Genomic DNA, 72,089 nt, shown 5'->3' on the forward strand with positions numbered 1-72,089 from the left:
CCGAGGCCTTTTTTTCCGGAACATTTTCCGTATTTTCCGAAAAAAAAAGCTTTTTCATTCCATGATTAGCTTAATAATGTTTGTAAATTTCAATCACGGAATTTTCGCATCATTTTGTCGAAGCCAAAAGTAAAACTAAACCTCTAGATTAGGCTGAATAAAAACCTTTAAAAAGTAATATATGCTTAAACTTTTTTTCGATTTGCGGAAACCTTTCCGCAATTTGGAAAACATTCTGGAAAATTTACGGAAAGTTTTCAGTGTTTAATTTTTCCGGAAAATTAACAACTCTAGGATTATTTATCAAAAGCAGCGTTTTCTCACCAACCTAGTGCACACGGTGAAACTGGATTTGTCCTAGAAAAGAGTACGCACAAAGCCCTATTCCCATTTGAGATTGGTGTAAAAATCGCCAACCCAAAAGGAATACGAATTGGTTTGGAAAGTGGAGAGTTGCTTTACAAGTTTTTAGCGACAGGTTGTGTCGTTCAATACTTAATTTTGACGCCGACACCTAACTTCACGTAATTGAATGAAGCTAAAAACCCATAGATGGGGAAAAGAATCTTAATCAAACGCGATAAAACTACGAATACAAATTCATATTTTAAAGAGACGTTGACCCATAATTATGCCAACGACGAGAACCAACTACACTTTGGATAAAACATTAGTTCCACTCGAAATATATTTCGATGCAAAACTGAAATTGAAACAAGTTGGCAAGCCAAAATTTACCTCTGCTCGGAAGAATTGTCCCTAGTGGTATTAATTTCTCGAGTTGACCCTTAAAGATATATCTCCGCAATTCAGAGTTATTTACTAAAAACGTAATCCCGGTTCAATCCCGCACGGTATAAAATTTTAATTATAATTAAAATAATTGAGACGAAACAAAAGTGAGTTAGACGTACTAAATCAGTGCACAATTGAATTTAACCCTATTTACAGATCAAGTTTATCAGTTAAATATAATACGAAGCCAATTTTAATGAAAGAAATATCTACAGAGGGTATTTGTATTTTTCTCGCTTACGACATACTGGCGCATCTTTAACGATCATTTTATTTCAACACTCGCCCTTGATGAAGATACCGTAGAATAGCTTCATCCGACATCTGGTAGTGGACGACTCGTAGACTTCCTGTTGACGTTGTGACACATACCGCACGAAACAGACCAATACCGTCCAATTTCTAATATCATATAATGACTTGCACACCCAGGAAATCAATGGCTGTATTAGGAATCGTAGATGTCCAAATATCCACACCAATAAAAAATGAATTAACAAGAAGCGAAAAACTTACCATTCACAAAGCACAGAAAGTCACTTGACTAAACGACAGCTCGTATATCAATAAATGACGGTAGACGGAATAGTTAGGGCTCTTTATACATAAAACAAACGAACCCAATTGATGAACTGCATTAAACATATAAATCAGTCGAGAAAACGTTTAAAATAAATTACGAAATAATAATGACCCAGACCAACATAAGTGTAAGAGCCCGATGTAAGCAACTCGATATTTTCTTCATAAATGAACTATTACCCTTGAAAACTAATACGCTAAACACACAATAGATAAAAAAAGACTGAAAAAAAACCGAAATAAATTACAAAAAACTAACGAGTTCTACCCTTTAACCATCTTATCTGCTGACTGCGCTAAAACAAGATTTGACCTTTAAATTTTCATACGTAAAAATTTAAGACTAACAAGTTCACAAAAATTAAAAAACAAAGTTCAATAAACAATATCCCCAGATATTGTATTCATCCGTTTAATAAAAAAACCCGCCTTATCATAATGGTTCCTTTACTTTAATATTTTCCCTAAGGAAGTCAATGGCTCGGCGGTGAACTATCCGCATGGTAACAATGCGACCCGAGTTCAATTCTTGATCACGATCAAATTTTACATTAAAATACTTAAATATTTAATTAAATATAAGATTAATATAATTTATAAATATTTAATTAAATATAAGATTAATATAATTTATAAATATTTAATTAAATATAAGATTAATATAATTTATAAATATTTAATTAAATATAAGATTAATATAATTTATAAATATTTAATTAAATATAAGATTAATATAATTTATAAATATTTAATTAAATATAAGATTAATATAATTTATAAATATTTAATTAAATATAAGATTAATATAATTTATAAATATTTAATTAAATATAAGATAAATATAATTTATAAATATTTAATTAAATATAAGATTAATATAATTTATAAATATTTAATTAAATATAAGATTAATATAATTTATAAATATTTAATTAAATATAAGATTAATATAATTTATAAATATTTAATTAAATATAAGATTAATATAATTTATAAATATTTAATTAAATATAAGATTAATATAATTTATAAATATTTAATTAAATATAAGATTAATATAATTTATAAATATTTAATTAAATATAAGATTAATATAATTTATAAATATTTAATTAAATATAAGATTAATATAATTTATAAATATTTAATTAAATATAAGATTAATATAATTTATAAATATTTAATTAAATATAAGATTAATATAATTTATAAATATTTAATTAAATATAAGATTAATATAATTTATAAATATTTAATTAAATATAAGATTAATATAATTTATAAATATTTAATTAAATATAAGATTAATATAATTTATAAATATTTAATTAAATATAAGATTAATATAATTTATAAATATTTAATTAAATATAAGATTAATATAATTTATAAATATTTAATTAAATATAAGATTAATATAATTTATAAATATTTAATTAAATATAAGATTAATATAATTTATAAATATTTAATTAAATATAAGATTAATATAATTTATAAATATTTAATTAAATATAAGATTAATATAATTTATAAATATTTAATTAAATATAAGATTAATATAATTTATAAATATTTAATTAAATATAAGATTAATATAATTTATAAATATTTAATTAAATATAAGATTAATATAATTTATAAATATTTAATTAAATATAAGATTAATATAATTTATAAATATTTAATTAAATATAAGATTAATATAATTTATAAATATTTAATTAAATATAAGATTAATATAATTTATAAATATTTAATTAAATATAAGATTAATATAATTTATAAATATTTAATTAAATATAAGATTAATATAATTTATAAATATTTAATTAAATATAAGATTAATATAAAAATTTAATTAAATATAAGATTAATATAATTTATAAATATTTAATTAAATATAAGATTAATATAATTTATAAATATTTAATTAAATATAAGATTAATATAATTTATAAATATTTAATTAAATATAAGATTAATATAATTTATAAATATTTAATTAAATATAAGATTAATATAATTTATAAATATTTAATTAAATATAAGATTAATATAATTTATAAATATTTAATTAAATATAAGATTAATATAAATATTTAATTAAATATAAGATTAATATAAATATTTAATTAAATATAAGATTAATATAATTTATAAATATTTAATTAAATATAAGATTAATATAATTTATAAATATTTAATTAAATATAAAATTAATATAATTTATAAATATTTAATTAAATATAAGATTAATATAATTTATAAATATTTAATTAAATATAAGATTAATATAATTTATAAATATTTAATTAAATATAAGATTAATATAATTTATAAATATTTAATTAAATATAAGATTAATATAATTTATAAATATTTAATTAAATATAAGATTAATATAATTTATAAATATTTAATTAAATATAAGATTAATATAATTTATAAATATTTAATTAAATATAAGATTAATATAATTTATAAATATTTAATTAAATATAAGATTAATATAATTTATAAATATTTAATTAAATATAAGATTAATATAATTTATAAATATTTAATTAAATATAAGATTAATATAATTTATAAATATTTAATTAAATATAAGATTAATATAATTTATAAATATTTAATTAAATATAAGATTAATATAATTTATAAATATTTAATTAAATATAAGATTAATATAATTTATAAATATTTAATTAAATATAAGATAAATATAATTTATAAATATTTAATTAAATATAAGATTAATATAATTTATAAATATTTAATTAAATATAAGATTAATATAATTTATAAATATTTAATTAAATATAAGATTAATATAATTTATAAATATTTAATTAAATATAAGATTAATATAATTTATAAATATTTAATTAAATATAAGATTAATATAATTTATAAATATTTAATTAAATATAAGATTAATATAATTTATAAATATTTAATTAAATATAAGATTAATATAATTTATAAATATTTAATTAAATATAAGATTAATATAATTTATAAATATTTAATTAAATATAAGATTAATATAATTTATAAATATTTAATTAAATATAAGATTAATATAATTTATAAATATTTAATTAAATATAAGATTAATATAATTTATAAATATTTAATTAAATATAAGATTAATATAATTTATAAATATTTAATTAAATATAAGATTAATATAATTTATAAATATTTAATTAAATATAAGATTAATATAAAAATTTAATTAAATATAAGATTAATATAAAAATTTAATTAAATATAAGATTAATATAATTTATAAATATTTAATTAAATATAAGATTAATATAATTTATAAATATTTAATTAAATATAAGATTAATATAATTTATAAATATTTAATTAAATATAAGATTAATATAAATATTTAATTAAATATAAGATTAATATAAATATTTAATTAAATATAAGATTAATATAAATATTTAATTAAATATAAGATTAATATAATTTATAAATATTTAATTAAATATAAGATTAATATAATTTATAAATATTTAATTAAATATAAAATTAATATAATTTATAAATATTTAATTAAATATAAGATTAATATAATTTATAAATATTTAATTAAATATAAGATTAATATAATTTATAAATATTTAATTAAATATAAGATTAATATAATTTATAAATATTTAATTAAATATAAGATTAATATAATTTATAAATATTTAATTAAATATAAGATTAATATAATTTATAAATATTTAATTAAATATAAGATTAATATAATTTATAAATATTTAATTAAATATAAGATTAATATAATTTATAAATATTTAATTAAATATAAGATTAATATAATTTATAAATATTTAATTAAATATAAGATTAATATAATTTATAAATATTTAATTAAATATAAGATTAATATAATTTATAAATATTTAATTAAATATAAGATTAATATAATTTATAAATATTTAATTAAATATAAGATTAATATAATTTATAAATATTTAATTAAATATAAGATTAATATAATTTATAAATATTTAATTAAATATAAGATTAATATAATTTATAAATATTTAATTAAATATAAGATTAATATAATTTATAAATATTTAATTAAATATAAGATTAATATAATTTATAAATATTTAATTAAATATAAGATTAATATAATTTATAAATATTTAATTAAATATAAGATTAATATAATTTATAAATATTTAATTAAATATAAGATTAATATAATTTATAAATATTTAATTAAATATAAGATTAATATAATTTATAAATATTTAATTAAATATAAGATTAATATAATTTATAAATATTTAATTAAATATAAGATTAATATAATTTATAAATATTTAATTAAATATAAGATTAATATAAAAATTTAATTAAATATAAGATTAATATAATTTATAAATATTTAATTAAATATAAGATTAATATAATTTATAAATATTTAATTAAATATAAGATTAATATAATTTATAAATATTTAATTAAATATAAGATTAATATAATTTATAAATATTTAATTAAATATAAGATTAATATAATTTATAAATATTTAATTAAATATAAGATTAATATAAATATTTAATTAAATATAAGATTAATATAAATATTTAATTAAATATAAGATTAATATAAATATTTAATTAAATATAAGATTAATATAATTTATAAATATTTAATTAAATATAAGATTAATATAATTTATAAATATTTAATTAAATATAAAATTAATATAATTTATAAATATTTAATTAAATATAAGATTAATATAATTTATAAATATTTAATTAAATATAAGATTAATATAATTTATAAATATTTAATTAAATATAAGATTAATATAATTTATAAATATTTAATTAAATATAAGATTAATATAATTTATAAATATTTAATTAAATATAAGATTAATATAATTTATAAATATTTAATTAAATATAAGATTAATATAATTTATAAATATTTAATTAAATATAAGATTAATATAATTTATAAATATTTAATTAAATATAAGATTAATATAATTTATAAATATTTAATTAAATATAAGATTAATATAATTTATAAATATTTAATTAAATATAAGATTAATATAATTTATAAATATTTAATTAAATATAAGATTAATATAATTTATAAATATTTAATTAAATATAAGATTAATATAATTTATAAATATTTAATTAAATATAAGATTAATATAATTTATAAATATTTAATTAAATATAAGATTAATATAATTTATAAATATTTAATTAAATATAAGATTAATATAATTTATAAATATTTAATTAAATATAAGATTAATATAATTTATAAATATTTAATTAAATATAAGATTAATATAATTTATAAATATTTAATTAAATATAAGATTAATATAATTTATAAATATTTAATTAAATATAAGATTAATATAATTTATAAATATTTAATTAAATATAAGATTAATATAATTTATAAATATTTAATTAAATATAAGATTAATATAATTTATAAATATTTAATTAAATATAAGATTAATATAATTTATAAATATTTAATTAAATATAAGATTAATATAATTTATAAATATTTAATTAAATATAAGATTAATATAATTTATAAATATTTAATTAAATATAAGATTAATATAATTTATAAATATTTAATTAAATATAAGATTAATATAATTAATAAATATTTAATTAAATATAAGATTAATATAATTTATAAATATTTAATTAAATATAAGATTAATATAATTTATAAATATTTAATTAAATATAAGATTAATATAATTTATAAATATTTAATTAAATATAAGATTAATATAATTTATAAATATTTAATTAAATATAAGATTAATATAATTTATAAATATTTAATTAAATATAAGATTAATATAATTTATAAATATTTAATTAAATATAAGATTAATATAATTTATAAATATTTAATTAAATATAAGATTAATATAATTTATAAATATTTAATTAAATATAAGATTAATATAATTTATAAATATTTAATTAAATATAAGATTAATATAATTTATAAATATTTAATTAAATATAAGATTAATATAATTTATAAATATTTAATTAAATATAAGATTAATATAATTTATAAATATTTAATTAAATATAAGATTAATATAATTTATAAATATTTAATTAAATATAAGATTAATATAATTTATAAATATTTAATTAAATATAAGATTAATATAATTTATAAATATTTAATTAAATATAAGATTAATATAATTTATAAATATTTAATTAAATATAAGATTAATATAATTTATAAATATTTAATTAAATATAAGATTAATATAATTTATAAATATTTAATTAAATATAAGATTAATATAATTTATAAATATTTAATTAAATATAAGATTAATATAATTTATAAATATTTAATTAAATATAAGATTAATATAATTTATAAATATTTAATTAAATATAAGATTAATATAATTTATAAATATTTAATTAAATATAAGATTAATATAATTTATAAATATTTAATTAAATATAAGATTAATATAATTTATAAATATTTAATTAATTATAAGATTAATATAATTTATAAATATTTAATTAAATATAAGATTAATAAAATTTATAAATATTTAATTAAATATAAGATTAATATAATTTATAAATATTTAATTAAATATAAGATTAATATAAATATTTAATTAAATATAAGATTAATATAAATATTTAATTAAATATAAGATTAATATAATTTATAAATATTTAATTAAATATAAGATTAATATAATTTATAAATATTTAATTAAATATAAGATTAATATAATTTATAAATATTTAATTAAATATAAGATTAATATAATTTATAAATATTTAATTAAATATAAGATTAATATAAATATTTAATTAAATATAAGATTAATATAAATATTTAATTAAATATAAGATTAATATAAATATTTAATTAAATATAAGATTAATATAATTTATAAATATTTAATTAAATATAAGATTAATATAATTTATAAATATTTAATTAAATATAAGATTAATATAATTTATAAATATTTAATTAAATATAAGATTAATATAATTTATAAATATTTAATTAAATATAAGATTAATATAATTTATAAATATTTAATTAAATAAAAGATTAATATAATTTATAAATATTTAATTAAATATAAGATTAATATAATTTATAAATATTTAATTAAATATAAGATTAATATAATTTATAAATATTTAATTAAATATAAGATTAATATAATTTATAAATATTTAATTAAATATAAGATTAATATAATTTATAAATATTTAATTAAATATAAGATTAATATAATTTATAAATATTTAATTAAATATAAGATTAATATAATTTATAAATATTTAATTAAATATAAGATTAATATAATTTATAAATATTTAATTAAATATAAGATTAATATAAATATTTAATTAAATATAAGATTAATATAAATATTTAATTAAATATAAGATTAATATAAATATTTAATTAAATATAAGATTAATATAAATATTTAATTAAATATAAGATTAATATAAATATTTAATTAAATATAAGATTAATATAAATATTTAATTAAATATAAGATTAATATAATTTAAAAATATTTAATTAAATATAAGATTAATATAATTTATAAATATTTAATTAAATATAAGATTAATATAAATATTTAATTAAATATAAGATTAATATAAATATTTAATTAAATATAAGATTAATATAAATATTTAATTAAATATAAGATTAATATAAATATTTAATTAAATATAAGATTAATATAATTTATAAATATTTAATTAAATATAAGATTAATATAATTTATAAATATTTAATTAAATATAAGATTAATATAATTTATAAATATTTAATTAAATATAAGATTAATATAAAAATTTAATTAAATATAAGATTAATATAAATATTTAATTAAATATAAGATTAATATAATTTATAAATATTTAATTAAATATAAGATTAATATAAATATTTAATTAAATATAAGATTAATATAAATATTTAATTAAATATAAGATTAATATAATTTATAAATATTTAATTAAATATAAGATTAATATAATTTATAAATATTTAATTAAATATAAGATTAATATAATTTATAAATATTTAATTAAATATAAGATTAATATAATTTATAAATATTTAATTAAATATAAGATTAATATAATTTATAAATATTTAATTAAATATAAGATTAATATAAATATTTAATTAAATATAAGATTAATATAAATATTTAATTAAATATAAGATTAATATAAATATTTAATTAAATATAAGATTAATATAATTTATAAATATTTAATTAAATATAAGATTAATATAATTTATAAATATTTAATTAAATATAAGATTAATATAATTTATAAATATTTAATTAAATATAAGATTAATATAATTTATAAATATTTAATTAAATATAAGATTAATATAATTTATAAATATTTAATTAAATATAAGATTAATATAATTTATAAATATTTAATTAAATATAAGATTAATATAATTTATAAATATTTAATTAAATATAAGATTAATATAATTTATAAATATTTAATTAAATATAAGATTAATATAAATATTTAATTAAATATAAGATTAATATAATTTATAAATATTTAATTAAATATAAGATTAATATAATTTATAAATATTTAATTAAATATAAGATTAATATAATTTATAAATATTTAATTAAATATAAGATTAATATAATTTATAAATATTTAATTAAATATAAGATTAATATAATTTATAAATATTTAATTAAATATAAGATTAATATAAATATTTAATTAAATATAAGATTAATATAAATATTTAATTAAATATAAGATTAATATAATTTATAAATATTTAATTAAATATAAGATTAATATAATTTATAAATATTTAATTAAATATAAGATTAATATAATTTATAAATATTTAATTAAATATAAGATTAATATAATTTATAAATATTTAATTAAATATAAGATTAATATAATTTATAAATATTTAATTAAATATAAGATTAATATAAATATTTAATTAAATATAAGATTAATATAAATATTTAATTAAATATAAGATTAATATAATTTATAAATATTTAATTAAATATAAGATTAATATAATTTATAAATATTTAATTAAATATAAGATTAATATAATTTATAAATATTTAATTAAATATAAGATTAATATAATTTATAAATATTTAATTAAATATAAGATTAATATAATTTATAAATATTTAATTAAATATAAGATTAATATAATTTATAAATATTTAATTAAATATAAGATTAATATAAATATTTAATTAAATATAAGATTAATATAAATATTTAATTAAATATAAGATTAATATAATTTATAAATATTTAATTAAATATAAGATTAATATAAATATTTAATTAAATATAAGATTAATATAATTTATAAATATTTAATTAAATATAAGATTAATATAATTTATAAATATTTAATTAAATATAAGATTAATATAATTTATAAATATTTAATTAAATATAAGATTAATATAATTTATAAATATTTAATTAAATATAAGATTAATATAATTTATAAATATTTAATTAAATATAAGATTAATATAATTTATAAATATTTAATTAAATATAAGATTAATATAATTTATAAATATTTAATTAAATATAAGATTAATATAATTTATAAATATTTAATTAAATATAAGATTAATATAATTTATAAATATTTAATTAAATATAAGATTAATATAATTTATAAATATTTAAAATGATGTAGAATAAATTATAGTACCTAAGTTTATGGCTCTTGTAATTAGTGTATGTTAACGCTCTTGCTTTAAGTTTCCTAGACCGTTGTACAAATACTTCTGTGCAATCTACTATGCACGTTGTTCGGGGATAAGGTTGTTGGCGTACTGCTATATATTGTTTCCCGAGGTAGCCAACATATTAAACCTGATAGTCGTTCATACATGACCTCTAACCAGTAATTGAATATTCTCCCAGCGAGAGATCCTGAAATATAAAATCTACGCCTAAAATCTTGAAACAAAAGGTTCAATCTTAATTTCATTAGCGCAAGAAATATCTGATCTCGTACGTCCATTGATAGGCATCATAGATAAAACTTTAAAAATACTTTCAAAGCGCCCAAGATCCAAACTGGTGTAAAACTTACAATCCTTGTTACTAACACGATGGTAGTCATGCATTTCAACTTGAACCGAGATGCGCCGAGTTGAAACCATTTTAAACAAATGTTGATCAGAATAACCATGATCTTGTAATGAGGGATCTTCCCATTGAGTCAGACTATCAGTTGTTTCTACAGGTTTTTCATATTGCACTCCAACGGTAACCATCACTTTTTTACGCATACACAGGCTAGTTGTATCTCATTGGCCAAAGGCTTATCTGCCACATTAAAATTTTCACTTTCCCATGTTGATTCCTTTGGTTTCTTAAAGTGGCATTTTTGGGGAATGCGTGAAGAGAAAAAGGAACATGACAAGGGCAATCTTTATGTAATAATGTGAGCCGTGGGTCAGGTTCAGAATGTATTTGACAAATCTGGGTCTTCCACTCCCTTAAATCTCTATCACTATTTTTACATCCAAGTACAGCACACGTTCTACCCCAACTGCTCATTTTCTTATATAAATGTATTTTAAAATATAAACTTTCAATTTTAAGGGCAAAAAAAAAACACGATCTGAGTGCCATAAACGATTTCAAACGACAAACCACATTTTAAAATTACCAAATAGTTTATATTTCACCCACGAGATGGCGCCTGTAAAAACTACATACTCGCAATGGCAGCCCCCATAAATTTCCGTCTGTAAACCGCGTATAAAGTAATAAAAAAAGAAAAACAATTTATACTTTTAATTGTTTTTGTTTTATTTTAAGGAAACACATATAAATATGAAAACCGCTGATTATCGAGTTAGCCTTTTCATTTTATATAGATCGAGAAGTTAATGAACTGGCAGATTATAATTTGTTATTAAAATGAGTATTTCATAAACTTGCGTGGTTCTACTGAAAACGCTAATTAAGCGGTGGGGTGCATTTTGGCATTCGGGGATGAAGCTACTATTATGGCCATTATTATATATAATTATTAGATTATTACTGAAATTATTATTACAAGTTTTTCCTCTGAAATTGAGCATGCCACCTATAACAACTAGAACATGTTTATTTATTTGGTTAATATTTAATTACCTGACTACCGTTATGATCCGTAGCTGAATTTTGGAATGGCCCAAATAAATAAAGAAATGCGTCCACTTAATTGGGCTGGGCTGTTTGGAAATTCCGTGTATATTTATGTTCCGTACGAAGACATAATTACCGATAGCCATTATTTTTCCCAATATGGCTAAAGTGGAAGGCTAGTGTCATTCCCTCGCCCCCAGCCAACAGCTCCCTACTTCAACAAGTATTGGCATTTGACGCAATGTAATTATGCGCCTTAATTAAACACGGGCAATATTTCAGGTGATTTTTTAGACAGTGGTCAAAATAAAGAAAAATAAACGTAAACCGCGGAGTTCGGTACGCCAGATTTCCAAAGAACGGGCTTACAATTCGTAAACAGTGGAGTTCTATAAGCAGCAGATTTCCAAAGCACGGGTTTACAATTCGTAAACAGTGGAGTTCTATAAGCAGCAGATTTCCAAAGCACGGGTTTACAATTCGTAAACAGTGGAGTTCTATAAGCAGCAGATTTCCAAAGCACGGGTTTACAATTCGTAAACAGTGGAGTTCTATAAGCAGCAGATTTCCAAAGCACGGGTTTACAATTCGTAAACAGTGGAGTTCTATAAGCAGCAGATTTCCAAGCACGGGTTTGGAAATCGTAAACAGTGGAGTTCTATAAGCAGCAGATTTCCAAAGAACGGGTTTGGAAATCGTAATCAGTGGAGTTCTATAAGCAGCAGATTTCCAAAGAACGGGTTTACAATTCGTAATCAGCGGAGTTCTATAAGCAGCAGATTTCCAAAGAACGGGTTTGGAAATCGTAAACAGTGGAGTTCTATAAGCAGCAGATTTCCAAAGAACGGGTTAGCAATTCGTAATCAGCGGAGTTCTATAAGCAGCAGATTTCCAAATAACGGGTTTTACAAAATAATACATATATTAACAGCAGGAATTAAAGAGAATTTATTTCAGTAATACGCATTACAAACCCATTGAACCACCGCAACCTCCAGGTATGAATGTCGGTTGGGAAACGTAAGTCAAAAAATTTTTAAATTACAAATTAAATAATATTGATGTGTACTTATTTGTTTTAATTAATAAGTTCAACCCAAATGATAAATTTTATTTGAAAAATTAATTTCGTTTATTTAGGTACCTAACCTAACCAAATCTTCAATGACCTAAAATAACCTAACCCAGCAAAATGGGAACTTCTAACCTATCCTAAAGTTATACGACACAAGTAATTTATTTGGAAATGTACCTTACCTCTAACCTTCCCCGGTGGGGATGTGACCATGGGTCCTCTCACTTCTTAGTGAGATACTCTTCAATGAAACTATACGGAAGCAATACCAAAATCTAAACTATCGTTCTGTATATCTAATATATTTTATAAACGTAATAAGCATCGACATAAAATAATTTCTAAATTAATAATTCCCAATCAACAGAAACCCTCCATGATAGTCTATATTTTGAAAATGTATCCTCAAATATTTCGTAGAATGTGATTCAGATTTAATGGGCCTGTTCATAATTAAATCACTAATGGGCGTCGTTCTACATCTTTTAGAACCATGAGCCGTAAAATTAATTTATCACTGTTCGATTTTATCAATGACGGCAGAAGTTTTAAATACAGGTAAATTTATTTATAATTTGATATATTTTATGTCCCAAGCGAATTATGAAATGAATTGGCGCTGAATACGATTTTTCGTAAACGAATCGCTAATAGTTTCAGTCCGGTACAAATTTGGGTAACAAGGAGTGAAAAAGGTCCGCAGAAACGATTTCCTAATTGAACCGTATCCGATTAATTGGCCGTCAAAAATCGGCCTCCAAAACGTCGAAAAACGCGCAAATGTGCTGTTTCTAATTATGTCTTGGACCCAAATGTCTCTTTTACTTAGCATTTGGTTTGTAATCTTTTTCGATAAAAAAAAAACAAAACTAGTATCAAAAGTGCGTTATTCAAATGAAAGAAGTAAACGACGTGTAGAAATACGTTTTAAGAATAACAAGGTGTTTCTAAGTGACTACGCCTATTAAAAAAAGGTAATTATTGAATTTAGTTTTTTATTCTTCTAATGCCATAAGTAAGTACCCATTTAACACCTTGTGAGGCGTTTTGGAACTTATACCTAGCTCATCTCCGTGTTTTCCCCCGAATGCTAGTATACTCAATGTAGTTGACATGTGTAATTAATGGTCTAATTTAATAGTCACCCACAAAAAACTGTATTTAGTCTACAGGTTTGGTCTAGAACACATGTTCTAATAGTTTTTTGGACGGGTACGAGGCTCAAATTTGCCATAAATCGAGGGGCCCAAATAATGAAATTCATATTTCGTATCTTAAACCTGCTATGCTTTGGCGCACTTTACGAATGCAGAATACGCCGATATGCATCTTATGTATGGACTCGCTCAGGGAAATGCGAAGGAAACGACTCGTCTTGGATAATCTGTGTTCTTCAAAGATTGAACGATACGCCAGTCAAGTACATGGTCGACTCGCAATGGAAGTCAAACTTGCCTCGTACTTGTCGTAGGATCATCCTCGAAGATAGTAAGTACTTGTTGTACATGTGTTGTAGACTAAACCTGTAGACTAATAACATTTTTTGTGGGTGACTATTATATGAGACCATTAATTACGCAAGTCAACTAGATTCAGTATACTAGCATTCGGGGAAAAACACGGAGATGAGCTAGGTATAAGTATAAACGCCTCACAAGGTGTTAAATGGGTACTTACTTATGGCAATAAAAACTAAATTCAATAATTACCTTTTTTTAATAGGCGTAGTCACTTAGAAACACCTTGTTATTGTTTAAACGAATTTCTATTCGTAGCTTACTTCTTTAATTTTAATAGAGCAATTTTGATACTAGTTTTGTACAAACCAAATGCCAAGTAAAAAGAAACAATTGGGTCCAATGGCATAATTAGAAACTGCACATTTGCGCGTTTTTCGACGTTTTGGAGGCCGATTTTTGACGGCCAATTAATCGGATACGGTTCAATTTAAGAAAACGTTTCTTCGAACCTTTTTCACTCCTTGTTTTACAAAAGAACACGCCTATCAATTTGTGTCAGACTTCTCTGAAACACCCTTTATTTAGCTTAAGAACTTAGTCGGTAATGAGGAAAATGTTTAGGAGCGATTAGATGGCGCCACTAACAATTGTAAGTACTACGTGGGTTAAGCTATTTCCACCAATGGGGAAGTGGGTGAAACGTTGCGCTTTTTCATTGCCCAATAGAGAAGTAGGAGAAACAGCAACAATCTTTCACCAGCCTTTGCCATTGGTGAAAAAAGCTTTAGGCCTATAGTACCATCTAATCGGTGGCTGCTCCTAAACATGTTCCTCATTATGTCAATTAGCCGAAATAGTTACTGAAAGTAACTGGAGTGACGTGGAATTGACGTAATTTCCCAAAAGATAAGCACCTGTTGAGAGGTTTCTGATGTACGAAGTTTTTAAAATTACACTTTTTATCATTTTCAAAGCAATTTCTACATGTAAAAAGAGTAATTTTCAGGGTTGTTCAAATTGCTTTTTTTTTTCAAAATGCAAAATACTTCCTCCATAACTCAAATTGAAAAATGTAAAATGCAAAATACTTCCTCCATAACCCAAATTGAAAAATGTAAAATGCAAAATACTTGCTCCACAACTCAAAATGCAAAATACAAACACCAAACATTTGTGCTCATTCCAGAAATGGTTTTCAGTAAGACTTTAACACCAGAAGAAGGAAATGATTGCATAGGTTTTCCCGTTTCTTTGCAGGTTTACCGAAGAATTTCTTTTAAATGTTTCAACTCTTGATGTAAGTGTTCAGTTATTCATTTCAATTCAGCAAAAAAACGTTTGGTTTATTACAATTGTCATTTTATTGCGACAATCTCAATTTATATCAATTAATTTTTTTAATCATTACTAATGTAAATCGTCGAATTTCGAGCTTTAGATTGGCTAAATTAAAAACGGTTGGGCTTGAAGAAACATGGTCAATATTGACTTAAAAAAAGAGCACCTTGAAAGTGAATTTCATAATCATAATCAGCTAGACCAAAACCCAAGGTACCAACTTAGGCCCAAGTCATATAGCGACTTTTGGCGTAGGACGTAATGGTAAGCGATTCATGCCACGAGAGCGAATTAACAGCTCCCTACATTCACTATTACCTCAAAAAGATATAATGAAAAGGGGAAACCAAAGAATTTAAGTTTACGAAATCCAAATTTGCTTAGTTATATCGCCAAAACAGTTTATTCTCTTGAGACAAGGCTTAAGAATATGAGTGTTCCGTGAAAATCGCTTTTAAAGGTTAATTATAGAGTTGAATATTCAGCGCTGAAATAAATTCATGATTGAAATCAATTAACAAAATTAACCGTATCAATCGGTGTCTGGTACACTTAAAACATTGATAATTAAATATATCAAAGTCTAGTGAAATCTCGGATATGTTGGAAAGGTCTATCATTTAATAAGCCTTTCTCTGTACGCAGGAGACGTGGGGAATCGAGAAATTTGAATCTCAATATCGTATATTCGAAGAATATTTGAAAAGGACATTCAATATCAAGTAAGTTGAATATTGCGGAAATTTTAGTCCGCATTGCTAAAACCGTAAACCGGATCTTTCCTGGAGAGGTTCAGCGCACTCACAGTTTTTTTCACATTTGGCGACTAGTACGATTAAGTCAAAAGATTGATGCCATCTTTAGATAAATTTCTAAACTATTAATTAGCAATGCTTTTTTTTTTCAAAAATAAGAAAGACTTTATTGGTGTATATGGCAGCGAAGGCCTTCACACCATGTGCATCATACAGAATTAGTCAACAAAAGCATAAAGAAACCAAAAACAAAACTATTGGACTCGGTAAAGTTATCGATTGCTAAAGACGTGGAGCGGAGCACACATGTCCGAAATAATCGGTAGTACACCTCGAGAAAAGGCCAAACGGAGACCCGGTACAGAGTGGAGAAAGTCACCTGCAGTAAGCGACGCCAAAAACGAATGGCGGGGACCTCTAGCAGCCTGACATTCAAAAAGAATGTGGTGAAGCGTCTCTATCGCCGCGCACTGTCCGGATCGACACCGAAGACGTTCCCAAGTGAAAACGGAAAAGCACCGCCGCAGTTGGAAGCCGTTAAACAGTTAACACGCGCTACTAACGAGTCTTGCCAACGTGGCAACTGAAGACCCGCAATACAGTCCCGTGACGGATCAGTCTTGTGCAACCCGACGCCCCAAGCCGAAACAAAGTGGTTCCATAACCAGAACCAAAACCCGTGTTTTAAGGTAACTTTTGGTGCGACGCAAAAAAACCATCAGCCACGCAGGATGAACGATATCCGCGACTGTGGCACATCTGTCCGCCATCTCGTTCCCTGGGATACCGGCATGAGCCGGACACCACAACCGTTGAACACGTCCGGGGTAACCGTGACAGAGGCTCCAGAAGCGTAGCATTTGAGGGTCAGGGCCATCCCCCAAAGTCATAGCCAAGGCCGATTGTGAGTCGGAGCATACGACAATGTTACCGAGACCTTCACTTCGAGCGAAGGCCCCCACCTGATTAAAGGCAAAGAGCTCCACCGTGTTAATCGGATGGCCCGGATCCACAACGAATGGACGAGTGACATCGCAATCAGGAATGCAGAAGCTGGAACCGGCACAGCTGGAGACGTCCTTGAGGGAGCTGTCGGTATATATGACCACGGAATCGCCGGCCATTGCATGGAGTTTGAAAAAGAAGAGCTGGCGCAGCTCGACATCCGAGAACTCGGACTTTGAGGAGCGTAGCCAGTGACAGTTGACGTCCACCTGGACAGGGGTCCAAGAAGGAGGGGAAATCAGGCTGGGAGAAGGAACCAAATCATGAAGCCAGTCAAGATTAAGATTAACAAGTTGACACCAGTATTTGAGGATCGTCGGAGCATTATGTGTCCAAAGTGACTGAGAGGGGCCACCGAGCCAGTTATGTAGCGAGTGTAGTAGTCGGGAGCATCGGCGGCGGTGGCCAGGTTGACAAACTAAATACCCAGCAGAACTCTACGGTGGGAAAGCGGCATGAACACCGCTTCAGCTTCCATTAACTGAATACTCGTCGACTTGGGAACACCCAAGATGACACGAAGCGCAGCATTTTGGAGACGGTCCAAGCGCCGTAAGTGGGTGACCGCCGCGGAGTTATAGACGATGCTAGAATAATAGATCCGGGAGCGAATAAACTGCAAATACAACACCTTCAGGGCGCGGCGAGAGGCTCCCCAGTTTGTACCGGAAACCGCGCGCAACAAATTTAGCCATTTCATGGACGATCGATATAAGGCGTCAATGTGGGCGCGCCAGGGGGCCTATTCTTGTCTTGGCGATAGCCATGTCGTTATGGCGGAATCGGTAAAATATCACCATAACGACATCGACTGGCGAAAACCTTATTCTTGTCTCGAAAATTCACTTCGACATCGCCGTATCGCCAGCGAATTATAACGACAGGGCTGGGGATGTCGGAATCGCGTTTTCTTGTCGTTATGACGTCATTTTCGCTTCGAATCGCGGTATTTTCAAAATGGCTGCTTTACAGCTCGCATGTTTTAAGTTTTGGCGTCTGTCAGAAATGGAAGAAACGAAGAGTTTGGGGTGGGAGAGAGTTCTAAGAGATAGATCAAAAGCTTTTGAACTTTCGGAAAATTAGTTTAGAAGTTTATTTCACCTAGATAAGTATTTAGTAATAGAGATTTGTGAGCATCTAAAAGCGACGTTAGAGTCAAACGCGTCCAACGTAAGAGTTACGGATCTCCCTGTAGATTCAAAGGTGAGCCATGAATTTAAGAATTAAATTTCGTAATTATTAGCGTTTTAATAATTATATGGTTCATTAGGCGTTAGTGGCTGTTAGATTTTATGCTTACCAGAAAGCAGTTGGCCAAGATTTGTTTCTTGATGTCAGTCAGGCAACGGTCAGTCGCTGTCTGCATCAAGAAACCGATGCAATAAATAGCATTTTAATGCCAAAATGGATAAAATTTCCACTGAGTAAAGGGAAGCCACCAAGTTGAGGTAATTATCAAATCTTCTCATAGCAGAGAAATATTAATTTAACAATGCGTATAGATTTATGGAGAAGACCAGATTTCCGGGGGGCCATTGCTGCAATAGATTGTACGCACATTGCAAATGTTGCTCCAAATTAACGAGATTCAAATTATCGTGAACATTTGTACATTAACAGGAAAGGATACCATTCCTTAAATGTGCAATTGGTAAGCTTTATTTATATATACAGGGTCTTTTTTTTTGCTCGGAAAAGTTTTTTTTTTCAAAAACTATTTATAGTACCGATTTCAAATTTGGAAGGTCAATTCTCTATACCGGGGGACATCAGTTTGAGAAATTTGAGCGTTTTCGGTAATGTTTTTCACCAATTTTGAAAAATTATTTTTCGACCACTAGGTGCGATATAAAAAATTTCTATTATAAAGTTGTAGGCCGTCATCGAAAACCCTTAAAAATTGTTCACTCGACGAAAAACAACTTATTTATCAGTGAAAATTCGAGCTTGAAAAATTTACAAGTTGGTGAAGCCAAATTACGATTGTTTGAAACGATAATTGAAAAGGGAACAAGTCTAATACAAACGTAGTAGAGTTTTCACACTTGAAAAAATGTACACGTTTGGTTTTTAAATGCAGATATTTTATTCACATAAATTTTTACAAAACATTTTCAATAATATCACCATTGGCTGCAACACAGGTTTGTGCGCGGACAATTAAGTTCTCAAACGCTTTCTCTACCATTTCTGGTGTGACGTCTCGGCAAGCACTGATTATTCGTCTAATGAGTTCCTCCCTAGTTTCAATGGGCGTGGCGTATACCTTTGCTTTAACGAATCCCCAGAGAAAATAATCCAGCGGTGTTAGGTCAGGTGACCTTGCTGGCCAATGCACTGGACCATTTCTCCCTATCCACCTTTCAGGAAACTCGTTGTTGAGGTGCTCAGTTACTTGCCGGGGAAAATGCGGAGGGGCGCCATCTTGCTGAAACCACAACTGACGTCTTTCAGCCAATGGAAGGTCGTCGATTGCGTCACTCAGTTCGTTCTGTAGAAAATGTAAATACCTTTGGCCGTTGAGGTTCGTCGGCAGGAAAAAGGGACCAATTAAACGGTTTCCAACAAGTCCAACCCAAACATTGACCCGTTCAAATTGAACCTGGTGATGATATTCAAAACCCCAATGTGGGTTGATGTCAGACCAAAGATGGCTGTTTTGATGATTAAAGGGCCCATCTCTAGAAAATGACGCTTCGTCGGAGAACAAAACATGGCGCAAAAATTGTCTATCTTCTTGGACAGCATTTAGTAACCAGTTGCTAAATTCATAACGTCTTTGATGGTCTCCGTCAATTAGTCCTTGGTGGAGCGTAGCTCTGTATGGGTGATAGCGATTCTTACGAAGAATTTTCCACACACGATTTGCAGAACAACCCAAATCAGCAGCGGCGTTAGCGCAACTGTGACGAGGATATGCCACAAAGTACGCGAGTACATTGTTCTCGAAGTCTAAATCCGGTTGACCCAATCCGCGAAACCTAGGTTGCAAGTTACCAAATTGATTGAAATCGTGAATTGCTCGTCTTACTGTATTTACAGATGGTGCTCCATTTGGATGTCTTTCTGCGAAGATTTCAGTCACTCTTCTAAGGTTTTGCGCTGCTTCTCCATAGTAAATGGCAACTATCTCGGTACGCTCACTGAATAACGAGGCATTGTTCGAAATATTATCAAACACTGATAATAATCTCCCAAAGTTTTCCTTTAAATACCCAATGCATGTTTAGGATTGACCTATAGCCTCGTGTTTTTTAAATCCGGTCGTTTTTTTAACCAAAGTTTCAACTGGATTAGGTAATTCGGTTTCAATTATCGTTTCAAACAATCGTAATTTGGCTTCACCAACTTGTAAATTTTTCAAGCTCGAATTTTCACTGATAAATAAATTGTTTTTCGTCGAGTGAACAATTTTTAAGGGTTTTCGATGACGGCCTACAACTTTATAATAGAAATTTTTTATCTCGCACCTAGTGGTCGAAAAATAATTTTTCAAAATTGGTGAAAAACATTACCGAAAACGCTCAAATTTCTCAAACTGATGTCCCCCGGTATAGAGAATTGACCTTCCAAATTTGAAATCGGTACTATAAATAGTTTTTGAAAAAAAAAACTTTTCCGAGCAAAAAAAAAGACCCTTTTTAAATAATATACATGTACATTCAAAAATTTACATAGTTTTTAGGTTTGCGATTGTGATTTGGTAATTTTGAATGTCAAAGCCAAGTTTCCTGGGCGTACTCATGATGCCCACATATACAAGGCATCAATGGTTTCAAGATATCTTTGAAAAAAGTTACCTAGCAACCAAGAACTCTAGAGATCATTCCTAAGGTAAGTTTTGGGTATTAACTTCTCAATATAATGGTAAGTATGAGGATGTATAGGTAACAGAAAAACAACTATTTTTCTTTTGAAAACTTTATTAATGAAATTGTAAAAGATTTTTCAAAATAAAAAATTTGAATTTTTCACTTACTTTGTTTTAAAACTAAGCATATGAAACTCAAATAGTTTATACAATACAAATTCTATTTTGAGAACTAGCTATATGGCACCAAGTTTCCAACTGATCTTCCATTATCTTAGTTTGCTTATCAAGATTTGAATTTATTTTCTCAAGAAATTTGTGAGCCCTCGCATATGGCCCTGTTGCCTTTGTTGGTTGCGACCTTTAAACGGTTTAAGCCAAATTATCTTTTCCAAATTTTAAATATTTTTAAAGTTAATGATTTTCTACTTACCTCGTGCAGCTGGAGAAATATTTTTACCTTGGGAGTGATTAGAACTCACAGACGCTACTGGTGAACTATGATTAAATCTTGGAGATCTGCGGGAATGGGAGCCAGTGGGAGAAGAATGGGCGATAGTGACTGATTATGGAGGAGCCATTGTTGAAGAAGCTGCGGGAATTTGATCTAAAGTAGCCAATGCCGCATCCATTTTCTTCAATTATCTGTTGTTAAAACCAAGAAATGTTAGCATGAAATGTATTCATGAAAGAATACTTACCCCAAAACCAGCTTCTGGTACTTCGTAGTGGCCAAATGTACCCCCTAGGCCGCTCAATAAACGAGAGCTGCCCAGCATTTGCTCGACCTTCCTCAGTTGTCTTAGTTCTAGTTTGGGAAGTTCCAGTCAGCCAAACTCTGGAATATTTATGTATAAGTAATAGAAGTAACAGTATTTCTATTCCAAAAAAATTACTGACCCCCAGTACGGTCCACCACAAGCATTAAGCCTTTGGACAAGACTAATCCACATCGCGGTGTACTGTACGCCTCGTTTGTCCAGTTTGCATCAAATTTACGGCTAACGAAACGTTCATTAGCCTCCATGTATTCTAAAATTAAAACCTTTAGATTTCCGCAGAATTTTGTGGCGACTCAATGTTATTTTAAAAAAAACTACCAACGAAGAACAAAAATGACAACTGCGAAAATGTAAACAAACGCCAAAATATTACAGCAGCCGACAGAAATAAATAAGTGCGATTCTTATTGGACGATTAGAGGGGCGCGTCACCGGATGTTGACGTCACAACTCGCCTGGCGGTATTTTCGTATTTACGACATTTCTGATAGCGACAGGGGGACAAGAATAAGGTTCCAAGCGAATGTCGTTATCTCGAATGTCGGTATGGCGAAGTGATAAGGCGGAATCGTTATGTCGTAACCGAGACAAGAATAGGCCCCCAGGTCAGTTTATGATCGACGGTAACACCGAGGTAGACAAATCGCTCCACCCTCTCCAAAGGAGAAGTCCCGAGTGAAAAGTAGATATCATCGTAAAAAGCCACTCTTCGTTTGCGGGAGAAGACCATGTATTTCCACTTAGACGGTTGAAAAGTGAGGCCCCATTCGCTACAATACTCCACCATATTGTCCTGCAGAGTGACGGCATGAAGACCTGTGACCCCGAGCGCCAGATCATCGGCGTGCTCACCGTGTAAAACGTTCACTGGCCAAGAGGCCGTGAGGTCCCCGAGAATGACGTTGAAAAGCGTTGGGCTAAGTGAACTCCCCTTCAGATTTAACCAAAAGTAGAAAATATCGCTACAATCCTGACATTGGTAATCAAATACTAAATAAATCTGTACCACCAACCACCACTTTAAAATTTGTCCGAAAGCGAAAAATAAATCTTCCTAAATGTTTAAATTTGGTCCTTATCTAGAGCAAAAATAGGTAAAATTTTAAATAAAATTGTTAAAGCGGCAATCTTTAGTAGTTGTTTTACTAACTAATTGTTAACCTGGCAAAAATATATCTACATGCATTTGTATTTCGTGCTAATTTAGTAGGAAAGCATACCGCGTCCATTTCGATATCGGGTTCCAAGGAGTAACTTTACTCTAGAAACAATGTATTAAAACTCCAACATTTGTAATTTCAAATATCATAATTGAATGATTTAATATATTAAAACAAGCTGTTTTATAACTCAACCCTTGATGCGTCTGGAGAACAAGCGCGGTTTAAATTACTTCGAATGGAAGACGTGTCGCGTATTATCAAAATCATTGCCTGGACGCGAACGAAAAATCTCGGCTTTAAACTAAGCCCGTTTCTTCGAGAATCATCAGGGCTACCATAGCCAATCTTATAAATTACAAGTTTCATTGTATTGTGATATTTTCTCTTAAGGTTTTATGACATTGATGTACATTATCACACAAATTCACGTTTTTGAAAAAATCTAAATATATATTTTCTAACCGACAGGATGCAATTTGAAAATATGAAAGTTAATTACGACGATGGAAAAGCCATCACTAAAGATATTAAGAACTTCTACGTGAGTATTCGAAAAAAAATTTCAACTATATCCCTAAAAGAATGACCCTAAAGAGCCATACTGGAGTTTTAAAATGTCTGTACCTCGTATTAGCAGATCCAGCCAATCATGGGGTTTTATCCATCCCTATTTCCACTTGAAATAATGGTGTGGCACCAAGTTAACTCATTAAGTAATATAAAATGGTGTACCTCAAACGTCTCAACAACAACACGGTCACGCAAAGAATCGTCAAATGTCAATGAGGGGTAGCGTCAGCCAGAGTGAAAGTTGGAACAAGAAAACAAATGGGTAACAGCGGTAGCCAGAGTGAAAGTTGGGGCAAGACAACGAAGGGGTAGCAGCGTCTGCCAGAGTAAAAGTTGGGGCAATACAACGAAGGGTAGCAGCGGCAGCCAGAATGAAAGTTGAGGCAATACAACGAAGGGTAGCAGCGGCAGCAGTGGCGTAGCTAGGAAAATTTGACCTATGGCAAACCATAGAAATTGCGCCCCTTCCCAGGTGGTCAGAGTTATAGGAAATGGAATATAAGTGAAACTTTAGTGATTTTTTAATAACTATGATCTTTTATTGTACAAGAAATATTATGTAATTCGAAACCAACTTATAGTGTTACCTTCCAGGCTTTGATTCACGAAAATTTGTCAATAATATCGTCGAAGTCTGTTTTTACACACAATCCTTAGGGATTTGTGTGTATTACAATCACCTACTGTGTAGCCGCCGCCCCGGCGCTGCCGCCGCCGCGGCCGTACAAACGATTGCTCGCGGTACGTTAGTGGTACAAAGGCGATTGATATCTCATTCGGTAGGCACGATTATAGGCTCGACGGCATTATAGTAATGTTTGGGATCGGAGCCCGAGAAGTTGGGCAAATTCCCAATTTACTATTTTTGGTGGTTTCGCTTTGTGTGGTAGATATTTTATTTAAAATTAAGTCCGATAACGTTAAAAATATTTTTGGTTAGGTTAGGATTCAGCGGATATACAATTTCAGTTATATCAGTAAATATTAAATTTACGTATAGTTTCCTTGTTAATTTACTGGACCCCAATTTTCGCGGTTTTATATTTCCGGCTAAAAGTCTACATAACGTTCCTTAATTTAAATCCGATTTTCATGAGAGTTATATTTTTGAATAGCTGTGGTTTCCATATAACCTAGATTTGCAACTACGTTGCTTAATTTTAATTCTAAGTGAGGTTTTTGTACAGCGTATACGGACCCCCGCAACTTCCGACATTGTAAATCCGCGTGTCTTTAGAGTTCTAAACGGCAGTTTCCCTCTCACATTTTTCAATGCCGTTCGCGCCGAGCTTTCAACGTAGGCCCAGAAAAAACTATAAGCGTGACACTCAACGTTTTACGCCCTTTTTACGCACGTCGTACGACAGGAAGAAGGTAAGTAAGATTTGATCAAAAACCACAAGTTTTGTTACTTCAGTACACACGATTTTTAATTTTAAGTGAGATTTTTGGCCAATTCGCGGGACCCCACAACCCGCGTACGCACCATCGTCATATTTGAATTTCGTGCCAATTGATACCCGGCCACCTGAGTTAAAAGGCTTTAAAGGTCGCTCGATGACTTAGGCCTAGGGTGGTGCCTTGTGTATTAGCCTAGCTGATTATTATTATTAATATCAGTTTTATTTGTTTTTATCCATAGCCGAAAATATCCGAATAAAAACTTATATTAATTCGTTTTATAACCGCGAATAATATTCATAAATTATTAATAACCGAAATTTTTATGAATAATTAGAAAATTTCCGGTTAATTTATCTGTTCCGCCGAGCTCTATAAAGGCGCCGTCTAAGTCGTTCGCGTCTCGCTACTTTATTTCCAAAAATTGGTAACTCGAAAAATGCGATTTGTCTAAAAATTAATTTAAATTAACGTGTTCACGTTTCGCTACCTTATTTCCAAAACCAGGTAACTCGAAAAATACGTTTTCGGTAAAATTCCTCTAGCGATTAAAAGTTACATCAGGGGGATTGTGTGTACTTAAATGTCCGGGACATCTTGTTTCCATTTCATCTCTCTCGATACATAGCAAAGCAAGTTCACACAACCTTCCTTGGCCCCAGGCATTTTTCCAGAAACGTACCTAAATCTAATCTCATCGTAGAGATATATATAACGCAAATATAAACATTAAGAGAAACCTAAAACACAACAACAAAGCAGGCCACCAAAAAAATTTAAAACATAATTTGGCGCCCCCCGTCAAGTGGCGCCCATGGCACGCGCCATGGCTGCCATACCGTAGATACGCCTCTGAGCGGCAGCCAGAATGAAAGTTGGGGCAAGACAACGAAGGGGTAGCAGCGTCTGCCAGAGTGAAAGTTGGGGCAATACAACGAAGGGTAGCAGCCTCTGCCAGAGTGAAAGTTGGGGCAAGACAACGAAGGGGTAGCAGCGTGTGCCAGAGTGAAAGTTGGGGCAATACAACGAAGGGTAGCAGCGTCTGCCAGAGTGAAAGTTGGGGCAATACAACGAAGGGTAGCAGCGTTTGCCAGAGTGAAAGTTGGGGCAATACAACGAAGGTTATCAGCGGCAGCCAGAGTTAAACTTGGGGCAAGACAACGAAGTGGTAATAGCGGCAGCCAGAGTGAAAGTTAAGGCAGTACAACGAAGTGGTAGCAGGTGCAGAAAGAGTGAAAGTTGGGGCAGGACTACGAAGGAGTAGCAGCTGCAGAAAGAGTGAAAGTTGGGGCAGGACTACGAAGGGGTAGCAGCTGCAGAAAGAGTGAAAGTTTGGGCATGACTACGAAGGGGTAGCAGCGGCAGCCAGGGTGAAAGTTGGGGCAGCACTATGAAGGGGTAGCAGCTGCCGAAAGAGTGAAAGTTTGGGCAAGACCGAGGTTTACAAACTCTAATGATAATGTTTTGTGCGTATTTTACATTGTTTGACATTCGAAGGTTTCCGCAGGTTTTTTTTCGGCATGCACACCTGGTGTTGATTCCGTCCGAATACTCAGCTTTTAACCTACTGAGACCCTCCACGTTCATACCATCCGGCATTTTTGACAGTGCAGACATCATCCTCATGACATCGCCACCGAAGAAGATTGTCACTGAATCACTGGATTTTCTAGCTATGGATAACAACGTATGTATTGCCAAAATCATGTATATTTTAGACCTGCGAGCGGAAGACTTAAACCGATCCTAGTGCCTACGTTGTTTAAAATGTACGTATTAATCTATCTACTGTAAATTCTACGCTGAGCAGACCTAATCTTGCAATGACCAGATAAATTTAACGAGATTTGAGGCGCCACACTTAAGTCGCTTGATGACTTAGACCTAAGGTGATGCTGATTATTTATTATTATTATTTATTTTATATGTTCGTTACTTTATTACAGTTGAGAGGTCAGGATATTAGTCTTTTTCTGCTATTAAATCAATTGCAACCCTTGTCCTGATAGCGGAAAGGAATTTCTTAGAGACTAAAATGTGTCGCGCGCCATCAATTGACTACTTGTGAAACTAATTTAATTCTTTGACTGAATAAAAGTAGTTAAAATTTAACAGTTTCAAATATTATATTACTTCGTTTTAAATAAAATGATATTATTAATGGTAATGGGCCAACTGCGCAGTTCCCATTTGCGCATATGCAATTTCGCGGTTTTCCATTTGCGCAGTATCACATTTCCGCATTTTTCCATTAACGCGTTTTTCATTTGCGCATTTTTCCACTTGCGCAGATAGTTTTCAATAGATGTTTGCTGAATAGTGGCCGCCATGCAATAATTGGTGAAGAATTTCACTATAAATTGTGATGGACTGCTCATATATAGGGCACTCTGAATGTATACAGGTTATTTTTATTGGGTCACCTAAGTCGCGAACAGGTTTGACAATCACTGAAACCGTCCTCCATAAACTTGTAATGATGGCTGGAACTGGTCAGCACACAGTTATTACACTACGATCTTAACCCAAAGGCCGAGAAGCTACGAGTCGTCGTTTGACTGGCGATATATTTTCAAGCGACTAATTCAACCGAGGGGTCTAAAATCGCAAAATCTTTCAACTCTCTCTATGGTAAATTAACAATGAAATCCCAAAATCACTTCAAAAAGTAATGATAAAATCGCCAAAATCTCTACGAAATTCCGAAATCCCGTACAAAATAATGGCAAGTGTCCGACCCCTCGAATTCAACCAATGATATTTCAACTGAGCAAAACATGAAAATGTTTGGTATTTACAGTGCGACCGGACATTAAACATACACTAGCAGTGCAGCTGGATGGTAAACAAGGTAATGTTCAAAATTATCTGCTAAAAATAACCTTTTTGTCAAGGAAAAAAGGCTTAATAATTAATATTTAAGTCATAAAAATCCTCGCAAATGGAAAATCCACGCAAATAAAAACCTGTGCAAACCGAAAATCGCACAAATGATAAGTCGCGCAAATGAGAAACTGCGCAAACGGAAAACCGCGAAAATGAGAAATCCGCGCAAACGGAAAACTGTGCTAACGGGAAAACGGTGCAAACGGGAACACCGCGCAAACGGGAAAACCGCGGAAACGGAAAAACAGCGCAATTGGCAAACTGCGCAAATTGGGAGCTGCGCAAATGGCGATTCCGCAAATGGGAAACGCACAAATGGAAAAGTGCGTAAACAGAAACTGTACAGGTGGGAAGTGCGTAAACAGAAACTGTACAGGTGGGAAGTGCGTAAACAGAAACTGTACAGGTGGGAAGTGCGTAAATGGAAACTGCGCAATTGGACCCAAACCATTATTATCAATAAATTTTAGCCGGGAGTAGTGGCTCACTCCTGTAATCCCAGGCGTCCGGGAGGCAGAGTTTGTGGATGGCCGTGTGAGGACGACCACCAATCCCCCAAACGAGTGGTCGGAATACTTCCGCCACGGGTGTCCCCACCCCTGTCCCCACGTATCCCCCTGTTGGCGTGGCCGTTACACGCATCTCGCTCTGATTAAATTAAAATAATAATAATCAATTTTATTACCTCTGTATAAATATAATGATATTCTTAAAAATTAATTATATAACACATCCTGAAACTGACGAAAATTGTACAAAATACCGGGAATGAGCTCACGTCTCAATAAAAATATCCTTACTAAACTAAATATTAACTATTTCCAATAGCGATACCAAAAGCGTAACCGGAAAAACGAAAATAATATTTGCTTCAATTTGCTATTTTTAATTCTTTCCTATTTTTCTTTGAATAGGTGGTAGTAATTATTGGTCTATTCGTCATTATAATATCAATTATAATTACTGTCCATAATCAATTTTATAAGAAAGGAAAAAGCGCATTACCAACCAGGAAAACAGCTATAAATTGTTTGAAGAATGTTTGGAATACATCGTCAGTCTTCTGTTTCGAACGTAATTATACTTCTTATATTAATCCCGTGTAGTAGTCGGGCCGACCGATATTTTACGCAACACACGTCTCGCCTTAATCTAAGATCTGTAAAGGACCACGGCCATTTGAGTAAATTTTATCATTCAACATATGTTTTAATCTTTGTTATTTCGTGAATTCAATTTGAGTAAACAAGCATTTTACAAATCAGCCTGTCGCAGTCGGGCAATTTGGATTTACAAGTCATCATATCGCAGTCGGCAACGTGCATTTTACAAGTCAGCCTGTCGCAGTCAGGCAATTTGGATTTACAAGTCATCATATCGCAGTCGGCAACATGCATTTTACAATTCAGACTGTCGCAGTAGGTAATTTGGATTATCAAGTCTTCATATCGCAGTCGGCAACAAGCATTTTACAAGTCTGCCTGTAGTGTCTTACGATATATTAATAAATGAAACTTCTTGACTCGGTTAGCTTAAGAAATTTATTGAATTCCGTTACAAATGTTAGGCCCGAACTAATTTTTTCTACTTTTTAAAAACCCATCGCGTGTTCCGTGTCCCTCGCGCGTGTCCTATATTCCAAATTTTAAAACCAGAGGATATTACCAGAGATACTGACAATATAGAGATATGAAACTCCGCCTGAAAAACGACCCCCGGAATTTTAAAAAAATCCTGAGCGGAGCGACGCCTAACGGCCGGGAGAAAGCGTATTTTTCGAAACCCCAAACAGCGGGTTTCGGACGCAAAAATTTATATACGCGTTTTGTCTTAGAAATTATCATCTTGAGGGTTTGTATCAATAAAGAAATATGCCTGGAAGTAATTGTTCTGTAAAATTTTGTTCCAAAGAAAAGCAGAGGATATCCTTGTTTAAGTTTCCAAAAGAGAAAGAACGGTGGGAAAAATTAATTAATAGCTTTTGTTAGGCCTATCTTTAATATGTGGTTTTTCAATAAACTTTGATCTGAGAAATGGCTGATAATGTCGGAAGAAGCTATCTTTATTTGAAAGATGCGAAACATTTGCATCATAATAAAATATGCGCCCTACATTTTGAGGATTCTTGTTTTATGAATAGTAAAACCAAAAACCGACTGACATCAAACGCTATTTCAACAATATTTTCAAATGAATTTAAGCCAACAAGTAAAAATTGAGTTTTAAGTATTGTTTATTTATAAGTTAATTTAAATGAAACATATTTCCCAAGGGAATGATAATTTAGCTAGTTGCTCAAAGGTAAAGGTTCCGGAGAACTTAGTAGAAAATGATATCAAGGACTATCATAAAAAAACTGGTACCATGAAATTTATACATTGGTAACGGTGTCATAAGTTAAAACTCAATTTTCAAATAGAATCTAGTAAACGGTCTGTAGAAATGGTGGAAGAGCGTAGGAGCCAGGGGGGCAATGCCCCTCCCTAGAATTTTACCGGGAGAGGCAACTAATGTTATTGCCCACTCCAACATTTTTGTCAGTTGAAATCTTCGCAAGGCTCAAATTATCATTTTAAAAGCATATAAAGCTTATAGAACCTCAACTGTGTTTAAATTTCAATCTTTTCCCGCCAATGTATATAGTAGAAAAATGTACAAATGCATTTGGAAAAGCTACACTCCATTAAAAATTCAAAAGCATTCTAAAGAAACCTTTTGGTTTCACTTTGCCCCCTCCAACTTCTAGAACGTTCCTACGCCCCTGAAGAGCGCAATAATAGACCTACAAAAAGGACCCGTGTTTCAGTTGCAGCAAGTTCCAGCGAATCTATATCTACAGAACAGGATTGTAAACAGTTTCATTCAAAACCACTTTATTAAATTTTAACATGATTTTCTTTATCAGTGGAAATTCCTACAATTGAAATTCAGCAGGCTACTAAACCTAATATCAAGACCAATTCCTTCTTAACATTGACTTATATAAGACCCATATAATAATTCCAGATGATTATGATGAAAGTCTTCCATCAGCAAATAATTATTATCCCAGCGCATGTTCGGAGGAAGACTTTCAAATTTGTAAAAGTTCCCTTGAAAGCCAAGGGCCTGGAAAACAAAACACACTATCTTACATTTCAGGATATGTCTTATCTCGTTGTAATAAAAACCACAATTGTGAATCATGCAAAACCAAACTTGTAGATGAAAAACAAACACTCAACCAGTCAAATATATTAGCATCATTTAAGTCTCGTGATACATCAACATTCAGTGGCTTGACAATACCAACTGAAAGATTCCAGAGCTACGTATCTGAGATCAAGGACAAGTTTGATAAACTTTTCCCAATGGTAATACAAATGAATAAAGTCAAAGAGAGGATTACCAGAATTATTTCAAGAACAATCGATCAATCTTGGTTTATTTCAAAAGATGAGATGCATCAGCTTGTTCCATGTGTTGATTACTCGAAAGAAATAATCAATTTTTTTGTACAACTTTCCATTCGTATTACATTGGAAAAACATAATTTTAACCACAAGTATGACAAAACCCCAAAACATCTAGATGGCAAATTACTTAAGGTTCAACATTAACAAATACTTACCAAACATTTTAGTCGTTAACCATTTTGATGACATATACTTGGATTAATAATATTCCAATTATTTATCCCAGAAATACCCTTGGATTAATGATCATTAATTTAACCTCTGGCCCTGATTCAAGTAACAAAGGTCTAAAATAACATAAAAATTAGTTAATATATGAACTTTCTTAAAATAATTAAATATAATTAATTAAAAACTTACTTTTTATCTTATCTTAATAAATTATATTGAAAATCCTCTAAGCAATCGTATTTCTTTATTAAAGCTGCACATATGATTCATTGAATTTCATTCAAAACAAAACGTAAACCTACTACAAATAAACACGGGAAGAAAAAGCTTTCTCCCGGCTGATAGATGGCGCCGACGTTAACGAAAAAAAAAAGGGGTCGCAGCGATGTATAGGGAGTTTCATATCTCTATATTGTCAGTATCTCTGATATTACACTGCCTGTCGCAACTTGGATTTACAAGTCGCCACATCGCAGTCGGGCAACTAGCATTTTACAAGTCTGCCTGTCGCAGTCGGGACACTCGGATTTACAAGTCAGCATATCGCAGTCCGGCAACTAGCATTTTACAAGTCAGTTTGTCTACTGACAATTTGGAATTCGACATATCGCAGTCAAGCAGTTGTACATTTTTTAGTTGGAACAGAAAATGAAGGATAAATCGGGAGATTCGCCATTGTTGAGAAATAAGACAGTGGAATTCGATATCTCCGTCACCAAAATGTAGTGTCTTACGATATATTAATAAATGAAACTTCTTGCCTGTCGCAGTCGGGCAACTTGGATTTACAAGTCAGTTTGTCTACTGACAATTTGGAATTCGACATATCGCAGTCAAGCAATTGTACATTTTTTAATCGGAACTTAGACGTTTTTTCTCCGAGTGTTGAAATTTGCAAATGCGTCTTTGCTCTCCAACTTCAGCTTATTGACTTTTGGGAAGGACCGAGTGCTGAGGGTTACGATAAACGTCTCAACGTCCAAATGGCAGGGTTTCCACCAATTGTTTAAGGTATTCGTCTTAGTATCAATTTGCGATCGCATCAGACGGGATTTGAACCCGAGACCTCCTGATTGACAGGCGGACGTTCTACCACAGAACCACCGACACTTATCACGCTTTATCGAAAATTAGACCTTCAGCTTTATCGGAAGCGTTTATTACAAATTAACAGAGTATTAAATTTCGGTTGTTATTAAATAGAACGAAATTTCGTGTTCCATTTAAACTATTGCATCGAAGTAATTCTACTGTAGCGTATTCTCTGTTGATTAAAAACGAAAGCGCCGCCCAGGTTTCGAACCCGAGCCCTTCTGCGCGACAGGCGAATGTTCTACCACAGAACCACCGATAGATTTTACGCTTCTTTGAAAATTATAAACTCAGCTTAGCAGAAGAGTATATTAATGGTTTTTAAAGTCTACATTTTTTACGTATGCAATTTTAAAGGTCAGATCTTGTTTTAGCGCAGTCAGCCGAGATACGAGGGTTAAAGGGTAGACCCTAAGGGTGGTTTACTTTGTTAGTTTTTTGTTATTTATTTACGGGTTTTATTATCGACCTATATATAGTTGTGTTAATGCAAAGGCGATAATTTAACGTTTATTGCTTTTAGAGCTGTCGGTTAGTCTAGTGGCTCTCTGTGCTTTGTTGAGGGTAAGGTTTTCGCTTCTTGTAAATACATTTGGTGTGGATATTTGGATATCTACGATTTCTAACGCAGTCAATGATTTCCTGGGTGTGCGATTCATTATATGATATTGGAAATTGGACGGTATTGGTCTTTTTCATGCGGTATGTGTCACAACGTCAACTGGAAGTCTACGAGTGTTGAAATAAAATGAGCGTAAAAGATGCGGCAAGTATTTCGTAAGCGAGAAAAATACAAATACCATCTGTAGATATTTCTTTCATTAAAATTTGCTTCGTATTATATTCAACTGATAAACTTGTACCGTAAAAAGGGTTAAATTCAATTGTGCATTGTTTTAGTACGTCTAACTCACTGTTGTAACTACTTAATTTATAATATTCTGAATAAATTAAACTCGGTTGTTTCGTCTCATTTATTTTAATTATAATTAAAATTTTATACCGGGCGGGATGGAACCGGGATTACGTTTTAGTAAATAACTCTGAATTGCGGAGATAATCTTTAAGGATCATCTCGAGAAATTAATACCACTAGGGACAATTCTTCCGAGGAGAGGTATATTTTGGCAAGCTTGCCAACTTGTTTAAACTTCATTTTAAACGAAATTTCTTACAAGAAAACTAATATTAAGTTATAAATATAATAATGACTCTTTAATAAAAATCTAATTATTTTAACTATTATTTAATTAATTAAAGATTAATCAACTATTATCAGAAGGGAATCGAGATACCGCTTACGTGATTCGCTCGAAACTTGTAACTTCGCAGGCTCCCGTTGATTTTCCCAAACATGTTTCCGAAGAGAAAAACAATATATAGTTACTTTTTAGAGCAATTACATCCGGAAAATATAGTTAATACATGATTAAATATAGTTAAGCAGTGTATTTTTGTCGTGTTAGTCAGAGTTTGAGCTCCCATTGAAAAGTACATTGAGACTGCTAGAGTACATGATTCCTTGTTATTTCTTAGATATATAATTCTCTGGTTTATTGCGCACTTCTGATAAAATTCATTTCCAATAAGGAAAAAGAACATTGAACATTTTTGTAAATAATTATTTTTAAAGCATCGTTGAAATGTAGTTACCACCAAACCAATAATCAACAGGTTTTTCAATAAATGTTATATTGATTTGGAACCGTTTTTACGTCTAATTTTGGATTTTAATTAACGCACTTTTTAATTTTAGCCTTTCCAAACATTCCTAATCACATATCAACAAGAATCGTGACGTCAGTTTGGTTCTTGAGCGTAACGTACATCGTGTCCGTCATGAGCTGTTTCCTGAATAATAAATTCACGGTGGAGACTTACAAGTATATCCATACCTTAGAGGATCTCAGGCAGAGAGACGATATCCTACCGATCTTAGTCAAGGGGAGTTTCACTTACGTCGATCTGACGACGCGAGTAAGAATTTATATATATATAAATAATAACGTCTTATAAACTTCGAATAGGCTAGCAGCATATGTAACATAATTACTCATAAGTTTGCAAATTAATTACATTAACAGAACTTGACACTATATTGTAGTTCATTTTAGCTCCTAAGCCTTGGTTGTTCAAACCGGTTTGTTTACTAAAATAATGGCCGTCGGTTTATCAGACGTAGAGCTAATTGTACGACGGCATAATCGGCATTTGAGATTCGATGACGTCAAATATCACATCAAATATGACGTCAAATATTACGTAGGGTACAGATGACGCAATATCTGTGAAACAAACCGTTAGTGAAGAAATAGAGCTAGTAGTATACTTATGAGTAATTATGTTACATAGGCTAGCAGCTATAAGCCCCGTTTTCATGATTCCCGGAAGGTATTCTTCGCCTAGAAAGAGGTCATACCATAGTGCCTTCCCCCTTATCAGCAAAAAGGGTGAAAGATTTGACTGGCAAAGGCGAAGGGGTGTGGCCTTTCTCGCGGGAAACACGAGAGGAAACTTAATACATTCTAAGTTAAATTGTTTCGGAGAAACTGAAACCGAGAGGTTGTTGGCCTTTATCATTTAGCGCAGTTCATTGTTGTTTTGAACGAAACTATATTCTTAGATCTCCCTTGATTTTCTTAAGTGAATTCCCGTGATGCCAAATTTTTACCATCGCCATATGGTGCCTACCCAAGAAGTAAGAATCGAGGGTGCAAATATTGTTATTTCAAGGTGGCAATGAAACCATTACGCTCTTATTTAAATAAAACCCTATAATTAAAAACCTTTCAACTGTTCCGCATTGGCATTTGCCTCAATTTAACCATGGTAAGTTCGGATTTAACATTTTGAAGTACTTTTTGATATCGTGCGCAGTGACCGTACTTTTGGGTTTGCGTTTTTCGCGTCAATGTAAAAAATTGTGTTTTTTTGCTCTGTAAAAAGCAATTTCGGACTCATTGCATAACTATGCAATATTATAGGAATTATTTTATACTAATCTCGGAATATAATTGTTTTTTCATTTTCAGCTAATTGCTTTGAGTTGGGGATGGGCCATCATCGCCATAGTCTAATTAGAAAACTAATTATGTTATATGCCAAAGTTCGCCTGAACAAAATTTCCAGAGACCAAAACCTGGAAATGAAAGGGAAAGCTATTAGACATAAGCTTTCTAAGCTTATTTTATTTCAAGGCCAGTAAATTTAAAACGTTTATAAAAGTGGCTAACCTGTAATTTACGGTAATGTAGATTCTTGCCACCGTAATGATTTTCATAGTAGTTTAAATAACTTATATAATGTTCTTGAAATAATAAATTAGTCTTTTTTACATCTCTACAATGCCGAAAACCCGATCGAAGAACGTAAACAAACCAGACGACGTTGATTACGACGTTATGCCACGTGATTATATTTAGTTTCAATTTGTTTTATTAGATGGCGCGGATATGCGCGATTCCACTCTAATGGCGGCCTTCTAACTGGTAGTTTTATAGTCTCATTTCTATTTCTATGGTTTTGTCACAAAGCCTTTTCCCACTTCCGGCACGTGACCTCCGAAAAATCAGCCTCCATCAGTCTCTGTATTATCCTAACTTAGCTGACACAGTGGTCCTATCTATAGTTTGTTACCATGGTAACGATGGAGCAAATTTTTTCGGAGTTTCAGCCACAAATGGGTAAAAGCGTGAGGCAGTATTTCTAATCTAGGGTACGAGGGTTATATTATCCTTGCCAAATATTAAGGATTGGAAAAAACATTACAATCTAAGAGACTAAATGTGTAACAGAAATATTTTACAAAAACGCCCCAATCAAATAAGTGTACAGGGTTGCCAAATTTACAGCCTTGGCTGCAACGGAGGTGAAGCAACAGTGAATAATTTTTGTGATTATCTTTAGGCTGCAATCGACGAGAAAATCAGAAATTGGCTGTCGACATTCTCCGAAGAAAGAGGCAATTTCTTTTCCTTCATGGATCTAATTACTTTGGAAAGTTACCGAAGGGTCCACACCAGAAAAGGAGGTCTGATCATCAATGGTCTCTTCTTGCACATGCTTTTAAGCGTAGCTCTGGACATGGCCGAAGACGAAGAGCTCCAAGGGCTGAGAGAAGGCTTTCATTTCACGGCGCTAGACATGAGGACTAACTACTTCTGCATTCCAGTTAATCATTCCTTGCTGTCGTTGAGTGATCAAATTGGAGAGATTTTTCAACACGCGTAAGCTAATCTCGCTGCACCAGGTGCAGCTTTATATGAGGGGAAGTAATTAAGGCTTGGACTTTTTATCAGGTTTTCATTTCCATCACAAAGTCGTTTTTAGAGGAATTTATTACTAAAATATTGGTTTTAAAGCAAGTGGCGGCTTTGTCATTGCCACCTGTATTATGAAAAGGCCTCAGTTATTATAGATGGCCATGAATCTATCCAATTCTTCGAAAAACGCAACTTTACTGGAGATCGTGGTGCCATCTATTAATGGCAAAGGAAGTTAAAATTGAAAATAGCCAAATTATAACGTCATCAGAGAGCCATTGTAGGTTATTATAGTTAAACAACTTTTACTTTATTTAGTGAACTTTAACTTAAATTATATATCCCGTGTAAAAATATTCTTTGTAATTGCTGTAATTTAAGTTATTGACCCATTTATAAACGATTCAATCACCGTGAGTGGCCACTTGCTTTAAAGCTACTAAAAGCTAGTGGCGGGTGGCTATGGTTCGATCCCGGCTTGAGGCACTTGGTGAAAACTCGGGAGTCACTTCTCATGCGTTGAGATCATAGAAATATCATAGGTAACTGAAATGCTGCAGTCTATGGCAGCTTGTGGTAATTAATTAACACCAGGAAAACAGTGCTAATAGCGCTCTTGCGGCGAGAAAATGTTAACCTATATCTGTGCAAGCGCAAAAAACGGGGCACAATCATAGAGATAGAAAGAAGTAGAGGTCTTATTAAATACGTGGAGATGGAAAGTCAGTGCTGACCCACGCGGACGTGATTGGTCCAAGGTTACTTGGCGCTACCGATGCGCGGAAAAATGAACCTCAATAAGCATTTAAGGCAATCAGCTGGGTAGGTCCGCAGATGTAAACAAAGCAAGTGTGGCCAGATTATTGTTCGGGAGGATCTATCTATGTAAATATGATATTTCTTTTTCAATATATGAATTAAATTTTGAGATATTTCTTAGATGTTATTGATTGAAGAAATAACTAAAATTTGTATAAGTAGTCCTAAGGATTTGCCATTGTAGCTGCTGTTATTGCCCATGAAATAGGATGAGCTTGGTGAGTTTCTTCCAAACAACTTCTTTCATTAGTTGAATATTGCTGTCTCTACATAAATTTTGATTATATTTTTCTATATTCGTCATCATACTTATGTTCAGTTAAATTTGGAAAAATATATGTTGCATCTAACTGACTCATCACCCAAATTTCTATCTTCAAGCCAATGTTTCTTGATGGACATTTCATCCAAAGATATCTTTATTAATATTGGTTGTTCTGATTTGATAACCTCATTTTTAATGAAATCAAAGCTTTCAGCAGTTAAGCCAGGTTAACCATCAATTTTGTGTGTCCATTCTCATTGTGTGTTTGGATATGGTAAGCAAAGGTGCCTCCTTAAAAATACTTACGCCTTTGGAGAATAAAAATGGACAGTCGTGGCAAAGCTACGAATTAACTGAGGGTATTGTAAATTTTTGTACTTTCCAATCCAGCTTTTCTAAGAAATTTAAACAATTCAGTTGAAGCTGTACCAAATTTATCTTCAATATTCAGAAATTGTTCTTCTACTAGAAGATTTTGCTTCTTCATTTGATGAAGTGCATGTTTTAAAGATGAAAGCTTCAAATCTCGGCGTTTCTTTGCCTGTTTCGCAAGCTGAAGTTGTTTTTGTAGATAAAGCACAACCCAATGGAAAGATGTTTGGAATTATTTAAAATTTATAAATTTAACGCTCTTTCTTTATTTATTTTTTTTCAGTTGTCACTTCTTCAGGGACTGAAGAAGAATCAATTTTACGGAAATGCCTGGAATATGTCTTTGAGATCAGTAGCGGCGCCAGCCTACTAGAAATTTTGGTAGGGGCCTCCAAAAGTCGTCTTAAGGGGCCTCCAAAATGTAATATATGGGCCTTTAAAATATTTAATATAAAAAAATTATCTAATTCGTTGGCGAAATAATTTATTTATTTATTAATTTTTCAATATTCAACGCGAGTGATTCGCTTAACGACACTGCTGTTTTTATTCCTTTCAAAGGTACGAGTCACTTTTCTTTAACAGTAGTTTATTTTTTAGTTTTAATTTTTCACGAGCGCTACTATATCCAAATTGTATCTTTAATTTTATCTTTCCAAATAAATGGTTCTTAAACTTACTTTACTTACGTCATTAGTGTACCTACGTACATTCATTTTCGTAAAGATGTAAGTTCTAATGTAAGGGATGTACATGCGAAGTACCGAAAGAATGAACGTAAATTGATAGACTGGAATTCAGTCGTAGAAATAAGTAAATAACCACTCATTTGTTAAGTGCTATCGGTGCACAAAAAATTATCAACAAACAATCTGTTTTTAGTAATGTTTAAATTCATAATTAATTCTAATTGTTTCGTCGCGTACCAATTTTACCCAAACATTTCACCACTTGCTTAAAAAAATTAAATGGTTGGCCTACCTCCCCAAAATCCTGGTGCCGCTACTGTTTGAGATCCATAACTCTAAGATTACTAAATGAACTTCAGCAGATACAGTTCTACCTAATTAAATTATCTTGATGGGCGTTATTTTTTGCAGTAATTTATCTACTTCATCAGCTTCAGGCATTGGATCTAAAACCGTGTCTTGAGCTTTACACGAAGGGCCTTCTTCAATATTTCTTTGAACGGTTCCGGACTGGCGAATAGTTTTCACGTAATTCACTCTTTTTGGCGCCTTTATTTGACCCCTCTTACTTGCCTCCCGCTCGTCGGCCATTGCGTCTGTCCTCAGCGGGGAGTCTAGCATACACTCTTTGGGTATCCGTAATGGAGGATGGGGCTGAAAGAGGGGAAACCAAACATGGATGCCCCAGGGAAATACCTCGAAAAAGAGTGCATAGCGTTAACCCATTTCGGGACGGAACTTTACTTTCATAGGTACCATAGTAGCAAACTATAAATAGCGCAAAATTGCCACCGATGGAGGCCCAGAAGAACTACAATACCATTATGTAGTTTATTACTCGAAGATCTATTTGATCAGAGATTCACGTTTTATGTTTGCCCGAAGACCTATTGGTACGAGTTATTAGTAAGTTTTTAAATTTTTCAAATTTGTTTAGGATTTAGCTATATTATCCCTTTTAATTATGGACTAATCTACTTTTTCGCGTATTTTATCACACTTCGCACAGTCCATAGGTGGTTTCTTCTAACTTAACTTACAATATCATTGTCCCAAAGCATTTGGTCGTCTTGGTAATATAGGCATACGCAGCAGAGGCTATCGCTAAATTGCATTGATTGTTTGATTAAGAACAGCCGTCGTTTTACTATTCTAGGTTTTTCCCATTTTATGAAAACCAAGCGCTCCGTTACCTGGACATGGAGTACCGTTTTCGCTTGAAGTACTTGACTTGGGGAAGGGCAACGGAAGACACTGAATCCATTTCAATCGGCCAGCTCCGAGCTCCGTTCGTGCTATTCATCTCTTTAATAGCGGTGTCTTCGCTAGCGGCCATTATCGAGGTAGGTTGGCATTTTGCACATCGCTAAATACGACTGTTTTTGAGATATTAAGATAGGTTTACAAAATTGAACGAAGATCTTGCGGAAAGCGTCAGTTTGAAATTTGTCACATGGGAATTACAGGTTGTTAACTTACTTCTTGTGACCGTAAATGCCTAATTGACCTTTATACAAAAGGGATGTAAGCTAAGACATTTCGCGTAACCCAGCTAGGGGTCAACCCGGGTCGTAAAACATTTCCACAACATTTCGACCACAGAAACGCTGTAATTGTTCAATTTGTTTGAAGCGAGGGGCTGATCAATGACCTGTTAGGTGTACAAGGCAAGGGCGCATTTAAGGGCGGGGTTTGGGGGTAAGTAAGTGATTACAGATTTAGCATTAGCAAAGGCTGTACTCAATTACGTACATATGTAATCGGTGTACTCGTTTTATGAAGTGCTACAAGTTAAAAGAAAGGCCGGTTTTTGCGACCGAGTCTTAGGTCCAAGGATTTAAACCTAATAATTCTTGGACACATCCTTTTGATAACACAAAACTAAATGCTAATATTAATATTAAATACCTTAATTAATGTAAATTGACATATATTTTAAGAGGTATTTTTAAAGAAAATTAATTGTCTTCGCCGGTTAACGCAACGCGTTTTTGGGAACTCGATTCGAAATCTGTGCTCACCAAAACAGTTGTCCACAAAATTAATGTGTTTGAATAGGCCTTAAAATTAGACTGAATATAGAAATTCGTTGGTGTTTCTAAGTAAATTAACATGGTTCTTTTTGCTTACGATGAGTAAACAGTCGAAAAATTACGAAACAAAAATATCTTCTTAACATGGCGGGTATACGGTGTTATAGCTTAAGTTCAGGATTTAAATTCCTCTCTAGCTTAGTTCCAAAACCAACTTAATTGACTTACGAGTATTTGTTCTTAGTTCCAAAACCAAGTCACTCAGGTAGTTAAAATTTTTAAAATCATTACTTCAAGTTTAGAAAATATACTTTTTATACATGGTGAAAAACATATTTTCGAAACTATATCGGTATCATTTTTAATATCTTCGATTTAAATGAATGTTAAAAACGTGCAAGTCGATTTGCCCGGTTTGTAACTAAGGTTAGTGATTTCCACCTTCATTCCTACTAATAATATTTAAAAATAGTGCCTAAATTATAGATTTTTTAATCAATTGTTAAAAATCATCTCTTAAGACAATCATTGGCAACCGTGTTGACAAATATCCTCGTAACTTATGCTATTATTTAGAACTAAATTATTTTTTTATGAAATTTCAGATTTTATCGTATTTGTGAACTTTCAAAACAACGTATTGTCGTATCATCATTTGGATGAATCATTGTAAACTTATTACACATAATAAATTCCACCTTTTGTAGCAAGCTCGCCTTGCCCGTTGCAATGTATTTGTCTGTCGGTACTTCAGAACCTTTCTGTAAATTTTACATATCAATATTCCAAAAAACAGACCCATTTCTGTAAATTGATTCTACAGTTGTCATCGGTGTATGATTGTATGTATTTTTTACAGAAATAATTATAAATTTACCGGTAAAAACCACCAGTAAATCTTTTACAGAAACATCTGTACATTTTACTGTTTTTCACTGACAGAAAAACAAGTTTTCTGGCAGCACATGATGCCTAAAATTTCAGTAAGAAATTTATTTTAAAATGAACTGATATCTCATTATCCGCTATTACAAAAAACGTTCGGTTAAATTTCAACCAAATGTACATTATACCTTATACTGTTTTTTTATGGTTTCAGAATTCTGTATTTTACTGTTTCTGTTTGTGCTTTTATTCTGGGTTTTTTACAGTAAAATCTGTAACTTTTCCTGCTTCATTTTTGTTGGTTTTCATTGATACCGTGGTCATAATTTCAGCCAAAGGTCCCGACAATAGATTGAATTCGACCTTTAGGCACTCAACAGTACAATGTCGGAAGTGTGGCTGTCCTCGAAAACAGCGGATATCAGTAGAACTATTATACAACTATGTGGCTCTATATGTGAGCGCGAAATTCGACGTAGGCTTAAAAGAGACGCAAAGAAGGTTTGGTGCTAACAAGTGCTAAAATGGTCAAAAGTGGCATCCATCAGAGTTCGATTATGTTTGTAGTGACCATTTTTTAGACGCGAATATGGCGAGGGGCTAACCACTCTTTGAAAATCTGTACACCGATTACATAAATATGAAAATGAGTACAGCCTTTGGTAGTGCTAAATCTGTACTCACTTTCGTAATCATTCTAGTGCAGTCAAAGCTGCAGGCTTGTACACCGATTACGGGGAGTGATCAGCCCCTCGGAATATGGAAATATTCAATGGAACGAGTCGGTTACGGTATCAAGCTGTAGTGAAGATTTAAATTTGACCGAGCAATCGGTTGAGTAAAGTTCTCAGACTTGAGATGATAACCTGATAGAAACTCATTCGGTATCGGTTTGCGTGGATAGTTTTAAACTAGTTTTCATGAATCTGATATTGAAAAGAATACAGTACCGGTATATATTTGTGTGCATTTTTCAATTAACTAAACATTCAGAGAATCAAAATAACTTACGGAAGATTGTATATCAATTTTGAATCAAGAAAACACTTCCACTTTCAATACTCCGATGAAGTACAGTACATTTTGGGTAAATTATGACAATAGTGCAAATTCTAAAATATGGCTTCAAGACCTTTTTTACTAATTTTAAAAATATTACTTTAGTTGGATCATACCATAAGTCTATAATATTGTTCCATAAGTTTGTCACTTTGGGGAATATTTTACTGAGAACTAGTAACGAAGTGACGTCATCACAAAAGAAAATATCCCCCTAGCGAGGCGCTGTCAAAGGCTACGTGTGACGCGGGAGCAAGCGGACTCAAAACAGCGACGAAGCCCGTAATGCGGTCTGTCTTGTGAATAGCTCTCAGTAAAGCTTTTGCATGTGAAGAATAGGAAGTGTCACACTTATGTAACAATATTATACGCTTATGATCATACTTACCACTGTGGGGATCCCGAAAGCTTGATTGGAACATTAAAAAGAAATAACCAATATTTGGAAGAGAGGAAACAAAGTCTGAAGAAGAAACTAAAAAGCGTCTCAGTAAAACTACGGTGATGGTCATCAAAACGCGCGTCTAGTAAGTCAGATATTTCAAATGTTCTATCCTGAGAGTCGACCAGATCACCACACTATTCTCCGTGCTGTTTGTGAATTTTAAGATGATGGCAACGTGAATCCCAGATTCCGCGGACGGGGACATCATAACTTTAATATGGAAGTAACAGTCATCGCCTACTTAGTCACCTTCCCTCGAGCAAGTATAAGAACGGCAAGCTCCGATTGGGAGTGTCCTTGACCACCATAACTTTCATCCACACCGTGCCACGCTCCAGCAAGCACTTCACGATGGTGACTGGCGACTTAGATTGGACTTTTGCAACGGTTTCAGTACCATGGCCGATGCAAATGGAAATTCTTCCGTTTGCTCCTCGTGTCCAATGAGTGCTTATTCTCGGGAGACGGCACATTTCACAGACCGAACAACCCCATGTGGAGCGATGAAAACCCGCACGGGGGAATTCCTCACCACAATCAGGTCCAATTTCGCTTCAACGTCGGAGCTGGTCTACTTGGAGATCGCGTTATTGGACATTTTTTTTCTACCGAATTGGTTTAATAGGGAGAACTACTTGGCCTTCCTACATGTGTCAGAATTTATAGCCCGGTGTACCGGTAAGATTTAAACCACACCACCGCGCCGGAGGTCTATCAGAATGAAGCTGCAGAACATGTACCTTTGATCGACATCCCACACCTTTGGTTTCTAAGACGCCAGTCACTAGCGAAGAAGACTTGCGCCAGAGAATTATTGCAGTGTTTCGACTCGTAACTCCAGCCATCGTCCGTGGCTCATTTCAAAATATGCAGTATCGCGCATGAACGTGTATAACAGTGGATGGTGGAATTATTTAACCTCATTTAGACTGGTACATTTGTAAATTTTGAAGCACTTTCGGAAATTTTTAGTCTCTCAAAATTAATTACCAATAAAACAAATTAGTTTATAAAAGTTCATTATTAACAGACATACAAACATTACAATTTAGTTGTGAAAAGACTAAGGCTAAGGCTACCAACTTGTTATTTTTCATGACCTAATATCTCGGTGACAATTGACCTATTCCGACCAAACCAATTTCAGGTTTTCAATTGTGCTCTACAACTTCTTCACACTTTTCGTCTACCACCTATCGTTAAAAAAAATCCAAAACCGTGAAAAAGTCACGATTTTGCTAAAATGTACAAATAACAACGACCTTCCCCGATAGTTAACATCCTGAAAATTTAACGTTTCTAGGTAATATAGTTTTCGAGCTAAATGCCCAGGGCGATAATATTCAAACACCCTGTATAATGTTGTGGAAAGCAAATTAAAATAAATATAAGTAAAAGTATCTGCAGGAATTGAATTTAACCTAGGAGCAACAAACACAACACCCCACACAAGGAGAACGCAACCCGTCAAAAGTCGTGGATTTTCTTGTGTGCATTTTTCATTGGCTAGACGCTTTAGCGCCTGCTGCTGTCGGAAGCGTAAAATTCGGAAATTGTCTCCCCCCCTGCCCGTAAAACGTTCAGCGTAAAGGCTCGTGATGCTCGTCCAATGAAATTCGTACACAACCCTTCGTTAGCGTGTTTAAAGGCTAGCTGCGTTCTCCTTGTGTTTGTTGCTCCTAGATTTAACAGTGAGAAATCTGAAATCTGCTCTATCTGTGGGTTTACGATTAATTCAGATTAGTTTCAGGTTTAGTCTATTTGGTTTGCATTTTCACCATAAAAACTAATCTGCTAAAATTTGAGGATAAATGTGGATAATCTGATATCTTATCTACCGTAATTATTTCCTCGGGTCAGATAACGCAGTTTTATCTAGGTATTGTATATATATATAGGTTTTGAGCAAAATTCATGGGGGTGATCCAAATTAAGCACCCTGTGTATACTAGTCGGATCGCTTACTTGAGATAATGAATCAGATCAAATTTCAGATCAGAATGCTGGGATAGGGGAATAGAAAAGTTTAACATGATCTATTTACCTTCAGATATCTGAGAATTACGACCCAAATAACTTAACTGTTGGCCGTTGGAAGCGCAAAATTTTATTTTTGGAAAAGTAGTTCTTAACAACAGGTGATTGTTGTCATATGATTTGCGAAAGAATATCGCCATCAATTCAAAGTTGTTTTATTCTAAAGCTATTTTCGCTTTGACAGGTTACAAATCTTTTAAAATAATAGGACAAGCAGTTCCCCATTGACAACATAAATAAGAACTGTTGTTATTGTAGAGTAAGCCACTCACATAGAGTGGAAGGCTATCAGCGAAACTTGTTAACACTTTTCGTACGCAAAATCTTGTTTTCGAGGCGTAAAATAAACAAGTTTGCCTAAAGGTAATGTCTGGATAAAAAAGTAATTTTATACTTTAAATGTAAAAACAACACCATCGCTCTTCGGACTATATTTATTCACGCCTCGAAAACAAGTTATCCCGTTAGGATTAATGTTTCAGGCGCTTCCATAGGGCCTTCCACTCTATGCGAGTGGTTTTCTTTATGATTGTTCTTTAACACAGCGGGAAATAAAACCCATGGAGAGGTGTTTTTTTAATTTAATCTAGTGTTGTAAGTCGGAAAATGACCGAGGCCTATTTTCCCGTAAAATTTTCTGTATTTTACCGAAAAAAATAAAAAAGTTTTCATACCATGATTAGTCTAATATTGTTTGCAAATATAAATGACGTGGAATTTTTGCCTCATTTGTTCGAATCTAAAAGTAAAACCAATCCTTTAGACTAGTTTAAACTGATTAACAATGTAACACTATTATTGTTTTGTAGTATGTTTACTGATATTAGACATTTTATATCGATAAAAAGTGAAAAACATTAAAAACCCTTAAAAAGTAATTTATATTAAATTTTTTTATTTTTCCGATTTCCGGAAAGTTTTACGCATTTTATTTTTGCGGAAAATTAACAGCACTAATTTAATCTCTGAGCTAAATTTTTATATATGCTTTTTATTACACTACGTAATGGAAATAAAATGATCCACAACGTGTTGGTCACACAAACTTAATCTTAGGTCCAATTATTTCCAAACTAATAATGTTCGTACACACCCTTTTGGTTACACGAAACTAATTGAGAATCTGGGTTGGCAAGTTTTAAACCAATTGTTTAAAACAACTGTTTTACACCAAACACAATATATTTAAAACGTTTTAAACGTGATTTTTTCCAGGAAGATTTTACATACTCTTAGAACCTTTTATTTAATAATGAAGTTAATAAGATAAATAAATGCTCGATTGGTGTATTACTATTGCGACAAGAAAGGTAAAGGATTTGATAATAAAGAGTTTGATTCAAAGGTCTGCTATGAAACTGGCTCTCGTTTAAAGCCTATATATATTGTTTTATTGAACTCTGGTTTTGTTAGAATAAAATTCACGAAGGCTTTACTTGTACGAGTAATTGTCTTCGCTGGTTAACGCCATAAATTTTGGCTTCTTTTCATGGACCTTTTCCAACGAAAACACCCTTTGTTTTACGAACTCAGTCGAAAATTTTGTTCACCAACAAAGTTGGCTCGTGTGAATAGGACTTTAGCCTACAGACGAAGTTGGCTCGTGTGAATAGGACTTTAGTCTACAGACGAAGTTGGCTCGTGTGAATAGGACTTTAGTCTACAGATGAAGTGGGCTCGTGTGAATAGGACTTTAGTCTACAGATGAAGTGGGCTCGTGTGAATAGGACTTTAGTCTACAGATGAAGTTGGCTCGTGTGAATAGGACTTGAGTCTACAGATGAAGTTGGTTCGTGTGAATAGGACTTTAGTCTACAGATGAAGTTGGCTCGTGTGAATAGGACTTTAGTCTACAGATGAAGTTGGCTCGTGTGAATAGGACTTTAGTCTACAGATGAAGTTGGCTCGTGTGAATAGGACTTTAGTCTACAGATGAAGTTGGCTCGTGTGAATAGAACTTTAGTCTACAGATGAAGTTGGCTCGTGCGAATAGGACTTAGTCTACAGATGAAGTTGGCTCGTGTGAATAGGACTTTAGTCGACAGACGAAGTTCTTGGAAACGTTAAGGACGTACAATAGCACACGAAGTCGGTGCTTTCAATGTAAGTAACGTAACGGAAATGTCGGTCCAAAACATTTCGTTGATTTTTAAAATTCTGAGATCTTAAAATATTCAGTACGCAGTTTTCACTTAAGCCCTTGTTAACATGAGCCAACATTTCTATAAAACATTCGAGGCCAACACGGTTCGCGAAAAAAAGTACTAATAAAAATTATTGTTACTTATTTATTATTTGAAATTCGTTACTCCTATAAGGGGCTCCAAAGTTCAGTGGCAACAAAAGAAAATTGAGCATGCTTTTCCTTCCCCCCCCCTCACTCGGCGGCAGAGGCGGGCAGAGTCAACCCTAAATTTCGTACTTTACTGACTTTACACACATTTTGCCACCGAACCTTGGAGCCCCTTTAATAGTCCAAAATGTAAGAACGCCATACCGACTTTGAAAGGAATCAAAAGCGTACTTAAATACGCGGAATTAACTTTTACAGTCGGCATTTCGACCAGGACCTAAAAGCGACTTTTCGAAAAAAATTCCGACCTTAAATCGACTCTTTGTGCTACATGGGGTGTTTTTTGTTTGCCAAGTTATGAACGAGACTTACCTTCAAATATTGAAATCTCAAATTTTTCGTACACAGTTAGTAGGAAATATTCTAAATTTACACCTAGTTGCACCCCTCATAATATGACACTTCCTATTCATGAATGAATTCTTTTAATGATAGTCTGTTTCGCCAATGACAACGTAAACCATTACGAATCGTCGGACTGAAAACTCTCCGCGAACTGCTCCTAGTATTTGGAGGAAGCCCTGAAAATCGCCGACAGTAAAAACTGGAAATAAGACACACTTTTGGAAAATAATGATGAATTATTGAATCGGAAGATCAAAATAACTATTATAAACACTGGCTCCATTTCAGAAGTTAGTTTTTTTCGAATTTGAAACCTAAACGCATGTACGCTCGTATTTCTCTCCATCAAACTAACCAACTATTTTGCCAACGGAAAGATAGGAAGGGACGAGTTTGAGTTTCCTGCTCGGATACTTCCTATTTCGTAATCGCTCCACGACAGACTATCATTAACGGAACTCGTTCCTTGCCATACTTATGTTTATTATCCACTTATGCTAATAATAATAATAACAATAGTTTCATAACTTGCATCTGAATTGTTTTTAAATAAACCAAAAAATAACAATGAAATATAGAAATCTGAGATACTTAGTAAATATTCCTTATAAATATACTAGAAACTAATTTAATCTATTAAGCTAAACAATCTGGTAAGTACGAAATGGCGGTAGGATTATGTAGGATTGGGGAAAATGTTCCTAAAATCACAACCTTCTATCACTCCTACAGTCTCCAACTACTCTCGCAATAGGGAGCAGTAATGGTTCATGGAGATAGCGGCATCCACGGCGCAAAACCAAAGTCTATAGCTTATCTTACCATTTAGAAACGAGTGTAGGTGGCGCTACGGGGTCACTATCTTCCGAGGTAGCGCCCATGAATTTGGGTCTGCTATTTGCAAATTATGTAAAAGTGTCATCATGAAAGAAACACAAAACCATATATAATTCTGATAAAATGCAAATATTAGCCTTTTATAGGTTCTACTTCATTAATAGCCCTCTAAGACGCGTCATTGCGTACCATAAAAAGCCCTTACGGCTGCCAAACGTTACCTATCTAGTTTTTGAGGCAACCAAAAGAGGGCGTAGCGATAGCTTTCGGTCGCGAATAGCCGAAAAACATGAGATAAAAGGCCACATACACCTGCGTTTAAAAACTCTTCTTTACTTCGCGCAAGAAATAAGTAAAATTCGCTAAGCAATCGCACAGCGTGTTCTGGGTAATTGCCTATATTGACTAAACCTAAACTAGGCAATTAACCAAGTTGGGCAAAAATGATGGTTCGTGTAAATAGGTTATATAAACTCTTTTTTCAACCCTCAATTTTTATGATAACAGTCGCAATGTGTGGTTTTCTTTAAGGATGTGGCAGCGACCGGGACCACCTGAATGGGCACAATGCAAGGAAAAAACTCAAAATTTTCAACAAAGAATCTTATGGCCTATTCACACGAGCTAAAATATTGGTTCAACTTTGTTTTGTGAGCGTAGTTGTCGAGATTTCACGCATTAACCAACGAAATAATTTTTAGCACACCTCATCTACATAATAAAGGTATATTTATAATAGTATTAAATTTAGTATTGCGTAGTCGAAATTATGTGTACGAAAATTAACAAACTTAAATATCTATTCACATGAAGCAACGATGTTTGCGACTCTAGTTGGCGAACAATGAAAGGATGACAACTGACAATTGTAAGTGGATAACGCGCCCGGTCACCAGATGGTGGAACGTTGAGCTTGACACGACAATTGAAACGGGTTGTTAACTGGCGTTTCCCGGACAAAAATTCAATGACGCAAACAATTTAAATTTTATAAAAATCTATTAATCAAAGTCGGATTACTAATGATTAACAGTATCAGCTTATTTACTATAAAAACGAGGCGTTAAGAGTAAGAGCATTTATTCCGTTTGCGATTCTCCTGCGCTGTGAAAATGAAGCCAATTCTAGCCTGCGCTCTCCTCGTCTTGTTCGCCTTGGCCAATGGTCAGTTTTCATTTCCCTTAAATATAATAATCAGAATAAGTAGATAATTTGCAAACCTGTAGAGGGCTTCAACAGAGATTTACATAGAGACTGATTTCAAGTGTTTAAAAGCTGTTATCGATTTTGAGATTTTAGAGTAAGATTGATATTTACGAGATTTCTAGATTTTCAGTTTGCTTTATACCATATTTCGGTTGAGCCTTAAATTAATTTCTAAAATACATTTTGTTTGATACGTGTAAATTCAACGAATTTTGGTTTTTGAATCTACCGCTTTCTTGAAGGACAAGACAACGCGGATGGGACAGCTGACACTGTGACGGACACTTCCAGCTCCACTGCAGCCGCCAGCGACAGCGACAGCACCAGCACCAACACCGGCGATAGCACCGACACTAGCGACAGCACCAACACCAGCCCCAGCACCAGCGCAGCCACTAGCGCCAGCACCAGCACCAGTAGTTCAACAACCAAAAGCCCTTTAAGCCCGGCGACCATGGCGTGCCAGGAAAAATTTCCGAACGAGAATGGAGTCAAAGGGAGTCCCTCTTGGATCAATAAATGCCACGCTGATTGTACAGGAACAAAACTTTTATGGGCAATGACTCCTATGCCCGTTGGGACCGAATGTGGTTACAACAAAGTAAGTGCAACATCGTATTTTCTTAAAGGTCATAAAAACCTCGTTGGCTCCTACAAAATGGCCGGCCTCATTACGTAGTTCGCACTCTACAGCGTTATTGTACTTGGCACTGTGCGTAACTTCCACGTAAAAATTGCGAGATAGTTCCATCGGTAACAAGTTTTTGAATGCGACCAAGACCTATAGCGAATTAAAACGCTTTCACCGTGTAAATAATTACATATTATGGCATCGGAATGTAAAGTTGACTATGATAAAAAGTCGTTTCGTTTGTAAAGGTGGTTATTTTGAAATTTGAGATGCAGTATAGGGTTCAGACGAGGACTATAGGGCCTTTTAAGGTCCCAAATTTAGGCTTTGAGGGTATTTGTTTGCACTGTGTCCCTTTGAAGGTAGCAATGCGCCGGAGGAATGTGCCACGACACCAATGACGTACAGAAGTGTCAACAGGCGACCGGAAACACGCTCAAGTCCATCGAAATGGTGGGTACAGAATACGAAGTTATTTCACCCTAATAGACCGATACACATTTAACGAGGGAGAAGATCCTTTCACGGCAATGAAGCCTTTATAAACACCCGGCATATTGGTTGCACCCATAGAAAATGTAAGGTAAACTCTTAGGATTGTAGACGTTGCTTCATGTTTCCGAAGAGTGGCTTAATCTGTCCCTTCTGGACATAACGTTTAAATTGGCGCCCTCTAGTACAAATAAAAGCTGTAAAAACAAACTTCTGAGGTTTGTTTTCCTGTTAGCAATTTGTGAATCGGTCTACAGAGGTTTTAATGATAAGAAATATGTCGGAGTGTAAGTGGAAACTATTTAGATTCTAGGAAATTGGGACGATTTTTAAGAAATTGCCTACCCTATTTAAATAATTTGTCAAATTGTTTTGGAAAAAATCCTAAATAATTCTGGGGTTTTCAACAGGCATATGTAACTGAGAAGAGCTTTTGGTAATGCCAAATCTGAAATAAGTTACGTAATTACTAGCGGAAGGTACAGACTTGTATATTCCGATTACTGCACGAGAGGAAAAACATATCGACGCTGATTGGTGACGCAAAAAATCCCAGTTAGGCCTAATACAATATTTTTGCGTCAACATTCCTGGTCGTAATCGGTTGCTCTATGCTTTGAAACCAACAACATATGAGGTTAAGCCATAAGGAAGATTTTTACCACAACTATGCTGAAGATTGGAACGTGCTATTGAGCGTGCGTTGCGCTCCGTTATTAAATAAAAAGCGGGATTACCATCTACTGTTGTGACAACTTGTGTGGCGCCATCTTCAACATAGTCGCGGTAAATTTTCCTCATTTAAGGCAATTTCTAACACTTGTACGTTTGCGCGTATCAGAATTAAGAAACGCTTTCAAATACCTGAATATTATCGACGTATTCTCACGTAATATATTACCTGATATTTTTGGATAAAATGTGATTTATGCTCACGCAGGAGTGGAATCAATGCGCGATGATGTGCGGAGGAGAGAAGAAAGAGAAATCCGCCAGAAAGGACGGGACGCAATGCGTTAGTCTCATTTTCCTCATTCTGTCAACCCCAAATAGCTTTTACTTCCAACCTTGAAGGCTTCTTTTGCAATTATAGTTGGGCTTTGGACAATGTGATGGAGGAAAATGTCAATTAGGATGGCTTAAACTTAGAAAATGAGTACTGAAATGGCGATATAACAACAACAGTTAGAGTCGTTTCCGATTTCGATGTTAGTTCAATATCAATAAATCTTGTTATGTAACGATTGTTTGTCGTTTCTTTATTGTATTCGAATTTGGGAGATAATTGGTCCCCAATTGCACATTTTATGAGAAATTGTCACTAAAAACACATTTTATTTTTCAAATGTATGTACAAACTACGTACTCCAAAAGTTTTTAATAGCGAGTTTCAATGTAATTTCAATAGGTTTATTCAAATGCCAAAATACGTACAATTATTCCATTTCCTCAAAATTTTCTTACAGTATTACAGTATTAGATGTTTATAATATATCATAAAAGTGAAATGAGTACTTTGGCGGATCAAAGCGCGTAAAAACGTTAACGAGTACACTGAATCGCGGCTCACAATTTGTCGTTCGTGTTCCTCCACCAGGGCGTATAATAGGCCTTTCCATAAATTCGCTACGACTGCCCAACTTGTTCTTGAAATTGTGCAGTCAAACCTATGGACGAATTCAGTAGCTAGATCTCTTTAGTGGGAGAGCTTGGGAAGCATTGTAGAAGTGAGAAAAAAACAGTAAACAATAAGGCCACGTTAATTTATAGAAAGGGTATTTCCTTTTACCCGGTTACGCGTGGTAGAGAGCTGCAGAGCAGCGAAAATACCATACCGTTTCCGCTCCGTTTTGTTTCCCGTTATGGTACATATATCCGTATCCGGTCCGCTTTGTTTCTCGTCCGTTGTTTCCGTCCGTTTCCGGTCCGTTTAGTTTCTCGCCTATTATTTCCGTCCGTTTCCGGTCCGCTTTGTTTCTCGTCCGTTATTTCCGTCCGTTTCAGCTCTGGTTTATTTCTAGCCCATTATTTCCGTCCGTTTCCGCTCCGTTTCCGCTCCGTTTCATTTATCGTCAATTTTTTCCGTCCGTTTCCGCTCCATTTCATTTATCGTCAATATTTTCCGTCCGTTTCCGCTCCGTGTGTTTCTCCGATATTATTTCCGTTCGCTCAGTTTCATTAATCGTCTATATTACTTAATATTTATACTCAGTTTCCGCTCCCGTTTTATATTTTGTCTTCCCTCAGTATACACTCTTTTTAGAAACGTTTACTGGGCGCCGCCATTATCGTACAGACAGCCAACGAGCCAGCCCTCTACCGCAGAAATTTCATCCCCCCAAAACCGGTTTTCTCATCACCCTCCCCGTAGACTGTAAGGTAATGGCGGGCGATTGGGAAGGCGCGTTTAAGAGTCTATAGTCTTGAAAAATGAGGAAAAATTATTTAATTTTCCTGAATACAGAAATTTACAGAAACAATTATTATTTCTATTGAATTGAATGTAAAACTAAAACTTTATCGCAAGCTGGGTCACCCCGCCAAATTAATCCCCCTTTTCGCTAAACGGCCTTTGTACCTTTTGCGATTCTGCGCATTGATGTACGCAAAATAGTCGTAGAGAAAAAGGCTTCAGTTGCAGTTATTTTTCCCACGAGCCGGTGAAGAAGGGGGATTATGATCTCACTGTCTGGAAAAGTGGGAGACCCAATCAGCAGCCCAAGAGAGAAATGAAAACAGTGTCCATGCTTCAATATACGACGTTTTTTTTCGGAAATTTGCTCCGATTCCGTTCCGTTACAACGATTTTTCGGAAATTTGCTCCAATTCCGTTCCGTTACAACGATTTTTCGGAAATTTGCTCCGATTCCGTTCCGTTACAACGATTTTTCGGAAATTTGCTCCGATTCCGTTCCGTTACAACGATTTTTCGGAAATTTGCTCCGATTCCGTTCCGTTACAACGTTTTTTCGGAAATTTGCTCCGATTCCGTTCCGTTACAACGATTTTTCGGAAATTTGCTCCGATTCCGTTCCGTTACAACGATTTTTCGGAAATTTGCTCCGATTCCGTTCCATTACGCTACTTTCTTATAAATTAGCTCCGATTCCGTTCCAGCGCCGCGGAACGGAACGGAGTCCGCGGAAACGGAATAATTTCCGCTCCGTTGCAGCTCTCTAACGCGTGGATGCTTTCGAGCGACCCCTAGCGGCGACGCTGGCCGTTGCTGCCGAGGGCCACCGTAAGAAAGTATTCTTAGCCATATCTCTCGGGGGGGTCAAAGGTGACTTTGTGGCCACAGGTAGCCCACGTTCCCCTCACGTTGTCTTCTCTCTCCCTTCTTGCCGTGGCTGTTTTGGGTAAACCGATTATCTCGTCCTTTCCGTGTATTCCATCGCGATCCCATGAACCCCTACTCTAACTGTCCTAGTTTCATTATTATTCCGAATTGAGGGTGGACGATTTTCGGAGTTCTGAGGAACTCCACATTGTATCGCTATTGTGCTTTATTTTAAAAGTGTCATATTTTTAGTTTTGGAGGCGCCAGGTTTGACATATATTTTTTTAAGAGTGAGTAATTGGGGACGTTCCGGTCGACCCTTTGAGGTATCCTTCTTATTGGATCAGAATTATAAAAGCGAACGTCCTGACGCTATGATTTTCATAGATTGGGGCCCAGCAAAACGCATCTGGGGCCCAAGTGCCCTGATTGGAAAATTAAGTTTCCCGCCAAGCCAGACCACGTGATGTGGTGGTGGAACCAAACGACGGACGTGTAAGAAAACGAGGCAGACTGTCTGAACGCACTGGTCAGAGTGGTCAGTTCCTCTGCTTGATTAACGACATTTATATCAAGAAGTCGATATTACCGTGATCGCGGGAAAGTTATGTCGCGACCGTGAATGGCTGACCGCGATTAACGAATGGGCGCTTTTAACTAACGAATTCCCGGCCTTTTGGAACAACACCGAGATCTCCGGTGCCGGCTGAGCCGGGTTACTTGGACTGCTGTGTGCTCGTCGTTCCCCTTTAGGAGCTCTCTCCAAAGGGTTTGACTCCTTACCTGTGTAGGTAGGGTGTCGGCTGGAGTTGCTACAGCATCCATTCTTAATCCCACTGCTGTGTGCGGATTGGTCCACCCATTGCTGCACCTTCTGCTGGGTTGAGTGGCTTGCGTCAAAGGTGCGGCCATCAGTAGTAGGGTACTACTACCCATGCTGGATTTGTCACCTGTCCGGGCTAGGTGGACGCTGGCGTAGGGCACTATGATGATAGGCCTCCGGTGGTATGGTCTCTGTTACTAGGTACACCGGGCTATAAATTCTGACACACTGTGGGTTGTGCCGTTGGAAATTTGCGTGTGTGTGGAGGAAGCAGCTCGCTAAGGACCAGTTGGACTGCTGAACTCATGGACCCATTATAAGTATTACTTCATTAATTTAACGATTCCGTCACTGGGAATTTGCATTGGAGGGTCATATTTTCCGTGTAAAAGACCCCATGGTGACGGCACCGGAGTGGACTTGTAAATAGTAGACGTAGTACTTTGGAAAGCGTTACCTTTAATGTTTTAAGTTTTTTAATTAATAATAGTATCTTTTGAAATGCGAACTTAACCTTGGCAATTCTCAGTTCAGTAGTTTAACATATATTAAATTAACATTTAACCCCCTGGACGCCGTAAGCAATCTCGCTAACCCCAAATGACAAAGTTACGCGAGAAGGAGGACCAATAATGGACCATTGAAATTAATGTAGGCTTAGTCGCTAGGAATAGCGACGTGAAGAAAAAATCCCCTACATTCCGTCCTGGGATCGCTAAGGTAACTTTACCATGAATACTTAAATCAGATGGGGAGCTGACTGAAGCTGGTTAGACGGGCAGTGTTTTCCTGGTTTTCTCTATTTTCTCGTTTTACCACCTTTTCTCGTTGTTCTAGCACACTGGAAAACGACTGTACACACGGACAAAATTAGCCGGATTTTACCGCCGCCGACGATGCCGGTAAACGAGAAAACGGAGGAAAAAATGTTGAAATATCTCTATTTTATTTTTCCGGTATTTTTAAGTACTTTGTGCTCGACTAATCAGTGAGCGTTAAGCTGTCACGTGATATAAGGAGTGATTTTGGCGTCTATCACGTGACGCTGCTTGGTCGAGCAAAACGCGCCTCAAAAAGTCATACGTTTTTTCGTTTACTGGAAGCGCTCGCGGCGATAAAACGCGGCAAAGTTTGTCGGTGTGGCGTGTGTACCGTCGTTTTCCCATGCGTCAGAACAAAGGGAAAAGGCGGTAAAAATAGAAAATAGAGAAAACCAAGAAAACACTGCCCGTGTGAACGAGCCTTTACGTTATTAATTTGAGTTCTGGGTGATTACGTAATAAGCTAAGGGGACACGGCAAAGATAAATACAATGTTAAAAAAATATAAATTCAAAGCACATTCGAAAACTAACTACTTTCCTCGGCACCTTGTGACGAATAATTAGGAACTAGGCGGGCTTGTTTGAGTGAAAGGAAGTCGAGAACCAGCCTAGTGGAGTCCCTGAGGTTTTTAGTTTTTATTTCCCTTTGTTAAAATATCTTGAGAATAGAAGGATATATGATTCTGGTGGACTATTTTCCTCCAAAACTTGTAAAAACGATTCTTTTATATGGTATGACGCGTATATATTGTGAAATAGAAATACCTGTGTCACCAGTCGGTAAAATCAAAGGTAATATAGAGCTCCGAACCCTAGATTCGAATTATGAGAGCTATCTGACTGATGGTTTTGTAACGAAGCGTTTACCCATTTCCGGCACGTGACCTCCGAAAAACCGACCTCCATCGGTCGCTGTCATATTCCTACAACAGCAATAGCTGCACACCAAGACTTGGTCTCGGGCTCAGTCTCACCAAACGTTTTGTTTGGTCTCGTCTCGGTCTCACAATAATTTCACCAAAATCACGAGAGCTCGTCTCGGGCTCATAAGTTTTTTTTTCCTAAATACGAGAGCTCGTCTCAATAGTATACAAATGAGAGAACGCTCTATGGGGTATCGGGCATCATGCCCCATAGAAATAACATGGGGTATTATTTTGACGGTAACTCACCGGGCATGATGCCCCATAGAATTAACACGGGGTATTATTTTGACGGCATCTAGAAAAATAATACTGGCTCAACATCGAAGCGTTCACCGACCGTAAATGTACGCATCGGGCATCATTCCCCATATAAATAACATGGGGTATTATTTTGACGGTAACTCACCGGGCATGATGCCCCATAGAATTAACACGGGGTATTATTTTGACGGCATCTAGAAAAATAGTACCGGCTCAACATCGAAGCGTTCGCCGACCGTAAATGTACGCATCGGGCATTATGCCCCATATAAATAACATGGGGTATTATTTTGACGGTAACTCACCGGGCATGATGCCCCATAGAATTAACACGGGGTATTATTTTGACGGCATCTAGAAAAATAATACCGGCTCAACATCGAAGCGTTCGCCGACCGTAAATGTACGCGAGCGGGCGCCGTACCCCGAGAACGCTGTATGGGGTATCGGGCATCATGCCCCATAGAAATAACACGGGGTATTATTTTGACGGTATCTCACCGGGCACCGAGCCGCAAATAATTAACATGGGAATTATATTGACGGTATTTGATGCGTTCGACGGTCGTTATTGTACTGCGAGAGAGCTGTGAGCACCGTATCTCATAGAAAATACATGGAGACCGGGATTTGAATGTTGTTCGTGAATTGTTTAAACGCGTATTGCGCTGATATACCCTTAATTTCCAAAGCCCGCTTAATCTGCTATTTCGAACGTGGTGGTATAATCCTAATTGTTTAAGACGTGGTACAAATTACAATAAAATTTACCTTATAAAGGTGAGTTGTTCCCCCAAAGAGCATCCTAATTGTACATCCCTGAGTCTCTTACACCTCGGAATTCGAATACTAAGAAAATGTAGTTAGTTTAAGCATCGATACACATATAATAGTATGTAAACGAGAAAATTATTATTCTTACATCGGGTTTTTATTTTAAATAACAAGATAAAACCAGGAAAATTACAATTCCCATCACCTGTAGAATCCCATTTATTTATTATGATTATTACTTAGCCACGTCGATGATAGTCGTATCTTAATCAATAATTGATATACTATAATAACCGAATGTGAAGTACTTTGTTGTTCCTAGTCTATATCATATTTGTAATGTTTATCGTTTAACTATCACGTTCCTATAAAAATTAAATTTCAATCCGGATAGATCCCATAGAAACACCAAGATAACCAATTTCGAAATGTAAGGAATGTACATCGAACTTTAAAAACATATTTTTGCTTTAAAATTAAATCCGTTCCCATACAAACACAGAGATAACGATTTTCGAAATGTAAGGAATGTACATCGAACTTTAAAAACATATTTTTGCTTTAAAATTAAATCCGTTCCCATACAAACACGGAGATAACGATTTTGGAAATGTAAGGAATGTACATCGAACTTTTCTTATAGCAAATTCCCCTTTTCGACTAGTATGTAAGATCGTTCCGCTTTAGTCAAAGTCATACAGACTTCTGGAGTATAACCTAGAAACATGGCATCTTTAGACAAAACAGTAGTAGTTGCGGCCTTAAAATATTTTCGGGATTTACATTGACGGGTTTACATTTAATTGCTCGGTGATAACTGTTATTATAGGCGCTAACTAATTCTTGAAGCACGTCGACGTACTTATAAGTATTTTCCCCAGTAAAATATCATTTTAGTTCGGATTGAACGGCTTTACAAACAAACTCATTCCCATGGTCACTCTGCATTCGCTTTGGTTTCCTTTCACCATCTTATATCTTTTTTAGCGCGTTCACTATAGTCTCTCCTTTCTTATTTTTCACCGGTTCGACGTAAGCGTACTTACTAAAAATATCAACACAGGCGAGTATATAGCGATACCCATTGTTTAGCCTGGAAAGTTTCTGGAGGTCAATGAGGTCGGCTTGACATTGATCGTCAATGCCGTACACTATTGTTTTATTTATTTTGTATCGCCACTTTGCATTTTTATGTAGCGTATAGGTATCTTGGTTTTGTAAAAATTCCCCCACACTTTTCAACGTAACTTTGATACTCGGACACCAACGTGTGGGTGTCGTGTAGTACAATATTAAGAAATCGAATAATTCGACTATTACAAAAATTAATATAATTAAAACGAGGGTTAATAGTTTTGAATTTTTTGAAAATGATATAGTTAATCTGGATACGATACTTACAACTATAACTCTCGTACAACCATCCATTATAAGATATGGGATTGAAATAAATACTCGAAACTGGTGTTAAATGTTTATTTGGTAAATACATTCAAATCGTCACCCACTGATTTTGTTTGGGTGGTGTCGTGTTAAGAGATAACGATTTTAAAATACTTATTCTAGTAGGATTCTTAATGTATTTTTTTGGTACATTATTGTTTTGCAATACTTCGTAGAAGTTCTTGAATCCCGTAGGGTCGGAATTTGACTTGGTTTTTCTAACCGCGTCGTAAATTAAATCGATTACGTTTGATCCAGAAACGACTCATCCTCCAAATGTCATTTCACCGAGTTCGTTCCACGAAATAAAACGTAATGTCCAATTGTACAACGATATCGCGTCGGTAAGCATACTTGACGGAATAGACGTCGCAATTTCTTCATACCACGTTTTGTTTTTAACAGTCTGTTGTTTTTCAACTGGTTTACGCATTGTAACCCGGCCACCTAAATTAATGGCTTCAAAAGTCGCTTGATGACTTAGGCCTAAGGTGGTGCCTTGGGTATTAGCCTAGATGATTATTATTATTATATTATGTGTCGCTGCAAAGTTTGATTATATAACGTTAATTTTTCGGATTCGGTCATATTGGGATCGTCAAGGATCGTTTTCATTTCTTTATCCAAGGATGGTATTTCACTGGGAACCTCTTCAGGAGTAGCATTTTCATTCGACGTAACGTGTCTTCAGACACTCAAATCATTTTTCAGGCCATTTATTTATTAAATGTCTCTAGCCGAACGGAAAATGACGAGGTACTGTGAATTCAAATTGAGAGTTCTAACTTCTTTCCCGTGATAAAACAAATTTTGCATTAAAATCAGTACGGACGTGTTACGATGATGCGAACCTCGTATAAATAAATTTGTGACGTCTTTGTTATTCGCTATTTCAAATAATAGATCGTCGAGAATTACAAAATTTCTAATCGTCGGATTTAAATTGCCTGGGTCTAATAAACCCTCGTGAAACTCTACGGTAGGATTATGCTCCAATACCGAATTAAATAATTTCTCTTGGTACTCAGTATAACACCAAACTATTCTTTGAGGTGGAGGTGAAATGCACGACTTATTATGTTTAATTAATTTGGCAATGAAGTGGGACTTTCCACATTGCGTGGGCCCAGCGACGAGCCCGGTGAACGGATGTTTCATTACTGGTTCCATGTCTCTAAATGAGCTACAAAATAAAGAGCCCCGTTTCTAATACTCAAGTTTTTTATTGATAAATTCAAAAGTCTTCAGTTTTATAAAACATTTTATTAGCGTTGCACATTATAAAATTCAATATAGTATCGCGAAAATCCTCACTTAAAAACGTGTCAAGTTTTAAAGTGATTTCGGAATAACTAATTTTATCCATCGCGTCAAACAAATGTATATCTAAACGAGAGTTCCAATCAATCATCAGACAATCGTGCTGCCTTTGTGAGGGATGATCAATTTTGCAACCTTCGCATTGCTTATTCACGTAGTCTGTAATCGCGGTCAGAACGGCTCCTTTAATATCATTGAAGACGCGTTTTACTTCGTTTTTTAATTTTTTTAATCAGCTAGGCTAATACCCAAGGCACCACCTTAGGCCTAAGTCAACATGCGACTTTTGAAGCCCTTAATTCAGGTGGCCGGGTTACGTCATCACTTCGTCGTATTTATCCATCATCGTCTTCCAGGGGTATTGCGTGACAGTAAAGCCCTGTTTGGTTAAGATGCGCTTTCCGTAGTTGGTCCCAGTTCCAAGGATTATTTCTCTCACGTCCACTCCCTTCCGCGTTTGGAAAATGCATATCTCGACTCGTCTCGTTTCCGATCCTTCAAAGAACCACGAAGAGTTTGGGATCGAATCGTCTTCCAAGAACGTAGTTATTTGATCGCTCGCTCTCCGTAGTTGCTGGAACTGGCTTTCCGTCAACGCAATTCCAACACTACCATCCAAAGTACCGACGTGAATATGACAGTCTGGGGTTACCGATACCCCCTTCGTAGTAGAAATAGGGAAAACCTTACTGACGTTCCTAAAAGGGGTCTCGAAATCGTTAGAAATCACTTAAAGTAGTTTAGTGCGTAAACGTTTCTACTTACATTTTCTTAGTATTCGAATTCCGAGGTGTAAGAGACTCAGGGATGCACAATTAGAATGCTCTTTGGGGGAACAACTCACCTTTATATGGTAAATTTTATTGTACTTTGTACCACGTCTTAAACAATTAGGATTATACCACCACGTTCGAAACAGCAGATTAAGCGGGCTTTGGAATTTAAGGTTATTTCCGCGCGATACGTGTTTAATCAATTCACGGACGATATTCAAATCCCGGTCTCCATGTATTTTCTATGAGATACGGTGCTCACAGTTCTCTCGCAGTACATTTACGGTCGCCGAACGCATCGATGTTGAGCCGGTACTTTTTTATAGACACCGTCAAAATGGGGTACGGTGTCTGGTGCCCCATAGACCGTTCTCAGGGTACGGTGCCCACCGCTCTCTCGTGGTTCATTTACGGTCGGCGAACGTATCAAATACCGTCAATATAAGTTAATTCTATGCGGCACGGTGCCCGGTGAGATACCGTCAAAATGATACCCAATGTTAATTCTATGGGGCACGGTGCCCCATTAGGTGCCCCATAGGGCGTTCGCTCATTTAAACTACTACTATTAATGTTTTGTAGTATGTTTACTGATATTAGACATTTTATATCGATAAAAATTTAAAAACATTAAAAACCCTTAAAAAGTAATTTATGTTTAAATTTTTTATTTTTCCGATTTCTGGAAATTTTTCCGCAATTTATTTTTCCGGAAAATTAACAACACTAATTTAATATCTCCGCTATATTTGTATATATGTTTTTTATGTTTATTCCGCTCGGTTTTTAATATAAATCCCATTTACACTACGTATCAGTGTGTCACAAATTAATCCATTGCAATCTTGTAATTAGTTATTGTGAATGTGTTCTTGCGTAAGCGTTTTATAACGGCGGCGTACTCGCTGATAGCCGAAACATGCCACGTGACTTTTAATTTCAACTGTCGTTAAATAAAAGTTTTTAATGGTGTACATTCCAACGTTGTGGTTTCTTTATGTATTCTAATTAGCTATTGTTATTAAATAAATTAAACCAGTTTATGATTTTTATACGAGTTCTTGTTGATCTCTGTGAAGCGCTGCTGCTAAAAAACTTCAACACTTTTCCTCAATGGGTTACTTTATGGTTGTTACTAGTCTTTCAATGTCCCAAAAATATTCCAGGAATTATCAAATAGACTTTTCTATAAATTCCTAGCTAAACATTCCAAATATTTTCACAAAGAGAACATAGCTTTACTTCAGTAAGACTTGTTATCTTATTTATTCTTTGGTTTTAAAATTTTGGCTTATGCTCATTCCTATTTGATTGGTATTTTCTGAAGCGTCACCCATAGAGTTGATTTTCAAAATATAGCTAAGGTAGCCTACGTGAAGATAGTATATTTCAAAATATAGTAAGTCCTTAACTGAACTATTTAAGAAATTAATGAGATATAGTTAATTAACTATTAATAATGGTTTGTATAAAACTATACCCGTTAAATTAGTAGGATTTTGATCAAAAATCCTTTATTTATCCAGACAACTAGGTTAGCAGGTTTGCCAGATAATCATTTCTTAAACCTCCCTGGTTCATGGAAAAATTGGGCCAAACCTTCTGCCTCTCTATACACAAAAGTAAATAACCACATAGTAGTATTTTATAGAAGGGTCTATTGGAACATTTGATTGCATTATGAGTAATTTTCGTATTTTTGAAATAAACTCGTTTTGGCTCGTATTTATGGCCATCAAACTAACCAGGCAGTTAATTTGCCAATGAAGGGAGTGGGGCGTTTTCCCTGCCGAAACTTCCGCTTACGCAATCACCCCGCGACAAACTATCAATAACCTATATCGTTCATTGTCATATTTATTATTATTATGTTACTTATGTCAATAGTTATAATTAACTTTTAAGGCTTATTCACACGAGCCAACATGGGTCGCAAACCAAGTTTCTCCGTGTGAATGGAAATAAAATGATCCACAACGTGTTGGTCACACAAACTTAATCTTAGGCCCAATTATTTCCAACTGATAATGTTCGTACACATCCTTTTCGTTACACGAAACTAATTGAGAACCTGGGTTGGCAAGTTTTAAGCCAACCCTTACAAAAATTTCATGGCTGCAACTTAGCTGCAGGACAGTCATATTACAGACTGCCAAAACCATTATTTTATAATCTGTAAATAGTTTGTAAGGGAACTGTTATTTGGCTGAAAAGTGATCAATTTCAGCCACTTTGCAGTCTGCGATTTACAGACTACAGCAGCAAAAAAGTTACTTCATTACAGTTTTGTTGAAGTCTAAATACAGCTAAATAGCAGCTGCTTTCAGGCAGAATTACAGTGAAAACCGACCTGTACTACAGGACAATTGCAGTCCCATTACAGATATTTTGCAGCTTACTTGTAGTAAACTTGCAGCGCTAAAGCAGCGAAAAAATAGTTTCATTACAGACTTATTGCAGTTCAGTTACAGATAAGTTACAGCCCCTTTACAGAAAAATGAAGTAAAGAAACAGACTTGTATTAGTGACATTTCAGGGCAAATGCAGTCCCGTTACAGCTATTCTGTAGTCAAATTGCAGTCGCAATTCAGCACCACTACAGTTAAACTGTAGTAGAATTGCAGCTCTTGAATACAATCAATTTGTAGTTCCATTACAGTTAATTAAATTTTTACTATTGAATATTTATTTTCAATTTGATTATCATTTCATTTTAAAATAAGCTTTTATGAAACTTATTTATTATTGTCAATTTTGTTTGAAAATGTGATTTTTAAGAAATAAAAACAAATGAAATATACATTATTTTATTTAATGCTGGCAATTTTATAATCTGCAAATGCAACTTCATGACAGTCGTTTGTGAGCCATCAAAATCTTTTAATAATATAATTACTGATTTTGCAGCCAACTTTCAGTCATATTACAGCTCATACTAAGACTACATTTCTAGGCCATTTACAGTCAAGTTGCAGAATTCATCATAGCAATTTTTAACTTTTTTTTAAGCCAAATTACAGTCATATGGCAGACTTTGTGTTATTGCAGTCAAAAATCTGGAATAGCCGCTCGATTACAGTCTCAAATTTTTTTTTGAAATCTCAACTGCAATTCCAGACAATTCCATCTACTTTGCAGTTTACGTTTTGGACTGTAATTAGACTGTACTCCATTGCAGTTAATTGCAGACCAACTGCAGCTAAATTTCAGACCAGTAGCCATATAACAGCCCAACTGCAGCAAATATACAGCCATAAATTTTTGTAAGGGAATTGTTTAAAACAACTGTTTTACACCAAACACAATATGTTTAAAACGTTTTAAACGTGATTTTTTCAAGGAAGATTTTACATACTCTTAGAACGTTTTATTTAATAATGAAGTTAATAAGATAAATAAATGCTCGATTGATGTATTACTATTGCGACAAGAAAGGTAAAGGACCTGAAATAAAGAGTGTGATTCCAAGGTCTGCTATGTAACTGGATCTCGTTTAAAGCCTATATATATTGTTTTATTGAACTATGGTTTTGTTAGAATAAAATTCACGAAGGCTTTACTTGTACGAGTAATTGTCTTCGCTGGTTAACGCCATAAATTTTGGCTTCTTTTCATGGACCTTTTCCAACGAAAACACCCTTTGTTTTACGAACTCAGTCGAAAATTGTGTTCACCAACAAAGTTGGCTCGTGTGAATAGGATGAAGCTGGCTCGTGTGAATAGGACTTTAGTCTACAGATAAAGTTGGCTCGTGTGAATAGGACTTTAGTCTACAGATGAAGTTGGCTCGTGTGAATAGGACTTTAGTCTACAGATGAAGTTGGCTCGTGTGAATAGGACTTTAGTCTACAGATGAAGTTGGCTCGTGTGAATAGGACTTTAGTCTACAGATGAAGTTGGCTCGTGTGAATAGGACTTTAGTCTACAGATGAAGTTGGCTCGTGTGAATAGGACTTTAGTCTACAGATGAAGTTGGCTCGTGTGAATAGGACTTTAGTCGACAGACGAAGTTCTTGGAAACGTTAAGGACGTACAATAGCACACGAAGACGGTGCTTTCAATGTAAGTAACGTAACGGATATGTCCTAAGGGTCCAAAACATTTCGTTGATTTTTAAAATTCTGAGATCTTAAAATATTCAGTACGCAGTTTTCACTTAGGCCCTTGTTAACATGAGCCAACATTTCTACAAAACATTCGTGGCCAACACGGTTCGCGAAAAAACGTACTAATAAAAATGATTGTAACTTATCTGAAATTCGTTACTCCTATAACTTAGTAGTCCAAAATGTAAGAACGCCATACAGACTTTGAAAGGAATCAAAAGCGTACTTAATTATGCGGAATTATCTCAAAAACGTTTAGAACTTTTACAGTCGGCATTTCGACCAGGACCCAAAACCGACTTTTCGACCAAAGTCGGACCCTAAATAGACTCTTTGTGCTACATGGGGTGTTGCTCACTCAAACGCTTTTGTTTGTCAAATTATGAACGAGGCTTAGGTTCAAATATTTAAATCTAAAAATTTTCGTACACAGTTAGTAGGAAATATTTTTAATTTATACCTAGTTGCGACGAGTGTCTCAATCCCGATCCTGTACGCATCTCTGATTCGCTGTTTTTCTCGTCTGCTTTAGTGGCGTCGTCTGTTTAACGAATATGCATTTTAGTCTCCGTCGCGTTTATCGAAGATTTTAATTTAATTTATCGACGATGGATAAAAATTATTGTTGCGGGTTTTGTTCTTAAGAATTAAATACTAGATCGTCTTTAACCAGTCGTTTGAAAAGAGTTCATACCTCAATAATTTCTAACAGTTTAGGAAGGACTAAAAATAAAGATGAATTATTGAATCGGAAGATCAAATTAACTATTATAAACACTGGCTCCATTTCAGAAGTTAGTTTTTTTTTAATTCGAAACCTAAACGCGTTTACGCTCGTATTTCTCTCCATCAAACTAACCAACTATTTTGCCAACGGAAAGATAGGAAGGGACGAGTTTGAGTTTCCTGCTCGGATACTTCCTATTTCGCAGTCACTCCACGACGGACTATCATTAACGGAACTCGTTCCGTGCCATACTTATGTTTATTATCCACTTATGCTAATAATAATAATAACAATAGTTTCATAATTTGTATCTGAATTGTTTTTAAATAAACCAAAAATAACAATGAAATATAGAAATCTGAGATACTTAGTAAATATTCCACTTAAAATATCGTCATGTAGTGTATGCTTAGATATATACTAGAAACTAACTTAATCTATTAAGCTAAACAATCTGGTAAGTACGAAATGAATATATGATGGCGGTAGGATTATGTAGGATTGGGGATAATGTTCCTAAAAACACAACCTTCAATCACTCCTACAGTCTCCAACTACTCTCGCAATAGGGAGCAGTAATGGTTCATGGAGATAGCGGCATCCACGGCGCAAAACCAACGTCTATAGCTTATCTTACCATTTAGAAACGAGTGTAGGTGGCGCTACGGGGCCACTATCTTCCGAGGTAGCGCCCATGACCTTGGGTCTGCTATTTGCAAATTATATAAACACGTCATCATGAAATAAAAACAAAACAATATATAATTATGATAAAATGCAAATATTAGCCTTTTATAGGTTCTACATCATTAATAGCCCTCTAAGACGCGTCATTGCGTACCATAAAAAGCCCTTACGGTTGCCAAACGTTACCTATCTAGTTTTTGAGGCAACCAAAAGAGGGCGTAGCGATAGCTTTCGCTCGAGCATAGCTGAAAAACGTGAGATAAAGCGCCACATCAGAGAGTGTAAAGATTATGAGAGGCGTCTCTTCCTATTCCCGTAACGTTAAAATTTCGTACAAGATTTTGAGAGCGCGCGCCCATAGGAGAGGTTACGATACTATCCGACACACGATGTCGCTACTGGAAAATTTTTAAATTTTGTAAACATCCGGAAAGTTTTTCATCAGTCATGGCTGTTAAACATAGTTGAATTATGCTAATTTAAAATTAATAAAATTCAATTCCATGAAAAATAAAGAAACGTAAGTACAAGAAAGCGGACTATTTATAATATTTTGATACTTAAAGAATTATTTGTTTTATTAACCAAGGAAATTCATTGGAAATTTTATGAAATGGCCGAGGCTTAACGAGAACAGAGCGTTATAACTTAATACGAGGAAACATTGAAGTTGGTAAAATGAGATTAATGTTGTATTTTTAACAGTTTCCTATCTAATCTTTTCTGGGTTTTCGTGTATTCATGGTTGAGATCTTGTTTTTTAAGGGAACTATGTATGCAGAATTCTATGAAAAAAGATATCATGTTTTGGTATGCAGTTGCACATGGAGAATCTTCATTAGCTTTAAAATATTTCTTGTCAATTCTTTGAATGATGAATCTCTCCAAACGTCCTTTAATATTTGTCATGTACGATAAAAGCTTAAAACTGGTGTCAAATACTTAATTCATTTGTCTCCGTTACAAATTTGAAGAAACTATCAGTTGGTACGATGAGGCTGCTGAGCAGCTGATAGAAGAATTCTTTGCTGTTTTGAAAGCTTTAAAGTAAAAGAGCAGATTTGTTGGGTCAACAATTGGATTGTCTTTTTTGAGTTGACTTATGCAAGAAGAGCATTGAAGGTTTGAGTAGCAGCGGTGAATTAGATATCCTGAAATGTAACTAAGAACATTTTGTTTTAGCAGGTTTGGACTTCCAATAGAATTACAAAATTTTAAGTCTTCATCGGAACATTGCCCCTGGCTTTGCGAGACTACAAGATTTTCAAAATTAGAATCCGGTGGTTTCAAGAGATTATTCACAGAGGCCGCCCTGTATGCAGCTCGAAATTGTTGTGGATTGGGATGATCACGGTTGCCTCCTTTCTGTCTTATAGATCCAAGAAAATTATCTACAAAATCTTGGCTAATCCTGTCCGTTAATAAAAACTTAATTTTGGTTTTATCCTTTAGATCTTCCCAGAGGAGTAGCAAGGCTTGAATTGAAATTACCATTTTCTGAAATTTCCAATGGTGTAGAGTCATTAAGACTGAAAATTGTTGGCACAGCGGATGGTGTGAGCCTATTTTTAGTTCTAATATTCATGAAACTGGCATCAATGAAATTATTCGCGCAAATTATATGGTTAACGTGTAAATATTCCGTAGTTTTATTTGTAAGCCCATCATTATTTACATTTTTCAGCCACAAAATAGAACTAAACTTTATATTAAGTTAATATGCCAATAAGCCTATCTAATGAAAATGCGAATTTACCAGTCTTTTTCCTTTGGAAACTTAAAAAAAGATGAACAAGGATTTCTTGTTTTCAATATTTTACAATTTAAAACAAAAGAATATACCCCAGACCCACTAAATTATTTAAAAACCTTGTAAAACTAGCATTAAAAATCTGGAAAGTTTTTGCATCTCTTTTAAACCTAACATCGAAACGCACGCGCTGTGAGAACGGCGCCACTGGTGGCGCCATCGCTCTTACGGTAGTAGTGGACATTTTTGTGAAAAAAAGTTAGTACGCTTTTTTGAAAGAGAGACGCCTCTCATAATCTTTACACTCTCTGGCCACATGCACCGGCGTTTGAAAGCTCTTTACTTCGTGATGGTAACCAATTATATTCTGGGAATTTTTCAACTCTATTTCCGTACCTCTCTCAAGAAATAAGTAAAATTCGCCCAGCAATCGCACAGCGTGTTCTGGGTAATTGCCTATATTGACTAAACCTAAACTAGGCAATTAACCAAGTTGGGCAAAAAATGATGGTTCGTGTAAATAGGTTATATAAACTCTTTTTGCAACCCTCAATTTTTATGATAACAGTCACAATGTGTGGCTTCTCTTTAAGGATGTGGCAGGGACCAGGACCACCTGAATGGGCACAATGCACAGAAAGAAACTCAACATTTTCAACAAAGAATCTTATGGCCTATTCACACGAGCTAAAATATTGGTTCAACTTTGTTTTGTGAGCGTAGTTTTCGCAGAACACTGCGTTTTCGTTCACACGCTCCAAGAAACGTTGTCGAGATTTCACGCATTAACCAACGGAATAATTTTTAGCACACCTCATCTACATAATAAAGGTATATTTATAATAGTATTAAATTTAGTATTGCGTAGTCGAAATTATGTGTACGAAAATTATTAGACTTAAATATCTATTCACATGGAGCAGCTATGTTCGCGACTCTAGTTGGCGAACAATGAAAGGATGACAACTGACAATTGTAAGTGGATAACGCGACCTGTCACTTGATGGCGGAACGTTGAGCTTGACACGACAATTGAAACGGGTTGCATTATGTATTTGATCATGGTTAATCGGCTTTTCCCGGACCGAAATTTCCATGACGCAAACAATTTAAAGTTGCTAAACGTCTATTAATCAAAGTCGGATTATTAATGATTAACAATATCAGCTTATTTACTATAAAAACGAGGCGTTGAGCTGTAAGAGCATTTATTCCGTTTGTGATTCTCCTGCGCTGTGAAAATGAAGCCAATTCTAGCCTGCGCTCTCCTCGTCTTGTTCGCCTTGGCCAATGGTCAGTTTCCATTTCCCTTAATAAGTAGATACTTTGCAAACCTCCAGCGCGTTTCTCAGCAGAGATTTATTTAGAGACTGATTTTAAGTGTTTAAAAGCTGTTATCGATTTTGAGATTTTAGAGTAAGATTGATATTTTCGAGATTTCTAGATTGTCAGCCCAGATTTTGAGATTTTCAGTTTGATTTATACCATATTTCAGTTGAGCCTTAAATTAATTTCTAAAATACATTTTGTTTGATACGTGTAAATTCAACGAATTTTGGTTTTTGAAGGACAAGACAACGCGGATGGGACAGCTGACACTGTGACGGAGACTTCCAGCTCCACTGCAGCCGCCAGCGACAGCGACAGCACCAGCGATAGCATCAACACTAGCGACAGCACCAGCACCAGCGATAGCACCGACACTAGCGACAGCACCAGCACCAGTAGTTCAACAACGAAAAGCCCTTTAAGCCCGGCGACCATGGCGTGCCAGGAAAAATTTCCGAACGAGAATGGAGTCAAAGGAAGTCCCTCTTGGATCAATAAATGCAACGCTGATTGTACAGGAACAAAACTTTTATGGGCAATGACTCCTATGCCCGTTGGAACCGAATGTGGTGACAACAAAGTAAGTGCAACACCTTATTTTCTTAAAGGTCATAAAAACCTCGTTGGCTCCTACAAAATGGCCGACCTCATTACGTAGTTCGCACTCTACAGCGTTATTGTACTTGGCACTGTGCGTAACTTCCACGTAAAAATTGCGAG

At 33.3% G+C, this 72,089-nt stretch overlaps 3 protein-coding genes and 1 long non-coding RNA gene across 4 annotated transcripts in view; 3 read left to right on the forward strand and 1 right to left on the reverse strand.

The window, feature by feature from the left end:
* The first annotated feature begins 16,781 nt into the window (after nt 1-16,781).
* Nucleotides 16,782-37,847, forward strand: LOC149962295 (uncharacterized). The gene is made up of 7 exons (XM_090164445.1): nt 16,782-16,790; nt 17,172-17,248; nt 24,511-24,583; nt 27,521-27,700; nt 29,814-29,973; nt 35,374-35,594; nt 37,524-37,847. The coding sequence occupies exons 1-7, from the start codon at nt 16,788-16,790 to the stop codon at nt 37,845-37,847; spliced, it is 1,038 nt and encodes a 345-aa protein (XP_090020571.1). The 5' UTR covers nt 16,782-16,787.
* Nucleotides 31,812-32,613, reverse strand: LOC149962296 (uncharacterized). Its single transcript, XR_016479877.1, has 4 exons — nt 32,510-32,613; nt 32,288-32,368; nt 32,124-32,214; nt 31,812-32,007 (listed from the first exon to the last, which is right to left on the reverse strand). It is a non-coding gene; the product is annotated as an uncharacterized LOC149962296 (long non-coding RNA).
* A 13,225-nt stretch (nt 37,848-51,072) lies between the features above and the next one.
* Nucleotides 51,073-53,588, forward strand: LOC149962297 (uncharacterized). The gene is made up of 5 exons (XM_090168394.1): nt 51,073-51,182; nt 51,467-51,825; nt 52,222-52,308; nt 53,288-53,362; nt 53,441-53,588. Exons 1-5 carry the CDS (start codon nt 51,131-51,133, stop codon nt 53,501-53,503), a joined length of 636 nt encoding a protein of 211 aa, XP_090024520.1. The 5' UTR covers nt 51,073-51,130; the 3' UTR covers nt 53,504-53,588.
* Nucleotides 53,589-71,233: 17,645 nt separating this feature from the next.
* Nucleotides 71,234-72,089, forward strand: part of LOC149962298 (uncharacterized) — a 2,468-nt gene continuing 1,612 nt past the window's right edge. The window contains exons 1-2 of the mRNA XM_090168474.1: nt 71,234-71,333; nt 71,609-71,949. Of these exons, the coding sequence (XP_090024600.1) occupies nt 71,282-71,333; nt 71,609-71,949 (393 nt within the window). The 5' untranslated portion in view covers nt 71,234-71,281. The remainder of the gene's footprint in view (nt 71,334-71,608; nt 71,950-72,089) is intronic.

The sequence above is a fragment of the Leiobunum rupestre genome, chromosome 1, assembly GCF_980474605.1.
Source record: "Leiobunum rupestre chromosome 1, qqLeiRupe1.1.hap1, whole genome shotgun sequence".
NCBI lineage: Eukaryota > Metazoa > Arthropoda > Arachnida > Opiliones > Sclerosomatidae > Leiobunum > Leiobunum rupestre.

Bases quoted from the DNA above. Each gene is read 5' to 3' on its own strand.
- LOC149962297 (XM_090168394.1), top strand. From the start codon at position 51,131: ATGAAGCCAATTCTAGCCTGCGCTCTCCTCGTCTTGTTCGCCTTGGCC. The intron at 52,309-53,287 runs GTGGGTACAGAA...ATGCTCACGCAG, and splicing joins CGCTCAAGTCCATCGAAATG to GAGTGGAATCAATGCGCGAT. The intron at 53,363-53,440 runs GTTAGTCTCATT...TTGCAATTATAG, and splicing joins GAAAGGACGGGACGCAATGC to TTGGGCTTTGGACAATGTGA.
- LOC149962295 (XM_090164445.1), top strand. The intron at 17,249-24,510 runs GTAAGTTGAATA...TCTAACCGACAG, and splicing joins AAAAGGACATTCAATATCAA to GATGCAATTTGAAAATATGA. The intron at 27,701-29,813 runs GTATGTATTGCC...TTCTTTGAATAG, and splicing joins TTCTAGCTATGGATAACAAC to GTGGTAGTAATTATTGGTCT.